The sequence below is a fragment of the Oxyura jamaicensis genome, chromosome 13, assembly GCF_011077185.1.
Source record: "Oxyura jamaicensis isolate SHBP4307 breed ruddy duck chromosome 13, BPBGC_Ojam_1.0, whole genome shotgun sequence".
In the NCBI taxonomy this organism is placed as follows: domain Eukaryota; kingdom Metazoa; phylum Chordata; class Aves; order Anseriformes; family Anatidae; genus Oxyura; species Oxyura jamaicensis.
Window position 1 is genome coordinate 10,746,259 of NC_048905.1, and position 70,967 is coordinate 10,817,225.

At 42.4% G+C, this 70,967-nt stretch overlaps 2 protein-coding genes across 3 annotated transcripts in view; one reads left to right on the top strand and one right to left on the bottom strand.

Annotated features, from left to right (window-relative positions):
* Positions 1–10,326, bottom strand: part of UBLCP1 (ubiquitin like domain containing CTD phosphatase 1) — a 12,948-nt gene extending 2,622 nt beyond the window's left edge. The window contains exons 1-9 of one of the 2 annotated variants that reach the window (XM_035338682.1): positions 10,241–10,326; positions 7,660–7,850; positions 7,157–7,248; positions 6,696–6,781; positions 6,489–6,604; positions 5,323–5,421; positions 4,312–4,349; positions 1,778–1,876; positions 1,261–1,377 (exon numbers count right to left, since the gene is read on the bottom strand). In XM_035338682.1, the coding sequence (XP_035194573.1) occupies positions 1,261–1,377; positions 1,778–1,876; positions 4,312–4,349; positions 5,323–5,421; positions 6,489–6,604; positions 6,696–6,781; positions 7,157–7,248; positions 7,660–7,813 (801 nt within the window). In that variant the 5' untranslated portion in view covers positions 7,814–7,850; positions 10,241–10,326. Of the gene's footprint in view, positions 1–1,260; positions 1,378–1,777; positions 1,877–4,311; positions 4,350–5,322; positions 5,422–6,488; positions 6,605–6,695; positions 6,782–7,156; positions 7,249–7,659; positions 7,854–10,240 lie in introns of both variants that reach the window. The other variant, XM_035338681.1, reaches the window with a different exon arrangement.
* Positions 10,327–15,727: 5,401 nt separating this feature from the next.
* RNF145 (ring finger protein 145) lies at positions 15,728–60,343 on the top strand. The gene is made up of 11 exons (XM_035338685.1): positions 15,728–15,980; positions 23,765–23,978; positions 33,786–33,894; positions 39,645–39,736; positions 45,132–45,367; positions 48,782–48,957; positions 52,774–52,914; positions 54,308–54,490; positions 56,352–56,499; positions 57,177–57,533; positions 58,693–60,343. Exons 2-11 carry the CDS (start codon positions 23,795–23,797, stop codon positions 59,134–59,136), a joined length of 2,070 nt encoding a protein of 689 aa, XP_035194576.1. The 5' UTR covers positions 15,728–15,980; positions 23,765–23,794; the 3' UTR covers positions 59,137–60,343.
* The last annotated feature ends 10,624 nt before the right edge of the window (positions 60,344–70,967 follow it).

The window sequence follows — 70,967 nt, forward strand, 5'->3', positions numbered from 1 at the left end:
TTCAATACTATGCTGCATCATGACTTCTTATAGGTAAGAGGAAGCAAAACTTTCCATTAGTGGCCATCTCCAATTTGACTTTTTATTGATGCAATCTGGACTTCAGGGTTTTTGTCTTGCATGCCCACCCAGAAGCAATTTGTTCTGTCAGTCTTGTGCTTCTTCAGGCCTTTCCCTCCCAGTCAGACAACAACAGATAGATCTGCAATGGACTGTCACATTTTCTAAAATGATTTCATAGATATTTTCGCAGGAGAAATGAGGGGTTTTCAGCTCTGCTTTGAGTTGTGTGGCATCACTGGAACCAGATGCTTTTTTTTCCAACAAAAAGCATTTGACTACAATCATAGCTTCTGTGACAAGCAATGTCAGAAATAAAGCTTATCTGACAACTCCTTTAAGCTTGGAATACATTATACCTGTGCCTTGTTTTAGTGATTCAACATTCTTGTCTGCAGTTCTCTTAATAACATTTTGACAAACATCTTTGAAATCTAAGCTAGAGGGAGCTCTCTGGTTAATCCTCTCCCAGCAATATCTTTGATATTACTGATTCTCATATATTTATCCAGTTCCAATTAATGGCATCATGATACATCTCATCAATTGCTGTCTTCAAATCACAGATATTTTCTAAGAAACATCTTGGATTTCTGTATTTGATTTTTTAAAAATAAATATGTGGTTTTTTTTAGTACCATACTGTTGCACCGTAGAAATTTAAGTTCCATTCTTATCCAGAACAAGCACTGATGATTAGAAGTTTTGGAACAGGAACTGGTCAACAATTTTATAAAATGAAATATTTGCTGTTCTACAGTCAAAATGGCTCCAGGTATTAATTATTACCCAGGAACAGAATGCTTGCTATTACATTGGCATGCTAACATGAAGTATGGCAGCTTGTTATTTGACTTATTTTCTGAATAGAATCACTCTTAAGATTGAACATCATGTTTTAATGGTGCCTGTCAGCAATGCCCAGCATGGTTATAGTTTGCAGGTGAAATTTAAGCAGAAGTAATTTCAGTGATTTTTGGTAGCCTCTTAAGAACTCAATAGTGAATTAAAGCTTATTTAAAACTACTGTTGGGGAAATGTTAGTCCAGACAAATGGCAATTCAAATAAAAAATTCAATAAAATATGCATCTTTGCTAGTTAAGAATAGCCTTTCTTTAAGATAAAACAAAAAGTATGAGAAAGTACAACTTGAAGTATAAGTAAAAGTAGTAATACATGAAAATTCCAGTTAAAATTACCTTGAGTCCGTTTTGTGGATTCATCAGGAAGTTTCGGCCAATATCATCAAACATAATAGTATTTTTTTTGCTGTAATATTCTGAAAATTTTCCCCAGATAACACCAAGAGGCTTCACCTGCAAGAATAATGCATAAAAGGTTACCTCGGGTAAATCAGATCACATGCAGGAGATGAAAATACCGGTCTATACGAATTAAAGTCCAAACTCAAATGGACTGAAAAATTACCAGGTAGCTAGTTGGGCTTTAGTATGGGAAGGGATTGTAAAATGGTAAACAAAAACTGTGTATTAATTTTTTTTACAAATTAATACTTGATTTGAAATCAGTGCCATCCATATATGAGCTACTTAAAACAGTAATCATTAATAGAGTATTTCTGCAGAAAATCTATGCTTCAGATATTCTTCCAATTTTCTTGCATGAAAACTCCAGCACAACTTTGTTGTTAAATAGGGGTATGGTAACGTGTCAGCTAAGTGTAGAAAAGGATCAGGGGAAAAAAATGGTACTTACATCTATCAGTCCTCTTCTAGGAGTGTGCACTGTTATCATAGCAGCGCTGTCCAACATGAAGGTTATCTTGTAGTTTGCATTAGTACTCACTCCAAGCTCCTGCATCACAAAGATTAATAATTAAAATTTCAGATTATAAATTTTAGTTCTGTACAACTGAAAACATGATTGTTAATACGTTGTTGAGGGGTAAGCTGATAAGGATGAGCAGAGATGTATTGAAAAGGGATATGTTGTTTTTATTTTTCCTATTCAATGGGAATCAAAGTACACCATTATACCATGGGGAAAAAAAGCTGATAGGAATTTATTTTTGTAGTGCTTACTGTCAGAAGTTCAGCATCTGATGTCAGAATTAAAATTAAAGCAACTCTGCAGAAGAGGCAAAATAGAACTTATGGCTTTACCTTCATGCATGATTTTTCACAAGTTCTACGTGCCTCAACTTAACTCAGTATCTGAAGCTAGAATAGCAACTGTGTACGTTCTGCTATTTGTTTGTTCCCGTAAGCTGCAACCAACCACAGTCAAAGATGAAATATACAACAGCAGTTCATTGTTACCCCTTCCTCTGTGTGTGTCCTAGATGGTCAGAGTTAGTCAGAAATCTCTCAGTTGTACTTTTAAGATTTGATTACTCCTGAAATAAAGACTCCAAAGAAAAATGATCTGATTTTATCTAAAACTTTGACTAGATGAGAGGGCATCATTTCCACTTCCAATCCTTTCCAAAGTTGAAAAGCAATAGTAAAATCTACTAACATCTACTACATGACATAGACATTGATGACTTAATTTTTGGTGCATGCAACAGCAATAATATGCAAACCTATAAAACAAGGATAAAATATCCACTGTAATAGCTGTCTTGCAAATATCCACCCACCCTTAACTGATATGCTTTTATACAAAAAAGTTAATCTCATAACTAAAAAGTGCTAACTATCTGAGTCAATGTCCTGACCATCTGAATTCTGGGCATAAATAGATGGAGAATTAGAAATTAAACTTAGTTATCTGATTCTCCTTTTTAATGCTGCTTTGCAGTTTACAACAAACACTTCAAGTATTTCTGGGATCATTGCTCCCAGACTAAAAGTGAAACTTGCAGAGATGTGATCAGTTTAAGGAAAAGCAACAGGTATCATCTAGTGCTAGGAATCTCAAATGATCACGGCCTAGGTTTAGGCATGGGAAGGCTGTCAATCAGTAACAGATGAAAGGGCTAGAAAGGTGACCCAGAATTGTGGCAAGGTGGCTGATGCAGGGTAAACAGCCCAGTTTTGAACAATGGTTTTCTGCTAGATTGAACTCCAGTGCTATGAAGATTCTGCAGCAAAACAAAGGTTTTACTTTAAATGGTAAATCCCCCATGCAAGATGTGATGCTTGCACATGTATTAGGGAGTCAAGCAATGCCAAAAGAAGGTTAATGATTAGCTTTGTATGCTTCTTTCATCACGGTTGCACTTACCTCTGCTACAAAAGTTTTGATATAGTGAGAAAATAAACCACATGGGTAACAGCCACAAGCAGTTCCAATAGTTCAGTCACAAACCCATTCTAACTTGAACTCATAGTTTTGTACTACAGAACTGTAGCTACAGTATTGTTCTAGATAAAGCAAAGAATTCAGACACAACATAAACAGAGATGGAATACTGGCACGGAACAGTGTTTGCAAGTTTCAACACTGATTTTACTTGAGCTAATTACATTTCATTGTTCTGATTAAAGGCTCTCATTTCTGAGCTCATTCTGAAGGATTTTTGTTTAGAAAAATTGCTGCAGATTATTTTTTGAGGGACAGAATATGTAAAATGTTCTTTGCTCTGATACAACCTGAAAAAAAGTCTATAAACAAAAAAAGAGGGCAGATGAGCTTAAATTTGGAACAGTTTTCCCTGAAAAGGAAAAAAAGTTTTGATTTATAAACAAAAAAAAACACCAACCAAACAGACAGCACATCTTATTAAGCTCATTATGTTTTGAGCTAAGCCTGGCTGTAAATATGTTTACAACTAAGTCAGCTGTGTAAATCTGGCTAGTTGCCCAATTTAAGTACAGACGAAACCAGGACTGAAAGAAGAGCTTTTACGGATGTTTTAGTAAGGCAGAGGAAGCAATGAAGCCACGCAGCTGTGAGAGGTACAAGACAAATATTCCAGCATGCCATGTTTGTCCACTCCCTTAAGAAAATGTTTTACACTTAAGATTAGAACTCTATAATTAGAAGTAAGATGAAAGCAACAGTGAAGGCTGTGTGACTAATCTAAGTGTCGGCAAGTACTGACTTGTGTTTAGTTCTGCTAAATTTAGTACCTACTGTTCTGATAGTCTGTGTTGAATTCTAAAATTAGATTTAATCTAGTTTTGTGGCAAAGATATTTTAAAGTGACTACAACAGTTTAGAGAACTTGGATTTTGATTCATACAACCCTCCTAGTTGCTACATCTCTCTACTCTGCTGAGCACAAGTCTATGAGAACTGCTAGTCAGACTGGAAACAAATTGTGCATTTTCAGAACAACTTACTTTCATTTTAGCTTCAATCCACTTCATGTTAGTAGCAGCTGAAAAAAAGGGAGAATTTTTTTTTATCATAATAAATTGTTGACAGGTTTAAAAAAAAAAAAGACAAACTGTTCACTTCCCAAATTTTGATATGAACTTTCATTTTGGAAAGACACACCATGGTTACAATTTTTAGGGTTCACTGTCTAAGACAGGTCATGAAAGATTATTTTTATTTGGAAAAACTTACTTTTCAAATGAAATTTAGATTAAGCACTGCATATGTTTAAAACGATTTCCAGATCAGCTCTTACTGAACTACAGAGTCTGCAGGGCCATAGAAATGGGCTACATCTGGTTTGAGAAACTATGTTGCCTATACAGGATTTTTTCCTGGAGGTAATGATAACAATGCATAAGGCATGGAAAGGACAAAGTGTCAACACTGCCCACTGATCTAAGAATATGTGGAAATAATGTTTCAGACTATGAAATCAAATTTTAATACAATTTGAATACGGTTTAAACCCTGTATTGGCTCCAGCTGTTGGACAGGAAACGAAACTGTGCTAAAGCAAATGATCAGCCATCCCTGTGCACACGAGAGGTTGGTTCATTTCTAGTTTTCTATTGCTATGGTAGTTCACTACTTATGGTCTGGGCTGAGGTTATTTGTAAAGATAGCTACCAAGCAGCATGTGAATGTCTATTTTACAATTGTGTTATTTCAAGCACTTGTTTGACTTATACGAAGTAACATTCAGTAAAGCAATGTTGAGCTTTATACTGTGATTAGATCCATTCACAAGAGCACTACGTGGTGGTTTTCTTCACCTAAGAATTACTGTTTTTGTAAAATAGCTCTCATAGATGTGTGAATGTTCTCGGTGAATATATTACAGATGAACATTCATGTATTGTTTTAGATCTTGACTCATACTAAAAAGCAATATAAAAACCTCCCAGCTGGAGATTCTGCTCTAAACGACAACTTATGATGAAGTCTTATGTACGGAGTTTTAAAAAACTTACACCAAATTACAATATCATAATCCTCATATGCAGATGTCAGGAATTCATGAAGGTATGGCCTCATAAGTTCTACTCCAGTTTCAGCACATGACCTGTGGTCTAAAAAGAATGAGAGAGAAGCAATTCATTATTCAATTTAGGATGTTAATTATGACTTCCCTACCTACCCAGAGACCTGAAACGTTTCTCAAGGGAAGCACTGGGGCACTTTGAAATCATGAATGAATTCATAGCAAACTACTATTCCCATGTTAAAGGTGATAAAAGTAGAAAGAATACTTATTTGTTGATCTTCACAGGTATTTGAGAGCCTACTTAATATATAAGAGAGCTGAGGGTCTGAATATCTTTGGAGAGTCAGGATAAATTGTTCATCTATGCACTTTAGCAAATTTCTAACTGCCCAGATACTGAACAGAAATTTTTGTAAACTCAGTCAAGTTAATCTTGTGAACATCTATCAAATCTTTTTGAAACATGCAAACATTGCCTATTCCAATTAGAAAATGCTGTCAAATTCTGCTAGCAGGAGATGTATAAATAAAAATGTTATGTTGAGTAATAAGTTGAATTTTTATTTCGGATCATAAACAAAACTCATGAAAAAGTAAGGAAAGGAAGAAGGCGAACTATTACTGATTATAGTCCAACTGCCATGACACACCCACATCCCAGAAAATGAAGTCAGAAGGAAAATGACGGCTTCTAAGAAAACTAGTTGAACAGAATTTTCAGGTAAAACATGGTTTTGTACGTGTTTAATAATGATCTGGAAATACAATTAGAAGCTATTCTCCCACCCTCAAAAAAATCAATCACGTACAGAAGGAGACAATTACTTTACAGCAGTAGCTTGTCCTGACACCATGATATCCAAGATATAAGCTGGTCAAGAGAGAGTTTAGAATTTTATCCAAATAACCTATTTTTGCATCATCTTGGAGAAAGTAAATAGTTGTTACACTAAAATCAACAATATACAACATTTACAAGGCCTGATTCTTTTTACAATATGACCAGAGGACCCCCAAAATATTATGAAGCTGAAGCTACACAGTACAATGCAAGCCAAAGTTACGGAAATGGCTTTGTAAAGCAAAAATCAAGAAATGTGAACTGGCAAATGAACAGCCCTCTTAAAACCCACGAGTTGCATAAAATCTCACCAAATAGTGTATAATCAACATCTAGCACCAGCAGCTTTTTTCCTTCCCTGGGAGGATTCAGAATTTCCACTTTGTATTCTTTAACTCTGCGAGAAATTTTTAGTAGATTTTCTTCCCTAATATAACAGTGCAAAAAGTTACAGTTAATTGAAATGCATACTGTTCATTTGGTAACAGGAGTGGTTTTTAATAGCTAAAACTCCTAACCTGTTTTCTACTTCCACAACTTCCTCTTCAATATCAAAGTCATTGACAACATCATCATTATCAGGAGGTGGCCCAAGAACATCTTCCTAGAGGAATAATAACAACAGATAACTAGGATCACTGTAAAACCAAGGGATATCAAGATTCTGTTACTGCACGTTGCAGACATAAAATAAATGACCAGAATGATTTCATTTTACTAGTGGAAAAGTTACTAAAATATACTAGGATTTCAGAAGTCAAGTGAGAAGATAGTAGTAGTAGTTTTGTACCTGAAACCCAGAAAAATACAGATTTTTCATCACTATGCTGCTATCCGTATTCTGCAGAAAAATAGCTGAAATCTATTGTACTACTATTTTTCCAATGATTACTAGAAAACTCAAAATTTAAAACCATAATGAGGAGACATAAACATTTTTCCTTTTTTTTTTTTTTAAGCTAATAAGTAAACTATTTACCAGACTCTCTTCACGAGTGCCCATCATCATGATTTTAGTATTTGGTTTCAACTTGAGAGCTCCAAGCTTAACATCATCATCTGCAGGTTTCCCTATAATGTAAACAGAGTTCATTTTTTTCTTCTAAATTGGGTAGAAAGATTTTAGCAAACTGTCAATACATGTCATGCTTAATTGAAACAAGCTACCCGTGAAACACCAGAATACTCCAAGCTGCATCATCATCCTCCATACACAGACAGATTGCTTGTCAGGCGAACAGCAATTTAACCTTTAAGGTATGTTTGCTGCACTTCCACATCAGCCGTTAAAAAATGACCATACAGATGTATCAATAATAAACACGGTAATTTTGTGTATCACTAGATGATGCTGTGTGTGCTCCTTCAAAAGCTAGGTCTGGGAGGAAGATGCTCTTTTTGTATACACATCCTGACTAAGTTCAGAGGGTGTACTTCCTTAAACATGCGCATCTAAAGCAAACAATAGATAAGAATAGTTACCCTTCATTTTAAGTCCAAGAAGTTTTTGCCGCTCTGGTAACACTCCAGTAAGGCCTTTAAGAGATTGCTTCAGATCCAACACTGTGTCCTCTTCTGATAATGAGGTTATCGTATACTCCTGTCCACCCCATTTTATTATAAGAGAGAGAGACATCCTTGAAGCATATGTTCAGTATTAGCTCCTGAAAAATCTGCTGGAGGAGGAAAATGCAATGATCATGTAAGAAAGAAATAGGAGCATTGCCTTTTTTTAGAAGACAAGCGATACAGTGGAAGTATTTTTACATTTTTGTTATGCTGTACACCAAAGAGCAGTTTGTTTTGCAGGCACAGATAAATATGTTGATAAAATGTTGAAAATAAGGAAGGAACATCCCTAAAACTGGGGCTCTGAGTTCTGCCTCAATGTACTTAGCAATGTCACATTCCCCGTTTGATCCAGCATATGCTCGCTTGCTGCGTGTTCTGCGCAGGTACAGCTTGTTCGCTGCACCCGAGCAGAGTACTGCAGCACCAGAGAAGTCATTTCAAATCTCAGAAATGTCCTCTGCAATAATTACGCAATCAAACCAGTCACGGATAACTTCACATATGTAGCTACTAAACAGCAAGTCTGAAAGACCTAAAATACATAAAAATAGGTCTGAACCAGCAGCTTATTTTAAGCATTGGCTTTCTCTGCTCGCTTTCACTGAGACCTGTGCAATAGTTGCAGTAATACACATCCCAGGTCACATCTTGCTGTAGCAATATCAAAGCAGGAGTTTGAAAGCAAAGCCAAAATACAACACCTACACAATGCAATTACACTGCAAGAATGGCACTTTCATTGCAGTGCTGAAAAAGTAACCGTAATTACACTATCCTTAATTTACACAATCATTTCTGTGAATTATATTCAACAGTTTAGTCCTAGATTAAGCACAGCAGAGAAACAAGATTTTTAGCTTTGGGTGGAAGAGAGAACATGTTTTATTTTTCTGTTAAAGTTTGGAAACAGAATCAAAGAGATATAAAGGTATTAGAAAGCTGTTTCAGATTGTCAGGAGACGCACAGAAGGCCTCTGCACCAGTAACAGCAAGAATGTCCTTAAAAGACTGATGCCCGAAAAGTAGAGGAAGCAGATCTATGAAAAAGAAAGGGAGACTGTCCACCTTCAAGAAGTACAGGTCTGGCAATTCTGAAAGATGTCAAACTCTAAAATCTGACTCGTCCTCAAACATCATATTCCATGCAGTTACCTGCTCTCAGCCAAAATACTTCCTGTTTATGCTGTATCCTTTGGTATATGCACCAAGCTTACAGCAGGTAAGAGAGGACTAGATGTGACCTGTTTGCTGAGGACACTGAAAGCCGTACCTCCTCGCTATTTCCTCTAAGATCCATGAAAACAAATTGAAGAGGGAAATTCCTATCACGTGACAATAAAAAAATCTGTTTTTTTCAAATATTCCCAAATCAAACGGGATAGTTCTATCCAGTGCAATAGCATTATTCTGTGAAACGTGGGTCTTGGAAGCACTAGGAGAGCCAGGTGAGGTTAAGGCTGCATAGCAGCAAACAATGTTGATACATAAGCTCATTGTCACAAATGATCTCTGTCCATAAATCGCAGGCTAAGTTTTCTAGTCTTAGAAAGAAGAGTTTATTGTCTGCTTTCTCATCGGCACCATGCACCTAAAATGATTCTGCAAGAAAATGCACAGGGCAAGAACTATGAGGAAACTTCTCAAGTCTCTGTCCAGTGCTAGACTGAACGGCTCACCCCGTGAGGCTGACCACTTGATCCTCTGTCAGTCCTCACAGAATTGCAGTCCTGTCAAGATGGGCGCTGTCAGAAGCAGCACGCAGAAACACCTTTATTCAGAGCCAGAACACTGATGGGACCGAGTATGAACCCCAGAATCAAGAGATATAAAAAAAATAACATTAGGAGCAATTAGAGTTGCAGGGATTTTCAAAGTTTCTACCATCAGGACTGGACGGGATGGGAAACTGGAACTTCCACAGGTGAAATTTGCTCCAGTTTTGCCGTTGTGTGGTGTTGTCAGAGCCTCTCCAAGCCCCTCGGCCCACTGAGAGCCTGCAGCCCGGCTGGGCACCGGGTAGAGGATGCGTTAACGTGTTGTAGTGACAGCGCCTCATGACACCACTCCTCTTGGCAGATCTGGAGCAGAGCCATCCCCATCTTTACGCTTCTGCTTACTTCGCGCCGCAGAGAACACGGCCATACACAAACAAAACCCGCGGGGAGCGCCCCCCTGCGCAGAGGTGACCGCGGCACCCCCACGGCGGCTGACAGGACGAGCGGAGCCGGCGGGGCAGGGCCGGCCTCAGGGCGCTGCCAGCCCCGGGCCGCCGCTCTGGTCCCGCGGGCCCGGCCGGGCCCGGCCGAGCCCCCCCACAGCGCCCGCCCGCGGCCCCCCAGCGACCGGCGCGGGTCGCTCCGGTCCCCGCCGCTCACGGGCGAGCTCGGGCCCGGCTCCCCGGGTGCCCCGGCGATCGCGATAGCGGCGATCGCGATGATCGCGATGGCGGCGCCGCCCCCCCCACCCGCGGCAGCGCGCTGCGGGCCCTCACCCTAGCAACGGGACCGGCGCCGGCCCGGGATCCGCCGCACCGGAAGCGGAAGCGGAGCCCGCCGGAAGCGGGGCCGCCCGGATGGGCTCCGCGTTCCCGCGCTGCGGGCGGGCGGCGGCGTCGCCAGGGCAACGGGGGCGGGAGGCGGTGCGGGGTGGGGAATCGCTGCTCGCGCGTTCCGAGGGAAAAGTGCCCTTTCTGTGATTATTATTGGCGTTTTTACTTGTAGGATTCTGTCCCCGGGACCGGGGGGTTCTCGGGAACAGGCTCCAGCTGCAGCCGTTCGGTGCTGTGAGGCTGCAGCAGGGGAAGCGATGCGTTTTGTACAGGGGCGGGCTCGTGCACCGAGGTGTTCCGCTCTGCGGAATTAGTTAGAAATAAATCAGAAATAAAACTAATCAGCGGACGGCCTGATTCTTACGTGTGTGTAACCAAGTGCAGATGATGCGAGCTGCAGTTCTGTTGGCTTCAGGGGAGAGTTAAATTGTGAGGGGGTTGTATATGAAATTTCCAGCCCTCTCACCTCAGGCCGTGCCCTGCAGAATTCTCAAAAACCTGCTCTCTTTTTTTTGTTTGGTGGCAGAAAGGGACGGACCAGAAGAGGAGAGACGCTGTGCAGCACGTCCAGGATGTTCAGGGGCTGCTGGAGCCAGAGGCGCTGGCTCTAGCCTGGCAAACCTCAGTGATACGCTGTAAAAACAAAAACTGCGTAGAAGCGCGATTTCCTGCAGTCCTTTTTATTTTTTTTCCTTAACTGGGTATGAATTTCATGTATTTCCTACCTGGATACATATTTTTAGTTGTGTTCTATATTCAGGTTTTAGCATAAAAGTACTTTGGTTTCCAAAAGAACACTACAAACGGGAGATTACTGTAGGGACTGCTCATGTCAGGTTTAGCATCTGACTGCACAGAAATCCACATAAAACCAATTAGTATGTATGTACCGCAGTCACGAAGGGCTTTCTTTTTCCTTTAATGACACACGGTTGTCCTCCGCACTGAGGCAGCACAGTACAGTAGTGCTGGAAAGCTTCCAAAGCTGCAAGTAGTAATTAAAGTCACGCCCTGTCATAAAAGTATGCACCCTCCAGGCCTGTTTTAAAAATTCAGGCTCCGAAAATGATAAGTAGTGTGATCACCTCTCCATTCCTAATCTTTTTCATATACTTTAATAATTTTCTGGTTGGCTTTGAGAAAGCTGTCTTGTGGAAAGGAGGCGGTAGGGTTTTTTGTGTTGTTTTGTTTTTTTCCCTGTTTGAGAAATATTAAAAAAAAGTATGGATGTTATTTTATTTCTGGTGTGATGCTGATATTTTAGTAACCTGAAGCCTGAGCCACGACTAGGACTTCTTTGTGCTAGGTGCTGCAGAGAAATACTTTGATTCTAACAATGTTCATGTGACACAGATGAATATGTCCTTTAACTCAGCTGTGAAAACGCATGGTGGTGCTCAATCCTAACATTAATAAGTGCAAAGTGTTAAAGTAATTTGATGAAGACCTTATAATTACAATTCAGAGCCCAAACAGCAGAATCTTTTCTTTGTACTGAGAAGCTTGTTTTGCGGTGGTACTCTGGGTTTACACCGTGGTATATTCTTACATGGTGGTATATTCTAGCAGAGCAAGGAGGAAGGAAAAGTCACACTAGGAAAAAATCTAGAAGGGACCCCATATTCTCCCCTTGGAATAGAGGAATTCTTGACACAGCTTGGTACCTGTGTGTTTTTCTCTTCATCTGTTTAGGCTTTTTGGTTTCCCCTCTCAGCATTTTTTACTGCTTCCTGCAACATCTGTTGATGTGTTACTTTTTCCCTGTCTCTCTGTTCTATTTTGTAATTTGTACTAAGCAGTGGTGAAAGCAATGATTTCTGAGGTCAACTCCTTGAAGTCTATACTGTCCAAGTGGTTCCAGCCCAATCTATTTTTGTGTGTTAGCCTTCTGTGCTGTTCCCGACCACCTGAACGTAACAGAAAGCGTGGTTTTCTGGACACTGCCATCACTGTGCCCTAGGAAGAGCAGTGTTTGAATGCGAGCTCTGATTCTGAGTCACTGTGTGACTCCGGGCAAAACACTGAGAGCTGAATTTCCAGTGTTCAATAATGTGATGTGCTTTAGTAGCTGGCAGCTCAGCTGGAGACACGGAAATGTCTCCAGTTTGAAATGAAACACATTTTCAAGTTATCACTAATACAGCGAGTCTCTGTCTCGGCTTTATCAGTAAAGTTGAGGTTAGAATAATATTTACATAGCTTCCTCAGAGGAGGTTTTACCAGATTATTTAATTAACGTTGGCACTGCGAGATGCTATAAATACCAGAGGTTTGTATGAGTATACCATATGATTCTCCATGTTCTGAATGTGACTGTTATTCTTCTGCCACTGTTCAGCCCAATTATTTTTATTTTATTTACTTCAATTCTTTGTGTTCTAGATTATGCCCCACTGGCAAGGGATCTTGGGAGAGAACTGTGATTCTTTTGTTCACTGAACAAAATGTGATTCATCACTTTCCTTACAACACCACTCGGCTCTCTAGCTTCTCAGTACAGAGGCTGGTATGGCTTTCCCTTAGGTAAGTTGTAAATCGCAGCAGCTGCTTATTTGTTGGGAGTCGGCGCTCTTCAGTATTAAGGAAGTGGTAAAAACATATGCAATTAAATGAGATACGTAATTATCAGAGATACTGCAGAAGTGGTTTCCTGAAGAGAGCGAAAGTAAATATGGAATTGAGAAGCTGGAACTAGCTGAATTGCTGGAAAGAGCTCTGAAAAGCTGTGAGAATGATAGGAAAAGTAAGAGACAATATGAAGCTAAGAGAGGGGAGAGACTTAGGAAATAGGGTCACAGACAGGGAAAAGCAGAAGGTCTGCGATGGGGCTGTGGGATAAGATCAGGTAAATCACAAAGATACGCGCTTGCTATGTGCCTGTTGTGGACCCAGTAACGTTCACATTTCTTAACTCTGGGCATGTGTTTGTGCATGAATTACATAGCTGATTTGTTCATTTTGGGAATGGGCTAAGATTTCAACAAGAGAACACAGACTTTGGGGGCTGGCTGCCATTGGTGTATTACGGTGTACACAAGGCACCAAGTCAGGTTCCACAAATAATATTTGCATTTAACATTTGTCTGACCTACTGCTTAAGACATTCTTTTGTTTGTACATGTGTATTTGTGAATATTTCTTGAAACGCTTGTAAAAGAAGCTTCAAATAAAACTGCCCATGTTAGCGACCACCTTAGGCATGCAGTGTCCTGCCATGTCAGCGTATTTTGCTGCTCTTGAGAATTATTATAAGGGTTTGAGGTGCTGGCAGTTGTCCATCCGCATGGACAAATCAAATTTCCACATTGTCTGAACTCTGAGAAGGTCTTTTGGAAGTTTTAATGACATGTCACCAAAGTATCTCCTTTCAGTCCTCAGCTACTGATCACTGAAAGTTTGGAGGTAAAATTCCTCTGCTAATAATGAGAGAGAAACAATCACTGAATTCAGAACTCTTAGCCACTCGGTGCCAGAAGCAGAAAAGGCTTTTAAAAGTGCAGAAAAAGGAAACAAAGTGGAGGTACTTTTTCTAAGACATACCTGACAAGACAGTGGTAAAGCCACATACCTGGTTTGCCCATTAGAAAACCTGTGCTTTTGTGAAGTAACATATTTTCAGAATTAAATGATGAGAGATGATGAAATGAGCGAAAATGGCACTTGATTCCTATTGTCTGCTTGCAAACTGAAGAACTTCAGTGATTTGCTACAATACTTCAGTGATACAAATAATTGCAAAATAATAGACTTTCACTCCTTCTCCTAGTAAAACCTACTACTGTATATAATTGTGAATTTGTTATTTTCTCTGTTACTTTCAGAAGCAGCACTGAAAACAGGCAGTAGGATTTAGAGATTCCACGTTTTACACCATTGCCCCCGACTTCAGTCAGCATTGAGCCAAGCCCACAAAGAACAGAAGTGATTTTTTTTTTTTTTTTCCCATGTATGGCATGAGAATATAAGCACTCCATAGAAATGGAGCTGAGATTCTTATGCCTTATATGACAGCTGCTGGTTCATACTCCTTGTGATAAGAAGTGGTGTAGTAGTACTGACAAGTATTAGTGAATAATAGTGACAAAGAAGTGAGTAGGCTGAGCCAGGCAGAACAATGGGCTGGATGGAGTCTGGTGAAGCTAGTGTTTTCCCATCTTCCCTGATTGCTTTAAACTGAAAGCTTTAAATATATTTAATAAAGCTTATTTTTAAAACAGCATTAAAATCTGAAGCTTTTAAAAAATTGTTATCAGTAAGCTGAGCTCCTCTGTGGTGCTTCTGTTTGGGAGAGCAGAACAGCAGTCTCCTTTCTGCTGATTACTGAGCTGACAGAAATGTGGGAGAAGGGTCCAGTGTTAACACCAAATACTACCATTGGTGTACGCAGTAGGGCCGAGCCCTACCACAGTGTTGACAGAAACTAGCACAGGCAAGTTCAAACTCATGTTTTCTTCTGGTGCTTGGAAAACCCCTGGGTGCTCAGGGAAGGGTCATTTTGCAAAGCAGCGTAGACAGACATCCAAAGCCTTTATTTTAGTAGCTGTTGTTCATAGTTAAAAACATTATGCTGAGGCTAAGCGTTTTTAATACATATGTCTGTGAATGCTACTGTTCTCATTAGAGATGCCAGGAAAAAAGCAATTACTAGGTTGGCTAGCCCAGCCCCTGTGAGCTACAGGATTTTCCAGTTCAGCATATTCCCTCATTCCTCACTGCAGCAGTTTCTCATGTCCCAGACAACGTGGCTTTGATTTTTATTTAAGTATTAAAGTCAAAACCATTACTTCTCTCGGGTTACACCTTTTCCTTACCACTTAAGAGCTCACGCTAGGGCTTGGCCGTGCAACCTGTATGCACTGAGCCGAGGTGGGATGTTTCAGGGGTCGTGAGCTCAGGCTGTGACGAGCTCCTGCATGGGGCCTGTGCTGTGAGGGGCTGCCCTTAGTGCAGGTCTCCTGCTGAAAAATGCCACTGCAGAAGCACAAAAGCCTGATATTTTCAGGCCGATCACACCGATGGTGACCACAGATTCTGCACCGCTGGAGAAGTCTGAGTCAACTTTAATATTTTAAATTGATAGAGCGCTGCGTGTTTCGCAACGCCAGCACCAACTATTATCAAAACCGCCGATCTGCGCTTCCAAACCTCCAGCCAGACACTCCGCTTATTTTACAGAGCGACTTTTTGTGACTCACTTTGGGGCTGGCAGCAGCTTGGACACCGGGGAGCTCCGAGCCGGAGCTGCAGCCTCGGCGACCCACCGGAATCCAACCCGCGGCCTTCCCGGGGACGAGAGGGGCCCAGCGGGCAGGGCACCGACCCCTTCCCTCCACAACCCCCCCCCGGTGCCTCCTCACAGCGCGGGGGCGACCGCCGCCATTCCGCGCTCCCCCCCCCCCGCCGATCCCCTCAGCGGAGGCGGGGCGCGCGCATGCGCGGCGCGGAGCGTCGGGCGCGCGCAGGCAGCGGGGCCATGGCCGCCCTGCTGCGGGGCCGTGCGCTGGCGGCGCCCTGAGGCGGCGCGGCGCGGCCATGGTGCCTCGGGGAGCCGCTCTGCCGCCACCACCGGGCACCGAGCCGCCGCTCTGAGGCGCCGAGCCCCCGCCGCGGGACCGACAGGAGGAGGAGGAGGAGGGAGAATAGGAACAAGAGGCGGCGGCCACGACCACCACCGCCACTTCAGGTGATCGCACACCCCTCCGTGCCCATCCCGTGTGCGCGCTCCCGTCGGGGGCACCCAGCTGCCTCCGTGCGCGGCCCCGAGTGCCCGGCGTGGAGCGGGGGGCGAGGGCGGCGCCGGGCGGGCGGGCGGGGAGCGGCCCGAGCCGTGTGGGTGGGCGGGCGGGTGGGGGGCTGTGGGTGCGGGGGGGGAGGGGGCGTGCTGGGCCCGCTTGTGGCGCTGGGCTCGGGCCCGGCGGCTGAGCGAGGCGCCGGCTTCGTGGCGCCCCCTCCCTCCGTCCGTCGGTCTGTCCGTCCCTCCGTCCCTCCGTCCGTCCCTCAGCTCGGGCGCTGCAGGCGCCGCCGTGCCCCGCTGGGGGCGGCCTGAGGTAAGCAGCGAGCCCCCCCTCCAGCGCCCCGGGGTGGCACCGGGGGTCGGGGGCCCGGCGGGTGCTGGGGGGGAGCCCGGCATCGCCTCCCTCTTGTTGGCCGGCAGAAGGGAGAGTTCTCTGATGGTTTGGCTCGTGTTAGCGACTTGTGATCTCAGTCAAATTATATACGAATATTTTTTTTTTTTTCTTGGGAGTCTGTAGGTGTTGGTGTATTTGTTCCTTCTGCGATTTTTAATGCAGGAGTTTCTGGGAACTTGTTTGGTGGACTTGGGACTCGTTTGTGGCAGTTATCTGGAGCGATCAGCTGGTTGTGCATGGGTATCTTTTTGTTTCCAGCTAGCTCTAATAACTGTGGCACTCAGCTGCGTTTTTTCCCCCAAGTTCTAATGTCTTTAAAGGGTTTAATTTTATTAATTCCTGAACTCATTAGGGAACAGTCATCTCTGTGACCACCGCTATATAGGAGGATCATCAAAAACCTTAGCAACGTCGAGCTGCTGCTTGTCCAAAACGGAGGATTCACCTTGTTTATGTCAGCCTTAGGAGGAACTGCTGACGTTAGAGCAGCCTAATTCTGATGAACCGAGCTGTGTGCGTCTGAAGAAATCCTGGGGAATTCCTTCCTTTGGAGGTGATGGAAGGAGATCAGCATCTGCTCTGCTTCAGCTGCTGGAATCCGTGGTGCAGATGCGGAGAGGCACATCGTGCCAGCAGGACCTGAATGAATGGGTGTGCCTTGGAAAACTCTCTAAGCCTGCTTAGTGCTTTCATGTTGCACTCTTCAAAACGTGCTCTATTTGCTACTTTCGAGTCGTTTTCTTCCTCTTCATCCGTACATGCAGAGGGCTTCTATTTCAGTTCCCTGGAAGCCTTTTTTATTGTTTGGTGGTTACTGGTTGCTCTCTTTCTGAATCCATTTTTATTTCCAGACACACCTGGGAATGTTTGATGTGATTATAAAGTGGATGGGTCATGGTAGTTTTGCCTTTTAAGTGCATATTCACATCTAGCACCTTCGATATGATTCAGACATCTGTGCGTTGGTTTCTCTGCACTTACTTTTAAAGCATTTCCTTTCCTTTTAGAGAAGCCCTATTGCTTTGTAATTAATTGCGTACTTGAAAGGAGCATTCAGAAGTGGATGGTTCACCTCATGGATTTTTTTCTGGATTTTTTTTTTTCAGTTGCCTGCCTGTCTTGAGTTTAAACGGGCTTTAAAAGGGACTTTTCTGAGTGTTTTTGCCATTTGTTTGCTCTTCCTGTCGCATGAATCTCTTAGTGCAGGAAGCTAAGCAGCCTATTTGACAGGCCTGGAAACTGATGCTCTTTATTTAAAGGACTCAGATAGATAAGGTGCAACAATGGAAACTTTTACAGTATCGACAGAGAGAAATCTTGAAAGTTTTATTTTCTATTTTAACTTCTAACCAGTTGGGTAGCTAGTTGTTGGCGTTGCAGGCGCTAAACATAGGCTGCGTCTGTATCTGAAATGGCTAAAAACTAAATGAGCAATTGTGGAGGATGGGATATATTTCATCCTGTCATGTAACTGCATCCTGGTAACACGTTCGGGTTGCAGGATTTTTGTGGGGGTACCTGAGCTTAACTTGCGTGGCTGGTCTTCTGTGATCCAGCTCTTTGAGGGAGGTTGTCGGAGCCTGCATCGTCACGGGCTGTCATTACTGCTCCGTGTGCAGGTCCCCCGGGTATTCTGTCCTCTGCAGAGGCGCTTTGGGATTGCTGCCCAGATTTTCTCAGAATATGCTGATACAAATGTGGTTAGGCAGGCTTGTAGGTGTAGACTTGCAAATATGGCCGTGATGGGGAAAAAAAAAAAAAAAAGCTGAATAACTAGCTAATAAACTGAACCTTGGAACAACAAGAAACTGTAGAGGTGAAAAGGACCCGAAAGCAGTTTGGTTTCTGTTGATTCAATCTAGATTTTTTTTTTTTCCCTGAAGAGCTTTCTTAAATATATTTATTTATATATTTAATAAATGAAATTGCTGTCTTTCAGGTGCTTAACTGGACAGATAAGCTGTGGTCAAAAAAACAGGCAGCCCCTCTTAGTGTGGCTGGGTTTGAACTGATAATACGCAGGCAGAGAGCCGATCCTGTAGGAAACCACAGAAAGATTTTCCTGCATACCTGCTGGATTTGTTAACCTTTGTTAACGTGCGTTAGTCCCTGAGTTCAGTTCCCTGGTCTTACCTGCTTGTTATGAAAACTGAAAGGGACAGGATGTTTTACAGGCTGCCTATAAATAATCCACTTGCAATATAACTGAGTGTGCTGGAACTGCTCGCAGTGTATGAAAGTACTCCAGAAATAAATCTTTAAAGCAACTTTAACTTCACAGTGCTGTGATGTGCATTCTCATTTCCTGAATTGATTTTCTTCTTCCTCATAAAGCTTGCTAATATTGAAAGTTGGAAATGTAGATTTTTCTACCGTAGCGTTAACTGTAGTTTGTTTTGCCATTTTAACGTCTTTAATATGAATGCATGCTCTCTTACATCCCTACGAACAGCTATGAGGTGGTGCCTACATATTTTGCAGTAAAAGTTGTTTTTCCTGAAGTATATTATGCACTTGTTGGAAATGATTAACTCAGGTATGTCTCAGTTGATAACTGAGTGGGTCTTGCCTGAGCAGGAATTTAGCAATTCATTTGTTTTCTAGATGGAAATAACAGTTCTCCAGTCCCACCGCCACTCCAGCTCTACAGCAATCCATATTGTCAAACCAGATGGGGAGGGGAATATTATTTATTCTTTGTAACTTCTTACCTGGCAAGATTGAATACTCTGTTTGCCACCTGACACTCTCTAAAGCTTTAAATCGAACGCTAAATACTAAAGGGTTATTACTTGAAATTACTGAAGCAGTGAGCTATGAGTAGTATCAGAGATGCTGACCGGATCTTAATGACAGCTTTAGAGCACACGGCTGCAATGTTTCACTGCTTTATTAGTGCGCTTGGTATGCTCGTTGTGTCTGGCCTTCTCAGCAGAAATTTTGAGTGCTGTCCTTGTTAGCCAAAACAGAACTTGGCCTCATTTAAATTGTACAGGAGCGAGGCATCTTTCTGCTTTCCTTGCTGCTGACTGCATGGGAAAGAACTGTTCTGATGGATCGGTGACTCACGTAACTCTCCGGAGCTCTAGTTTTTTTTTCCGACAGGCTCACACAGGGAAATTCTTTTCTAAGTGTATATCTGATAAACCTTTTTGTCCTGTTCCTTCCCTTCTCTGTTTTCTCTCTCCCAGACTGATGATTTAAGTCTCTGGAGGATGGGATTCTTCTGTACTTCAAGTTCCTTTTTTTTTTTTTTTTTCTCAAGAGCAGGACAGGCACTTGGGAAGAAGGGTTCTGAGAAATGCATGAATATAGCACTTTTGGGACTAATTTTAGTATTTTAATTTTTTGAACTGTGACATTGAATCTTTCTCTAGTTGCAAGTTGAGTTTTTTTTCTTCTCTTCAAGATCCGGCTGGCTGTGTTTACCCTTTGGAAAAATCAAAATCAAACTGTTCCTGGTTTAGGAATATCTTCAGTTTAAACACTTAAAGTCAAACCAGATTACAGATCAAAGTCTGCTTGTTAATGGATGTATGCCAAATCACTAGAGCTTCATAGATGTGAAAAATGGAAGTTGAAAAAATTTATATATATTTTGTAGGGGAGCGGTGGTGTCAGTCTTCCCAAATGTTTTAGGTCTTAATCTTGCAGGAGAATGAGCACCTTGTTTGTTCACAGATGTTAGACTAGACATTGCCGGATCCAGCCTAGTAGTGAAGTTCTGATCCCAGCTGGAGCTACTGTATCTTTCTATGACGATTTTTGCTGGCAGTCGTATCAGAACAGCTCTTAGGTTTGCAAATATTCCAGTGTATTTCGGTGAGCATTAAGTAACTTTTGTGTAATGCTTTTCTAAATATTAGAAACTCTGTTCATGTGACTTAGGGCTTGCTTGGATAAATGGGTGCAGGTTTTGTGTCCCCTTGTACTTTATTAGTATTTGCTTCCTGTGGTGTGATGGTTTTGTATTGAATCGGTGCATAAATCAGTTACGTTGGTTTGGGGCATAAGTCACAGCCTCAGATGAAGTGGCAAATTTTTATGTGAAGGCAGATCCTCAGAAAGAAATTCCTATTATAGGGAAAATAAATGTATGTTTTCTTTGAGTTTTTTTTAAGCTCGCTGCTAATCTGATTTGCTAATGGAATCAGCAGGGACCAATTTGTAATAGCTTTTTTTTTTTTTTTTTAAATCAGGTTTTGTGAATTCTACTGTCTTTTTTAAAGCTGGCCAGGAATATGTTTTTGACAGAATGTTTGTGCCAGCTGAGGAAGGGATTTTTGAACAGTGCTGTGGTGTTAGAAAATACAAATGTTTCCATGAGCGTGAATCTGTTACGATGGGAGACTTCTTAAAGCTGCTTGTGGTCAAATAGTGCAGCTGTGCTTGCACTCAGGGAAGAAGTGAAGTCAGAATTTCTTCCCAAGACTGTTCTTTTTCTTGTCCTGATCTGGAACAGGAAGACATTTGAAATCATCAGGAAAAAATTCTGGGGCACAAACTCGCAGCTTCCCAGTCCTGCTCTGAAGTCCGTTTTTTGGCTATGTTAAAGCATGGCCTATGTTCCTCTAATCTCCGAGCATCCAGCAACTCTTGTCATCATCATTTATCTAACGGTTTTAGAGGCTTAATGTTTTTGTTTTTACACCAATCAAAATAATGTATTGTGAGAGCTCTTTACAATATAATGAGCTTAGTGCAGCGGACTTTGTTGCTTGCCTGCATTACATTCTGTTAGAACTTGGCAGCAATTACAACTAAGGCTTTATTTAACACATCCACATTTCCACTGAAGTTAATTTTAAAGAGTTTCTTATTAGCACTGGGTACTTTGTCAGGCAGTGACAGAATATGCTGCAGTGTTTTCAGCGGCTGCTTCTCGTCATATATGGCCCATCGATTGTAGGAGAATGGTTTTCTAAGTTTGTTTTGCTTTTCTTGTAACAAGATTGCAATTGGAGTTTGCTGTTGTAGATGACAAACGCTGCACTTCGCAGTTCTCTTACATTCTCAAGCCTGCGTGTGTGAATGTGGAAGGTAAATTGTTTCAGTTTAATTTGGATGTGCAGAACCTCAGTTAACTTTCAAGCTTGGGGAAAAGTCAACGTAAGTCTGCATTTGGAGTACTTAGGGAAAGTGGAAACTTCCTTCTTGTCTCACGTGTCTGGTCATTGCTCTTGACTGGAAGAGGTTTGGCGGTTACAGGAGCATGACTTGAAATCAGGTGCTTGTTGGCACTTCATGTGGGGAATTTCATGACAGCGTGAAAACCTGTATGGCAGCTCCTGCCCACCCCTAAGCCCTGATCCACTTGGAAAAGTAACCTAGCGAAAAGCAGGAGGCAGCTTGGTTCAATTAATTCATTGTAATTAATTTCGCATGCTTGGCAAAACCAATGAGTTTTTTTGGGGAAAAAAAAATACAGGACACTTGGAATGTCTTCATATGAATCGTCTTTAAACAGCGTGCCTCTGAGCTGGTCTGAGCATAGGCTTGAACTTCAGTACGCAGCTGAAGCGCTTTGTGTAGGTCCCATCTGTGTAGGTCCCAGCCTGCACTTGTTCAGCACCATACATTTAAACTCCGTCTTTCATTCACACTAAATGTTGAGCACCAGTGTTCTTTAAGCTATTTGGGTTACGATTTTGGTTGTTCATTTTAAATGTTTTCCAGTGTTGTGGCTGGCCTTTGAATTCCCCTTGGGAAGCACTGTGAAGCACCTTGTGGAGTGGTGTGTGCCAGGGAGGGCTGTGCTGCCTTTGGGGTCTGTAGGGCTCTGGAAAAGGTGCCCATGTTTGCATAACCTGGCAGGTCAGGCTGAGGGCTAGATGAAGGCAAGCAGCAGCCCTGTAGCCTGTGGTTTACCGAGACAATTCTCGGTATTGATCTGTCCTGGCTTCTTGAGCTGAATTGGTTTTGTCATCATGCCTTGACAAGTGTCAGTGTGGCTTTAGGTGTGCACCTTTCTGGTAGCATCCTGTCTGGGGCAGCACAAATACAACTTCAGACAATCCTGTGTGTGTGCGTCCCCGTACAAGTAGGAAATGTTTCTTGGTTTTTGCGTGTGAGCATGACTTCCTTTCATGCTGTGCTTCCGTGTTGCCTTTTTAAAAATGTCCACAATGACCATTTGAGTGAAATCCTGTAAAACTTCCTTGGGAAGTGCAGTTCCAAGCGCAGATTTTTCTGTTTCGGTGGCTGGGATGCAGTTCTTTCGAAGCATCCTTCTCATCAGAGAAGGTTAAACCTGGACTCGGCTGCAGACTGGTGGTGCTGGGGGTGATTGTTTTCATCTGTTTGGATGGCTGCTTGTGGGTGAACACTCACTGGGATCATCCCCACCTTGGCTTTCAGCTGCACTGCTCAGATGCATGGTGTGTAGCTGGTGGCTTACAAACACAGCCTGGGGTGGATGCTTAGCCTTGAGTGGGTGGGTGGCCAAGTGCTTAAACAGCATGTTTCATGTAGGGTCTCAGCTGAAGGCAGTGCTCTGACAGGATGTGGAAACATCCTTTTGCTCTTTAAAATGGTTCTGGTGGTGACTGGACACCTTTTGAGATGCTGTTGCGGACCAGCTTTTTTTAATATATATTTAATTTTTTACAGTTTTGAAAGAGGAAAAAAAATTAAATAGCCTTTTGTTGTCTTGCATCATCCATCTACTCTGCTCTCGAGCTCCGCAATTGAATTACCTTCTGGTACTCCTGAGAGGGTATAGTCTTCTGTTTGTATGAGTCCTTGTAGTGAATTACATTAAAATGAGCAGAATATTTGCATCACTGATCTTAATCTTTGAAATTGCCAGCCCTCAATTCCATAAAAGTATAAAATCGTAGAGGTTAATGAACATAACAACTTTTTTTTATAAGTTTGTGTATTGGAAATTATTTCAGTTTGCATTGAGGAAATGAATCTAAAATGTCTGAACTTTTAGCTGGTGATTATTTTGTTTGAGAGTTGTAGGAATAGTGTAGAGAAGTGGAACAGCTCACTGGAGATTGTGAATTTTGTTGGTGTTTGGTTTTTAAAGCTTAACGTGTAGCTGAATTAGTGCAAATAAGAATAAAGGTTTGTTCGGTGCACACCTTATGACCATTTTTATTGTGTCATCAACCTACTCCCACAGCCCACCTTTTACAGTATCACCATGGAAAATTGCTAGCAAATCAATCTTCATGTAGCAACATCAGAAGCTGTCCTGTCTGGATGTGAATTTAACGCAGTTGATTCATTCAGTCATTTGTGGCCGCACAGGAAGCCCCATTCAGATGATCAGTAATAGCTGTTTGTACAGGGAGATTGATCTGATTACTCTTCTGTCTTGTGCTATTTACAGTCTGCTGCCAATTCACGGAAAGGGAAGAGAATGGCTGCGAAGGAGAAGTTGGAGGCAATATTAAATGTGGCCCTGAGGGTCCCGAGCATCATGCTGTTGGATGTCTTGTACAGATGGGACGTCAGCTCATTCTTCCAGCAGATCCAAAGAAGTAGCCTGCACAACAACCCTCTCTTCCAGTACAAGTACTTGGCCCTTAATATGCATTATGTGGGTAAGTGGACGTGCATTCAAGAGAAAACGCTGCTGTAGTAAATTCCATTCTGCTCGCTACGAGAATTTTAATAAATTGTTAATAGCATGGCAATATATTGATTTCAACAAATAGCATTATAATAAATATAATCAGCAGAACTGTAGTTAATATGGGGCTCTGTTTATGTAAGCCATAAATGAATCCTGCCTAGGGTCTGGAGCTTTGTTATTTAGCTTTGATATGTAAACAGAGTCTAAGATGGAGTCTGGAAACAATATCGATGCCCTGAAAGAATAGCACAGTGACATTGGAAACATTTGACTAGTAGAAAAGCTGCTTGGAAATGCTGTGCAGACAAAAGTATTGTAACTTATGTCGTTGGCATTAAAAAAAAAGACTAGGGAAAAGGTTGCCTACTCTGTACTGTGACCACAGCACCAGAAAGTTGGCTTTCACTGCTGCGTGGACGTGGCTCTTCAGTTTACAACCCTATGAACTACATATGTGCTCTGAGTTGATTAGAGCACATAACTACTGCTTATGTTGCAGATAAATGGACAAAATTACTAACACAGTTCAGGGGGCTGAGGTTTCAACCTTGGCCTGCAAGTCTAGCGCTGAAATGCTAGAAGTCTGGTTTTAGGAGATGAAAGGATTGCTGTTCTGGGACCTGCTCTCCAGGTGGGTATGTGATTCATTTAGTGAATGCACATGGGGTTAATTAGGGATTGGATGCGGACTGATGAAGTTGATAGCCAATGAGGACCTGCATGAGTACTGCCTAGCTTTGAGAGAAAATGGCTAGCATGTAATTATCCCATTCTGCAGCGTTTCTTCCTTGTAGATGGCTTGGAGGATAATGATGTACTGCAGTCAGCTCAAGGAAACACCCTTTAGTTAAGTTGTTAGAGGAGTGTGGTTTTTTGAAGTGGTATGTCCAGGGTTTTAATCTAGACTGCAGCAGTGCTGGCATGTGACTTTTTGGTTTTAATCTACTAAATGTCTGCTGTTTGGAAGTTATTTACTGTCATTAAAATCATGTGGCTTTCTTTGTTTTGGTTCCATTCTACTTTGCTAGGGGTAGCAATGTATCTACCTCCAGTGCAAAAAGCTAGTGTTACTGCCTTATGGGGTTTTTATATGTTTGTGGAAGAGAGTACTGTTTGTTGCTGGTGAAAGGGACACTGGACCATGGAAGCATGTAACTATACCTGCCCTTCTCTTGCTTTGCCTTTTCTGTGCATGCAACTTGTATACACATAAGTAGATTTTAGGAATTGGTTCATCAAATCATTTTCTAATACAAAACTAACAGTTGTGTAGCAGGTTATCAGAAGGTAAATTCCAGTTGTGACACGGCCCTTTTTTATAGCAATTTGATAACCTTGTCCTCCCGTAAGTGTGTTGAGATACACTAATAAAAAGCATTACAGAGGTAAGTATTATTACTTCAAAGTATTTCTCACCTGGAGGCTATTTTAGTACTAAACCAGTGGATTCTGATTCTGTGCTCTTCATGCAATCACTCAGCAGTACTTTTACTTCTTGCTTTTACAGCATTGTGTCTATACTTTCACTTTTCCAACTGCTAGTTGCTGAGATCAAGGGCTTCTAAATAATCAAGCAAGTAGCTTGTTCTAAAAGATATTAAGACTATTTTCAGTGACAAAACTTTGCTAGTACTCCTTAAATAAAGTTGTTTTGTGTTTATTCCTTTGTTGTTGCTTTTTTCTTAAAGCTACATCAGTGTGAGGCTTGGCTAAGTCAACTTGCATGAGTTTTTCTGTAGATTTAATTGCAACAGTTTACAGAATAACCTTAATTAAAATAGTGTATCAGAACATATACATTGGATTTGTAAGGGAAACGAAGTATTCTTCCACCAGTTTGGGAAATAAAGCTTCTTTGAAGATATTTTTGGGGGAAATTAACTGCTAGCATGTAATTTGGATGACAATTTACTGTGTATATTTTTTAGCATGATAATTTATTTTTTTAAAAAAAAGCCCTCTTCATATTTGCGGTAAGCAAAGACAGCAAATGCTGCAACAGCTTTGCAATATCAATCAGTCACTGAATTTCTTAAAAGATACAATATCACAGAAGTGCTCCTAACAGCTTAGGAGATCAGGTGCATCTATCTCAGGTAGATGCTTAAGGAATGATTTGATTAGAGAGCCATCAAAATCAATAACATCTACTAGTCTTGATATAGGGAACCTTTTCCCGGAACTGAGGATCAATCTGGAGGTTACTAAGAATATCTTTTCCGTTTAAAGGCACCTTTCTTCCATCCATTTGACTCAAAGTTTAAAAAGGCAATTAGAGTTGGTCAGGTGAGGTGATATATGTTAAGGTGTGATTCATGTTCCAGTTAGCAGTACTGAGAGTGTAATAAAAGCCTCTCGGATGCAATTTCTTCTTTGATACGGCTGTTCCCTTTCATATCTTTTCATGAAACAGCTCTTATCTGCTTTAGTGGAAGGAAAAACATTCTGTCCTGATAACCTCTCTGCCGCAAGTTCAACTGGATGAAATTTAACTATAATTGTGCAAAGCAATGCAAATAGCAGAGATAAATTTCTGGTTAGAATTGTTCAATGTAAACAGATTAATTCAGCATTGGAAAATTACAAAGTAGTTTTGTTTATCAAATGGCGCTGTGGTTACTGTTCCAGCAGGTGGAAAAAGCTGCTGAATGGCCTGCAGTAGGCTTCAACACGAAGAGCTTGTGATAAATGTGCAGGTAGGGTGCCGTAGTAGGTTGGTGTGCTGTTACTGTGTAGAAAGATACCAGAGGAAAAGCATTAGAAAACAAACCAACTTTTTTTGTCTATGAATATAAAAGGTGAAATGTGGTTTCATTAACATTTTGTTAAAATTGCTTTATATAAATTAAAGCATCCTCTTTAGGATGTGTGCTAGCTAAAAATGGCTTACTTCCTCTGCCTTTTATGTGGGGTAGGCTAGTGCATGCTGCTATAGCTGCACTTCAGTGCTCGCTTCTACGCTGTAGAAGAGCTCTGTGGGGACAGTCGCTTCTTTTTTTATTCTTTTGATGAAGAAGGTGGAAACAGTTGCAACCACATAATTTCCTCCTGTGAAGGCCAAAGTGATGCTATTTGTTCTAAGTCTTAAGTACTCTGAACTAAATGGGAAGAGAAGAGTCACGTGCTTAACCTGTAATCATGGTCAGACTTGGAACTTAATGTCACTTCGTGCTAAAGGCATGGAAGTGAACTAAACACGGGCTGTTTTCTTACCTAAGAATAAAAATGAGAGCAGTTTTCTATCTTAAACTGTATTCCAACAACAACAAAAAAATCAGGGAACGAAAGGAATGAAACTGTTTAAACACGTGGAATATTTGGAACGTGTATCATCTTTCACAACGCTGCTCGTAATTGCAGTTTCTTGAACTGTGTGGTTACCTTCATCTTTTGGTCACATCGCTGGCTAGGTATGAACTACGTGTTATGAACGATGCCTTGAGAAAATGGGCTTGAGGAAGGAGAAACCTGAACATGCAGCCATCCGATGGTAGCTGATTGCTTTGGTATGCCCACTTTGAGCTCTTGTGCGTTAATTCGATCTTTTATTTGTACAGCTTTTTGTGGTGCGTCTTCTCTTAAGAGGAAAGATTGGGCAGACTGATACAAACACAATAAAAAGTGTCATGGGAAGCTTTGGTGTGAGAAGAAGGAAGCAGCTGGTTCGTTCCAGAAACTAATTTCCCAAAATCATGAGATGAGGGTGCGTGACTTAATGTGCAAATGCATACGAAGACAAGGTGCTGCTCAGATTCAGCATCTGAGTTTGCTGTCCTGTATATTCTGTCACCCTCCTTCTAGCACCACTTAGATAAATGGGTAGTAGAACTGTTTTTTGAGTGTTACTATTTTTAAACTGTAGCTATTTCAAACTAAATGCAATTTCAAGGCACGGACTTGGTCTTCATTTCTTTTTAAAAACAACAACAACAACAAACACACACACACACACACAAACTTGCCATGTGTTCATCCTTTTCTTGGATTAAATGTGGTGTATGCTTGGTGGCCACAGAAGAGAGTAGAGGATATGCAATGGTCAAAATTCAGGATACTCTTTTTTTTCGTCTTTCAGCTCCGGAGATTGCTGATTCACATACTGCTGCTATAGTGTCCCAGGCTTTTACTAAGCAGCTTTCTCAGTATACAAATACTTTAAAGTAACTTTTCTGTACAAAGCTTTAGGCAACTTGTATAACATAATTAAAAAAAAAAAAGTCAGTAGTACCTTGCTTGAAAGGAGATTCTTAAAATTTGATGAGGCTTTGTTGGCTGTTGTATTTTTCTAAGCACCAGTCTAATGACAACTTGGCAATTTGTGTTCATAATTTGGAATATGTTGTGAGTGTCTGTATTCTTATGGCTCCGCTTCCAGATCTGTGTTCTTTTGAAGTACCCTTCAGGTTCTCCTTGGCTGTGGTTAGTGCCAGAGCTCTGATTGTTACGTGTGCTGTATTACAGGAACAGCCCCTGACTCATACAGGAGAACTAGAGCCTAAAGTCCATTGGTTTGTTCAAACAATACTGTAAATCTGTACAGAACCCTGTTCTTGGATTGTTTATACTCGGAATGCCGAATCTGTTATACATTTAATAATTCAAGAAACATCCGTTGAAACCGATGGCAGTGCCCCAGTAACGAGCAGATTGTTCTGTTGAGATTCTTTTCACTGAGAGATGCAGATGTTGGTGATGGTTTCAGATCTCATGGCTGTGCCATGACTGGGTAAATACTAATTTTCTTGTGCACAAGTAGGTTTAGATTTGTGTTTTCTCAGTGTAGAACTATTTTTTTCAACATATTTTCAGAAAGGCAAAAATATTTACAGTGTTAGCTCAAAGTACGAAACTTCTTGGAGCGTGTAACGTTTGTTTGGGCAGCTCTGGCTGAGTGGGAGGGTGAGGGAGAGGAGTGCCGTGGCTTGCCACACGAAGACATCACTTCTCAAAAAAGCAATACCTCCTAAAGCCCACCATGCTTCTGCTGCCTCGGACAGCTGCTCAGCTAGCACCCATGAGGCGGGATGAAAGATGCACTTGGTGGTGCTAGCACTGGTGCCCCAGTGGCTGCTTGAGACTGATACAGATGTAGGCATTAAGTGCTCTCTGAATGGCTTGGCTTGTAGGCTGATTTCAGCTGAGTACGTTTTGCATAATTTTTTTGTGTTGGAGCCACTTCTGATGCAGGAGAGGTTCTTGTGGTGCTTCTCTATGACTGTTTTTTAACAACAGATGAAGAACTAGTCTCACTCACAGGACAGCTGTCCCAGACCATTCAGAAGACCCCATTTGGCTGGGTTATTCTTCAAAGATTCTTAATACAAGCTGAGGATGTACAAGAACTTTTCTTCTCTCTTGTGATGTGACTTAAAAATGAGTGGCTGTTGTGGTTCCTTCTGGTCTTGAGCCAACCTGCGCCGAAGAGGCTGTGGAATCTCCCTTGGTAACTTCTGCATCTTGCCTTTGCCTACTGGGAGCTCTAAAACCGTTTTTTGAAAGCCATCCTTTTTTTGAAATAGACGTTTTAGGCACAGACGTTATATTAAATCTCTACGGAAATTGTTCTGGTGACTGGTTACCCCAAGAATTAGACGCACTGAAAATAAAGGTGCAAGCTGTTGTTATACTGTTTCTGTCATATCAAATGCAGACTTTCAGAAGTCTGTCCTGCGTTATGGGTACTTGTATGTTGTGGCCAGATAATCTTCTGAGTAAACTGAAATGTGGACAGTCAAGGGTTAGGCTAAAATGCAGTAACTGACTCCGTGGTACGGGGTTCCTACTTGGAGTCAGGACAGACGTGAGTCTTGATGGCATTCTGCCGTCACAACTTGCCGCTTCACATGGCACTGTAAGAGGTGCCCTTTATCCTCAGAGGGTGTGGCTGAGGGGGCAGGTAGGCCCTCACAAATTAAATTTCTGGTACAGTCCCAGCAATTGTGCTATTTACTTTCTGGTGCTCGCAGATTTGAATTCCTCACTCAGTAGCATCCAGCATAAGGAGCTGCTTTTCTTCTGAGCACAGTGTTTCCTTGGCAAGCCTCTGCAGAAGCAGCATCCAAGAGATGGTTTGGTTTATTAAGAAATGTTATGAACTCTTGAATTGGCTCTCATGTGCTGAGTTCTCATTTTTTGACTAAACCTGTAGGAAACTTTGATTAATAATGTGAAGTGGACACGAGGGATCTGTAATCATGCAAATGAGTGCTAAAATGGCTCATAAAGAGGATGAGTTGCAACTTTGATCGTGCTCTAGAAGCCTCGGCTGCCTGCAGCATGCCAATAAAACTCAGGCACCTGAGTGGTCAAGGAGGTAACACGGGGTGAGAGCAGCTGGGAAACACCTTGGTGGGACGCAGATACGGAGTGCTGAAAGGCAATCTGAGCGTGAGCTGCTGCTTGCTCCGACAACGAGCACTGCACGGTGAGAGGTTTTCATCTAGCTGAATCAACAAGTTAGAAATGAGGTCATGAGTCAGTTAATACATGTGTTTGCATCCAGCAATGTTTAACTTAGCTTCTCTCCTGATTTTTGTTTCTTCCCCCCACAGTTTCTCTTTATTTTTCCCCAGTGGGGCCTAAATCAGTCCCAGAAAAGGCAGTGGAAGCTCTCTGCTTCCTTGTGCTCCTGAATGGGTGCTGAGCAGCGTGCGTTTGTAAGGCTGGCACAGTTAGTTTCTGTTAACCTAAGGCTAAAGATTGCCCGCTAAGATGTTTTTCAAACTGTAAATCCCTGTGCATGGAGAATCTCCCCCAGAGGGATGGGTGTGTATTTTCAGTACCGAGCTTGCTTCTGACAGAGGAGGTGCGAATGGAAACAGAATGTGCTGATTTAGATGAGAAAGCTGCCATGAGAAATTTCATTTCCTGGGCCTTTGTTTTGAAGTAAGATCTCATTTATGCCGTGTACTAATTACATCATTTGCTGAAGTGAAAAGAAAGGAAATAGAATGTCGCTGCTAGTATGTCTGAGTTTGAGCTTGTCTTCCTTTTCTTCTACTATGAGCCAGTTTGGTAATGAGTTATTTGCTTTCTTTTTTTTGGCAGAAGCCTTGTAGATAAAAATGAGGCTGGTACCACTGTGGGAATAGGGCCTCTGCAGCAAAAATACAAATATTGCAGTATCGAGGGTGTCAAACTCTCACTTACCAAGTCATAAGAGGGAACTGTAAATAAGAGTGAAAGGGAACTACTTAAACGTCTCTCGCTTTCCCCTTCTTCAAAACCTAACAGTACGAGCAAACAAGGCCTGTTCCCAAGTAAACATTTAAATTCTGGCCCACATCCATGAGCAGTGGTGTTCGTAAAGCTGCTGCAGTAACCTTGGCTGTCTTGGTGCTTCCCCGTGCTGTTGGGAGGCTGGCTGTTCGAAAGGCGCAGATGTGGCAATAGTCTTCGTATCTTCTGATGTGCATTTAGACCTTTTTTCGTTCCTTCAGTGTCCATCCTATACTTCAGTTAGTGATCACACAGAGAATGAACTTCAGTCACTTCTAAAATACTCTTGTGTAACATGGCCATGTGGCAGTGCAGTAACTGCCCTCTAAAATGCCTTCTTTTTACATAAATTATCCTAGCACCGCTCAAGTACATCGTCATGTGCCCTAGGAGCAGACTGTCATGTGATGGAATATAATAAAGAAGATGGCAGAGCTTGAATGCAGATACAGTGAGCTGTTTGTAGGGTAAAAGGGGAATAAAAGACAGCATAATAAATTCCAGTTAGTTCTTCTCCACCCCAAGGTGAGTCATGGGCTGCAGTGAGAAGGAAAGGTTTAGAGAGGTTTGACTCAAAGGCTGGAATGGTGCATGGCTGTGCACCAAAGAGGTTCCCTACCTAAGCAATCAAGGGGAAATGATAATTACAGAGGAGACTAGATACTGAAAATGTCTGCAGGTGTTTAGAGAGCTGGTGAAGCTGCGGTGTGGTGCAAAGTAGTTAAATGTCTTCGACGTTCTGTTGGGAAATTCCTGCTCTTGTCATTTGTGTGTTTGGTAGAAGGAAAGTGGTGAACGGAGAAGATGAATTCTCCAGCATAGAGGTCTTTGCTAAGAAATCTTAATATAGGAGCATTGGCTCTATTGAATTAACTAGAATCACGTTATTCTGTGTAAAACAAGTGTTAGAAACTTGTGCTAGGTTTCAGGTCCCTTGAAAAAGATCAAAATAAAAATAGTTTTTGCACAGTATCTAAACCAGTAGTGGTAACTTCAATGATACTTCATTTTAATTGAAGAAACTATCAGTTATTTTAGCTTTTGGAAAAAGGGAGAGCAAATGGTTGTCGGCTATCATCAGTCATATCTGTCATCATCTATCATATCTGAATTGCTCTTTGCTTGGCATCCCGTGGGTCTGATGCCTTCTCTAGGAGCGTGTTGCAAGTTACCTTCTTGTAGACCTAACTATTCACAGGATTTTAGAGATTGTTTACTGAAGGTGGGAAATATTAAGTAGCCTCAAAATACTTCTACATAAACACTGACTTTGAAATCGTATCTTTATCAAATATGGGAACATATTGTGTTCCTAAGTTGTTTTATAGTAGCTGTTTGTCCCACATTTATGAGTGCTTACTCTAGAGTTGTGTTATTTCTTAAGTGTTTTTAAAAAGTTCGAAGTATAACTTAACTCGGTTAAGAAGGCTGTGTCCAGAGTTGCTGAATGGACGGATGATACTTGTAATGTGTATAGCACAGCTTTCAGTGACAGTCCAAGTCCTTTGGTGTTTTGTTCTTAGCTGCAGGGAAGTTGCTAGCCATTGCTGTTTTTTTTTTCCTAACTGGATTTCAGTGCCGGGCACTTAGTTGACCTTCAGAAAAGAGCATGAGCGCACTGCGTTGTGGTGGTGAGCTCGGCAATAAAGATTAGTAAGGGCACCATGCGATGGGTCTCTGACCTGCTGAGTCTGGAGAGGATGGGCTTCACCGCCCAGTTGTGAAGTGGACTTCAAAGCACCGCGTTAATAAAGTATCCTAATGAGAGCACATAGGAAAGAAAGGATCATTGTTCTGTTTGTTGTACAAGCTGCTGAACCGCCAGGCTGTGTTTTTGAAGACTAGCCCTGTATCTGCATTGGGTCTTTTTCCACAGTCTTGCTAAACGCTCTCAGGCAGAGAAGGAGCTGCTGGTGTCAGTGCCCACAAGCCCTAGTTTGTGCCAAGGTGCCTTGATTTGCAGCATCCTGATGGCTTCAGTGTGCTTTAAAATGGGCTCAAACGATACTGCTGTGGAGAAGAGCCTGTGTCTACCTCAAATCACGGGCATTGAAGGGTCTTAATGCCATGAAGCTGCAGTGGAGGAATTAAAAACATGTGGTGATAATCAGCATGGATAAGTGCTCTGAGTGTCCTTTGCTTAAAAAATAATAAAAAGATGTTTTACATCACATAACTGAGTCTGTTAGGTGGGATAGGTTTTTTTTTTTTTTCTTCCTGTTACACTGAAGCTCATTTTCACTAGCAAGGGAGACACCTAGGCCTTTTCCCCTAGTTACATAGGTTATGATAACTGTCGTCTTAAAATATTGGAGACAAGCCCAGTGCCTGATACCTGGATGTAATTTTACAGAGGCTGGTAGAGCTATTTCTGTTTGTGACAAGAAAAAAAAAAAAAAAAGGCATTTTGTGGTGTGCTGTTTTGGAAAGAGGAAAATACAGGTACCTGCATTTTAAAACCAAATGAAAACAAAGGCAATTAAAGAGATCTGAATGCTACTTCATATTTCAAGAGATTTTTTTTTTTTGAAATGTCAACCTCTGCTTTCTGTTACAGGTTACATCTTAAGTGTTGTGCTCCTCACTTTACCAAGGCAACACCTTGTTCAGCTTTACCTGTACTTTCTGACAGCGTTGCTGCTGTATGCTGGGCACCAGATTTCCAGGTAGGAATAAATGGGTTAGATTTGGTAGTTTCATTTGGGATTTTAAAATCTAACTGATGCTTTGTTGATATCTTCTGCAAGTGGGTTAGGTCTGGTTTTATGGAGGCACTCTTTTTTCTATGCCAGACACCTAAATATATCACGCTGTTTATTGTGAAAAAGTTCATGGAATTAAATATGCTGTCAAGTAGTTCTGGTGTATTTTTATTGACTTAAAGGAGTTTTGAGCAGCTTTTGTGTGGAGTGTAATGCCCATTAATCTGAGAGGAGAAAGCACTACAGGAGGAAATGTTGCCTCTGATGTAGTAATCTGACTTACTCAATGGCTCGGTTTACATGCTTTCAACACTGGAACATTTTACAAAGCAGACAGGACGTTACCTTCAATTTCCTGGCACCTAGGAGGAAGGAGAAAACAGCTGTGGAAGATGGTAAAAGTAAAGTAATGGTGGAATTTATTCCTAAATTCATCTTTGTGTAACATATTTTACAGTTAAAAAGAAAGGTGTTTGGATTTAAAACACAAAGCAAGAGGCTGGAAAACTGTGAGAAAGGCAGGACAAAGTAGATCATCTTCTTTTGTTTGGCTCCAGCTGAATCCGTTGAAAGCCAATGTAAACTTTCACACTGACAAGCTGTTTAATTGGAACCAAAGAGAGTGCCCTCACATTAATGTCTTTACATGGGAAGTTTTGCAAATGTGGACTTGAGCCTGATTTATTTCGGTGCCTGCTGATGGGAAACATTTAAAAATGTGCTTTTGGTTGATTTAAGTGAAGTAATAGGTTTGCTATTTCTGCATCAAAATTGTTGTTCTAAAGCATTTGCTGGAATATCTCTTATGCAGTACGTTGTAGCTCAGGGGAGTGTTAAGGAAGGCTTTGTGGTGACTTGACATGTCACTGTTGTGGCTGTCAGAGTTTCAGTTGATGATTTCTTGAATGGATGAAGATGCAAGAGTGGAATTATAGCCTCTTATTTACTGGGTAGGAAGGAAAGGTATTTTTTTTTTTTTATCATCCTCAGGGGAGTCCTGAGTTTTTATAGATACAGTTTGTGGGTGTTTCTCTCAGAGTTAAAGGCTTACTTATTAGAAAAAGCAGCCTAAACATTATTGAAGAGCTTGTGTTGAAATAAAAATAAAGCTGGTAACAGATGCCCATCAGATAACAGGGTTTGGTCCAGAATATTTATAGCTAGAGATCCTTAAGCCATTTTGGATCTTTAAGTCTTTCAAAAGAAAGGGAAATGGTATGAATTTTGGTCGATACATTAAAGAATAACACTGCATTTGATTTTAATAGTTCTTTGTTTGTTTTTCTCCATAATGTGAATTATAACTGGTATCACTTTGTGAGATTTGAGAACTACAGGCTTCATTGAAACATGATGGATAACTATTGCTTGGACTGTTTGGTGTGCTCCTACTAAGCTTTCTATACTTGATACTTCTGAAACACGTTAATAAAGACTTTAATTAAATCTTCCATCAACCGGCACAAAAATATTTAATTAAAAGATGCCTGAGATTCAAATAGTCCAGCAGTATTCCCTAGTTATTTTGCATAGCAAATGCAGCTTCTAGCACTTTAGAGCGAGCTTACCCATTCCCTAGATATAAGGCTGACGCTGACTTGGTTTGGAAGGAAGCACTGTTCAAGGGGATCTCAGCACCAGCCTTTGTATAACACAGGGAGCGACACTTGAATTAGCTTTTCAAAAGAATTTTTGAATCCAATTAGTTTTCCTACTGAAAATAGTGAAGTATAACTAACACAGATGGACTCTGTTACTGGAGCTGTACCTCTTACTGATGAGGCTATCCAATTCCAACTGACGTCTCTATTTAGCAGACAGATCATGGTAAGACATACAGAAATCACGTGTGCAAACTATTCCTGTTTTTTTTTTTTTTTTTTTTTTTTTTTTGTTACTAATAAATCTGCTTAGAACTGAAAACTCGCAGTGCACTGCTCGCACACGACCAGTTGGGATGCTATTTAAGACGGATGAAGAGATCCCATATTGAGGCCAGTTTGGTTATAGCAAATTATAGAACAAGACCAAAATCAGCTGGCACTTGTGACTCTGCAGTGTCCTGGAAATTCTGAGCTGTTGAAAGACTGCAGCTCTCAGTGCTGTTTTTCCACCCAGAAATAGCTTGTGGTTCAGCTGCAAGTCTAGGAATAAGAAGATCTGAATTTTATAGTTAGGCTCTGACTTCAGACTTCTAGGTCTGTGTGACCTTGACAATCACTTAACTTAGCGTTGGTTCCTCATCTGCAAAACCGGGACTTACCTTAATGTGTGCGGATTGATTAGCTAATGCTCATGAGCTCTTGGGAGAGTCCAGGGCGGCGCTGCGTTTATATGTGACATGTTAGCCTGGCAATTTGGGTAGAGAGAATTCACCATCTGTTTATGGAAAAAGGAGAAGTCAGCTTTAGAAAATAAAATCCTGCCACTCTTGACAAGGAAAATGTATGTTTTTTTTCATTTTTTATGTAGCGACGTAAATGTCTTGCTTAAAAGGATCACATATCTTCTCCCCAGTTGCAACAATAAAACTGGGGAAAAGAAACGCAGGTAATGTGCAGAAAAGAAATGATGCAATTAAACATGCTGTTTGTACTAAAAAAAAAAAAAAAAGCATCCTTAGTTTATTTCATGTTTTGCAGTTTTGTTACGATTACATTCCAGATGCTGAACCTGATGGAGGTTAGGGTGAGAAGATTTGAGGAGAGGGAGTGGGAGGGGGAGAAGGATGAAAAGACGGAGCAAGGGACTGAATCGTTACTTATGGATAATCTTTAAAGATGTTTTTAATTGTAAAGATATCTGTAGACATTCAATACCTACAACTGTGTGTGTTTGATGTTAACAGCTTAGATTAATCAGCCACAGTAAATGTCGGCAATATGACTCAGGTCAGATAACCACCGTTCCTTATGCCTGTCAATTACAAAGCATATCTTTAATAACAGAAGACCTTTCTGTGCTTCCAATAACAAAAAAGGGGTCATGTGTGAAGCACTGTATCTCTTTACTTTTTCAGAGCAATGCTAGCCGTGGCTGGCCGTGATTATATGTTAACAGTCCGGCAGTTTGATTAAATGAGGCTGGGAGTGCATCCACAGAATAAACAGCAGGCGATCTGATCTCAGCTTTATTCTTACGCCCTAATTTTCTAAAGTAATAACGTAGTTTCAGTCATTTCATTAACTAGTAAATAATGATTTTAGCATTCTTGTTTTCTTACATTGCTGCAGTAAAGTGAACAATTCCCTGATGTAAAAGCTGCAGCTTAATACAGTTTTAATTGATCAAAATTGAGTGCGTGCACTTGCTCTTCTCAGCATCTTGTATGGCACTGCAGCTGTTCCAGGCATTTTCTGATTGGTGTCTGTGCCAAAAGATCCTTGTGTTTGTACTCGTAATAAGAGAATCATTGCTTTTACTTTTCTTATTTAGACATCATCTACAAATACTGTTTAAAAAATTTAGGAGACCTTAAAGCATTGCTTCTCTAATTGAGAGTTTAAGGCCTGCCAGCTTAAAGGAAGGTACTTGAAGAATAAAGCCAAGTAGAGTCCTCTGTGCAGGTGACTGAATCAGACAAGGGCAAGAGATGTAGCTTGGGAGGATTTGGGTCATCTCCAGACACATTCCTGCTGTAAATGAACCAACTATATGTGCAGCTTTGGTGGTACATCTTGGCTAAGTTGTGCAAGGTTTTCTCGTTACAGTTGGTATTCTGGATGATTTTGTAACCTGTTTCCTGACAGTTGTAGAAAAAGCTTGATGTCTTCATGGTTTTCCTTCTAGCAGTTTAGAAATAGCCAGCATTTTCACCTTCAATTTGAGGATGGAGCATGATATTGCTAATATAAAAGCCATCTTCAGCATGTTGCAAATTCAGAGGAAATCTGCGGTGTTTTTTTTTTTTTTTTTTCTCTCCAACTCTGATGGATTATCCTGTCTGCTTTGCAAATGCTGTCAAAGTGTTTTCTGCAGGTTCGCATAAACAAAAATACACAACTTCGTCCCAAAGATTACATCCTTGTGCACGTTTGAAGGTTGAAAAAAAACCCTTGTGCTTATCTGTGGCTTGATAACAAGGGGAAATGTTCTGTGCGGAATCAGTCATCTTAGCTGCCTTTTCCATCTTCATGTGTTTTTAATTGTAGGTTACAGTCTAAAGAGCCCATGTCGACATACCTCGCATACACTGACACTTGAAAAGCTGCTGTGAGTAGGCAGCGTTGTCAGCTATGAAGAACAGGCTTTGAAGTGTTTGTTTTAGTACTTTGAGATGTGTGTCTTGAATTCCAGAGAGTTTTTGCAAATGAAAACGTGAATACTTTCACTTGGAGTAGTGAGATGATGCTAGAACCAGAGTATTTTTCCACATTTCTGGGGAAAAGAGAATGCTTCCAGTAGCACTGCCTTGCGTTTTTTTTCTTCACTTGAAATACAAAGAGCAGTTCTTACATTGGTTGCGATTTCCAGTCTTGCTTTGCTTTGCCTGCATCTGTTTGCAGCAGGTGTGGCTTGCCTGACTGATGTAAATAACTACGTAATACTGTCGTGCCATGCCCCTCGAGCAGACTCTGCTAGCTCCGCGCGGGGTCAGCTGAGTGTGCGTCTGGCGTTCCTGGGACGTGCTACGCAGCTGGACACGAACGGCCGGACAGTCTCGGCCAGCTGGGAGCTGGGGCTGTGGGGCTGCTGCTGGTGGAGCTGTCAGCGTCATAACAAGGGCGCAGCAGTAGTTGTGCGAGGGGTGGGCACCGGAGGGTCTCAAGATGAGGCAGAAAAAGGGGCTGAAGATGAGGATCCGCAGGGTCACGAGGATCGCCTGCTGTCTCATGGCAGGGGATTAACGAGCCACTGGAGAATTACTGCCCTGCTGTTCCAGGATTATCTTCTGAAAGTGCAAAATGTTTGCTCTTTGTGTGAAGTTCGTGTTTAACTTGCGTTGCTGTTATACAGGTTAGCCTTCTCGAAGGTGGAGATGATAGGTGATCACCAACAGCATGCAAAATGCACTCTCTCCCGGGGTTCTTACTTTTTTCTTTGATTGCCTGAGCCCCCCCCCCTAGCCCACCTTTTCTGAGAAAGTTATGAATGTCCCGTCAGATTTTCAGGCTTTGTCTGCCACTTGTGGTTCCTCAGCTTGAGAGCATCCAGTTGGTCCCTCTGGCTTCCCCAGGATACGGCTACATTTTTGAAATCTTGTTGGATAAAAGGATTATGAAGCAGCCCTGTCCCTGGTCTTCCATGACTGTCGCTTTGCCTTCATAGCTATTTCTTAATACAGTGCAAAGGGGTTGGTGCAAAACACCATGACCATGAAATTGGAGGACCTTTTCACATGAAGCTGGTGGGAAAAGAAATTGAGATTAGGAAGAAGAACCACTTAATAGGGGAACTTAAAAATGGAATGGTGCTTAAGAGGCTTTGTCAATAAGCAGTTTCAGGCCACCTTCTGAAGAGCAGCTTGGGTGTCCCAAAGGACTTTTTACAGCTGTGACAGTGAGTCTAATTACAGATAATACATCTCTCGCTAAAATCATGCTTTGGTTAGATCCTTTGATCACTGAGGCTGCCATAACAATAGTGTTAACATTGCTTTTCATAATTTACTTAATTGACTGTAACATACACTGAGGTTACATGTGTGTGGCATGAGTGAATTGCTTCTTGTCTGGTCGGAAGGATCTTAATATTTTGTGGTTCTGTTTTTTTAGGGATTACGTGAGAAGTGAATTGGAATCAGGGTATGAAGGGCCAATGTACTTGGAGCCTCTCTCAATGAATCGTTTCATGACTGCTTTAGTAGGTAAGTGATTTAGATATTTGTGATGCAGGGGAGAGCTCTGCCTAATTCTCTTCATTGAAACCTATGCATGTTTCACCTCTTGGTTTCAAATTTCTCTGTCGCTTTTAGTAGCTGTGATCCTCATTAATATGCAAGATGTCTGGAAGGCTAGATGTGTCCTGCTTGGCCCTGTATGTGCCCCTGATTTACCAGCACTCCCTTACTTAGAGTTTTGGAAGTATTCTCTAGATTTGGTATTTTTAAAATTTAGTGTTAGACTTAAACGTTTCAGGTTCACATGGGTTTCCTAATCAACCCATTACACTGCTGTAAAGGTGCAGTTTGTTGAAATTCATGCTTGTCTGTGCTGTGGTCTTCCTAACTGTGGACCTGAAGTTAGAAATGTGTCGTAAATGGATAGAGTAGGGAAAGTAGCTGGTGTATGTTTTCTTATAGAAGCACTTTAAATTCATGCACAGGAGTTTGGGTGAAATCAGAAGTTCTTAAAGGAGTTAGTTTACCCCAGTAGGCACATCAGGTATTTTTAAAAGAAAGCTTTTTTTTTTATTTGCTGTATCCCAGTCTACACCTTAACGATAGTATCAAGGCATAAGGAATGAAAGGAGAAAGATACAAGGTTCTCATGTAAGCAATCACTTCAGTTTGTAGTGGCAGGACACCTTTGATAGCGTATAATTTCTTTCAAAAAAATAGTATTGAGATTGTTCAGTACTTCAGTGTTTACTATTTCTAGAATTATGCTTCCTAAATACAGCATTCTGCCTCCGTGTTCTTCTCGGGCTCGCAGTCTGGTTCAGAATGATTGGATTGTCTGTCTGGAAAACTCCTTGGATGGAAAGTCCTGTAAAAAAAAACAATAGTACTTTTATCTTTGGAAGTGTTGTACAGGCATTTATTCTTTATTGTCTTTACAGATAAGTGTTTTCATGCTCTTAAAAAAACACAGGTGCAATAGATTTGTGGATATGCGAATAGGCCTACAGGCTACTTCTATTTATTTTTAAATTGACTTCTGGGGACATTTCTAATGAAAGCATTAAGGAGTAACAGCTCAAAACTACATTTAAATTGTGTTTCATGAAAGGCAGAAATGAATTCTTCTCTGAAATGTTTAGGTAAAGTCCTGAAGAATTGGGCTTTCTACGCTCTTCCCTTACCCTCCCCTCCCAAATGAATTTTGGAGAAGAATAAATTCAGCGTTAAGGTTGCTACGCCATACCATATGCTCTGCTGAGAGGATATTGGAATGCACGCACACCGTGTGTATTTTAAAAATAAGCCAAAGACAAAGTCAGAAGAAAAACCTTCCCTAATTCCTTTCACTAAGGTCTATGGTTTTCATCAGATTATTGACAGATTTAGTCAGCCGTGGACTGATGACAAAACTCAGCTGCTTCCTGTTTGCTTGCAACTGCTACTGAGAGATTTAAGTGAGCTTACTTCTTTCCAGTATGTTAGGTCTAGCAGAATATATACATTCCCTGCCTGCCAGCATCCCCACTTTTAAATTTGGGATTTGTTGTTGCTTTTAATATTTTTATATAGAAATGACGGTGGTGTTTTCCAAGAAAATGAAATATTTAGAGATCACTTCGCCTCTCTTCTGAATTTCTAGCTACGCTAAATTTTGCTGTCTTGTGGAATGACACCAAAGTACTGCAAAAGCCTTTAGTATGTTTCAGTGAGAAAATGTTTGTAATTAGTTCTTTGAATCTCTCTCAGGTGTGATGCAGGGTCCTGTGCTAAAGCAGAATTCCTCAGCTTCACAAAGCAGCAGGCAGGACCGGGCAGGAAGAGGTCAGGAGGCGTAATGCCATTCAGTAACGATTATGCAGAAACTAAACCAGGAGTCGTAGCCCATCAGTATCCCGGGATGCATCATTCAGGTTTTACATGGATTATCTGTGAGCTAGAAAAAGACGATACAACTGTATTTGTCCAATTCAGTTTTGGCTTGTACTGGGGGCAGAATGAAGTGTCTGCTTATTATAGTTGTTTTTCAGAAATAGGTGCTTGACTATATTAGTAGCTAATAAATATGTGGATGTTAACATACTTAATATCCTCATTATTAATTTTCCCTGTTCTTTTGAAGTCAACTTGAAAGCCTAATTTTAGTCTTGATGGCAAATGGTCTTCTTTGGGTAAGTCTTATGTCAATGGGCTTTGAGGCTTGACATTGTTTTGTGTAAATATGAAATACCTCAGTGTGTAACAAATTTGAGAAAGTATTTTCCAGTGCAGTCTGCAATGTCTCAGGAGCGTACTGCACCGAACTGTCATTTTCACAGCAAAATTAATACATATGGGTGCTTTGCTCCGTCTTCTTACATGTTCTGCCAGAGCATTGTTGTGTAGCATTGTTGACAAAGGCAGTGAGGCAGGTGCATGGGCAAATAATCATGCTACTGATAGAGATCTGTTACCTAAAAGCTGTGGTCAGAGTTAAAAGGGTGAAGTACAGTATGCCACTTGGGTCTTTACATTTAATCTTTAATAATGATTATATTCATTAGTGCTTTTGTGCTTTTTGGATGGGTGCTCTCGTTCAGTCCTTCCCCCAGATCTAATTCAGTCCAATAACTATTAATTAGGGTTACTAATATACACTGAGGTTGTTCATCATGCTGGATGGAAGAAATAAACAGCTGAGAAGACTGCCTCTTGGATGAGTGTTCCACCTTGTGAGAACATCAGCTGTTATGTTACAAAGCTGCGTGGTTTCGAAGTGATGCTACCCTGAAGATTTTTTTTCTTAGTTCTTACTGCACAGTAGTGGGAGCATATATTAACTGGGAGACATCCTGCTTTTTGTCAGGCAGTTCATGTGGTAACCAGGGAATTTGGTTACATCAGCTTCTTAAAACGGGGAGTGAAGTAAAGAGCTCCCCACTAAAAGTGGGAGCGACTCTACCACATCGGCTGGCTTACCGCACATTTTCCATTAGATTACTAGCTGAGAGGCTTTGGCTGCCTGTCAGCACGGTTTAATGTATTTGTGGAGGTTTTGAGAAGGGAAAAGAACAGGCAGGAACTTAAGGCAATAGATTTCTTCCTTATTGCTTCATTCCCTAGCAGAGGAGCCTGGTGTCCTGCAGGAGGGTTCCAGATGTTGGACTCATTAGCTCTGTCTGGCAGTCTTCAGTCCACAGCATCGAAGCAACTGTTCAGCTGGATTTGCTAGTCTCAGCAGGTAGCTTGAGGATTTAAGTTTTTTGGTGATGTGGTATGAGTTATGAGGTAATTTCTTCTGACTGGAACTGCAGCCATGTATGCTATCTCTCACCGTGTACAGCCCTACTTGGAGCTATGATGTATGGCACAGAGGGGTTGTCCTGAAGGAACGTGCTGCTGCCCTGTTAGATTGGGTAGTACCTGTCACTGAAAGCTCTGCTTTTTGGGCCCTTCCTGAAGGGGCTGAGAAATCAGCAAGGTGCGGACTTCAGGAGGGAGCTCAAGGCCTCAAGAGCAAGTGCTCTGTGCGTTTCACTTGATGATGCACAGGTCTCTTGTCCCTGAGAAGTGACTTCCAAACAGTGTTTAGGCTGAAGAGGTGGGAAAGAGAGAGAGCTTAGCAGGCATGACCAGCACCCTCAGCACATCACACCTGGAGGAAAGCAGGGGTTGCTGTTTCATGAGGTGAGACTGGAACCAGAGGTCCTATTTCGTGACTGGAGAACCCCCAGGGAACACCGGGTTGTTAAATGTGGTGGGTTGCAGCATTTCATTTCAGATGACGACACTTACTAAATGCTGAAGAACACATCAGAAGCTGGTGTTGGTATCCCTTTGTGTGTGAAGCTGGGTTGCCTTAGTTACCATGAGATGCAGAAATCCTCGCAGGCCGACTGTGCCAGGCCCCAAACGTTACGGCACAGCAGTGTGCTGGTGGTGTCTAAACTGGGGTTGTAGTGACCTGTGTGTGGGCAGCGAACAACGGAGCAGAGAGAGTGCTTCAGAGCTGGAGTCTGTTGAATGATGAGTAGAGTAACTTTCTCAGAGGCTCGTGACCCAAAATACCGGTAACATACCTTGCTGAAAGCAAGCGTGCTCGTTCTGAAAAGACTCACGGTAATTCAAAACTACACCTAGCAAATTGAGGGTAGGATTTAAACTTGCAAGAGGACAGTGTGAAGGATGAAGACCTTTGTATGTTTAAGTGATAGAGTTTAGATGTTTGCTTTGTTTGGCTTCAGTTATTTTGAAAGCAGAAGGTCTTTCCTGGGTGGGGAAGTTGGGCAGGATGAGAGAAACGCTGGTTCTACTATTTCTCCTCTCCCAGCTGCCCTCCCCAAGGCATCCAGAAGGGTTCACAAGGTCCGTAAGGTTATGTAAGCACATGGCATTAGCTGAGGCCTGGAGATGTTCTGGCCTTGACTTTGTTATGCTGTTCTTTGCTAAGGCTAGCTCCTGGTTCCACCAAGAGCTGTGAAATACACAGATTAGTTGGGGGGGCTCCAAAGCAGGTCTGGTACCATGTAGTGTGGCTTCCAGATGTTCACCACCTATGTCAGTTCACAAGGTTCTGCTTTTAAACAGTGAAACAAGCTTTTCTCTTACTGCAAAATGATGAGTGAGAGTTGTTCTTATCCAGACAATGTAAATTTGGCTCCAGTCTGCTTCCTCTGAGATAAAGGGTACAGATTACACTGACTGTAACGGGAGCAGTTATACAGGAGGGGGTCTGCTCTAGAAATACCATCCTCCAAATCTCTCTGTGTGTGAGAAAGACATTCTTGTGCCCCCACCAACTGTTAAAGAGAATTTAGTTGTTAATTATCTGTCACTTGCAAGCTTCACTGATAATTTTGAGCAACTGCCCCAGGGCATTATGAAATTTTTGAAGTCTCAGCTGCTGACCTGGCTGTCTCCTGTTAGTGTTCTTGGCCTGTAATTCCTCTTGACAGTATAAATATTGTTCCAAAAGCCATTTGGGACCTCTGATTACTTTTTTTGCATAGATCAGGATGAAATAATCATATACCTGGGCTTCAGGAAAGCCGCTGCTGTGCACAAAGATACTGGTGGGATTTGGGTTGAGCTGGGGATGTTATGGGTAAAAAAAAAAAAAAAAAAAGTGATTTGTCAGGTCATCCCCTGCACGATTTATTCCTGGGACTTTGTATTAATCTGAATATGATTCTGTGTGTTTTGGGCTAACATCTCACTAATCTGTATAGTGAAGGTGTACACTTCGCATAGTTTGAAAATTGTAGGTTTTATGACCCAGCAGAAGACACAGAGGAGCCCGGTTTCATAACAGATATGTCCTAGTTAAAGCTGTCATAATATGCTGGATGTTGATAACTGTGTTAGGGAAAGATAACGAATTAAAATACGTTTTTCCTGAAGGGGATAATCAGCTTGATTATAAAAGACTCTGTCGCGTTTTCAGGTCAGCTGGTGGTATGTACGCTCTGCTCCTGCGTCATGAAAACAAAACAGATCTGGCTCTTCTCCGCTCATATGCTCCCTCTGCTGGCACGGCTTTGCCTCGTCCCGTTGGAAACCATCGTCATCATCAACAAATTTGCCATGATTTTCACTGGTTTGGAAGTTCTGTACTTTCTGGCATCAAATCTGCTGGTGCCCTATAACTTGGCAAAGTCTGCATACAGAGAGCTTGTCCAGGTAAGACTGAATGGAACAATTTTATTGTCCTTGGCCTGAGCTTTTTTTTTTTTTTTCAGGAATAAAGTAATAAGTAGTTTGACTGTTTCCTGTGCATCTATTTTTGTGTGTTAACTCATGTTTTCTTAGAGAAACAAATGTGTTCCTATCCATAGTGTTCGCTTTCTTTAATTTATGTTAGCGTACAATTTATATGGGTGACTAGTTCAGGCATTTAGCATAATTCATTAGCCTGAGTTATGCTCCTAGCTAGCTGAGCATGTCCACTTTGCTTGGATTTCACTTAGTCCTTCTTGAAATCCAGGCTAAAAGACAGGATTGTGGTAGAATGGAATTTATCTAGTGCCTCATTAAATGAGCAAGGTACTACCCGTGCGTTAATTATGTTAGTCGTTCATTTTAAGGAATACGTTTTCTAGAAGAAGCATTTGTAATTGTAGTGTTAAATTGGGAGTAACAGTGAAGCTGATCTTGTCTGTGGCTGAGGCTGTGATGTGAAAAGTTGAAAGGTCTGTAGTCTTGCGTTTAGAACAGCAGCATTGCTAGGATCTGAGTTACCAGAAACAGAGAAGACTGATCTGACACACATCCATTTTGTTAACACTTTGACATCTAATGTATATTTGTTTGAAAAGACGCTTTGTTAATGTTAGAGAAACGTCATGCCTCCTGTTCATGCATCTTATTTTTATATAGATAATGTCTCCTTCCATATATCTCAGTATAAAAGACTGATGCTTACTGGATTTTGACTGACCCGCTAGTTTTCCTCTCACCAGTTGCTGACTTTTTTTTCAGACCAAGCCTTTGGTTTTCTGACTTGCTTCTTCATTCCAGAAGCAGCCTGAAAACTAACTTGCTAAGCTCTTTCAAAGCCCTCTTTAAAGCTCTTAGTTGCTGTCATATCTGTCATACACAAACAAAAACTTGGCAGCAGCATGTGTCTGGAGTGCCAAGGCCTCAGCCTGTCATGTTGATCATTATTGTCTAGTTATTTATTTTGTGTCTAATTGGTCTTTGGAGCAAGATTATCCTTCTGTGCTTGTACAGCACCTAACATGGTCTGATCTTGCCCATAACCAGCTTGTAGATTTGCTGATAAGAACAAATTCAGGAGCTGACTGGCAAGGCTTCAATATCCATGTTTTCCAGGGAGAATATAAAAATAATGCTTACCGCTTCCTTTAAAAGAGAGCAGTCGCTAACATGCAGTGTAAAATCAATGCTCCTCCTCTTCTATAGAGCTTGAAGGCTCAGAACAGGGTAAAATCAACATTTCAGTTTTCCATGTGCATGGATACACACACTTTGGCTTTTTGACGTCAAAATATGACGTGGATTTGAGTCGTGTATGTGTTTTTTATTAGACACTTAGGTTAAGAATACTTCTTCATATGGAGGTTTTAGTTGCAAGTGCATTTTGGGAGAGAAGAGTTTCTTTTTCTGGGGGGTCAGAATTGTATTCTAAGTACAGTTGCTATACAAGCCTTCTCATCTCTAGGATCAATTGTCTCTGATTTTATTTTCCTTTCTTTTCTCTCCTGGCATTTCAAATCTTGCTGGGCTCTGTTACATGATTGTAATCGCGAGGGGAAAAGTATTCCTTGTGCGTGGCCTTTGGGCGCTGATAATACTTTTTCTCCCAATTGCTTATGCAGAGGACATAAGTTTTTTTTTTTCCTTCCCTGTAAATACATAGAAAATGACAGAGGATTTATAAAGTGCCACTGGATTTACAATAGACTGTTGTATGATACTTTTTTGAGTGCATATTGTAGAGTGTATTGGAATGAAAAATGGTGTACAAGTGTTTTTCGTTTTGCATTGGTGAGATGGGATAACGAAAGTTTTGTTTTTACAGAGCTTGTTGCTCTTTGCTTATGGTCTTGAAATAGCAGAAAAAGAAATGTTGGCTCAGTGTGTGTTTGTATAACTGACTGCAGGGGATTGCAAATGAAGCTAAGTGTGTTTATTCCAAAGAAGGATATTGTCTTGTTTTGTGTTAAATGTTCTCCTCTATGCGATTCCATTGCTGTAACTTTGTGTGGTGGTTAGTCTTCAGTGATGTGTTGGTGAGTTCGCTACTGCTGCAGGATGGAATTGATTGCTGATCAGTGGCAAAGCTTGCTGAATATTAGGATGTTAACACCAGGAGTGTTTCTTGAATGGAGCACCACGGGGGAGATGGCCCTAACAGGTGGGCCAAAGCAGCTTTTTGCATGCGTGTGCATTTCAAACCGTAGCTGACGATATAACTTAAAAGCAGGTCTAGAAGCTTGGCTGCCTACTTGCAGAAGATGCCAGAAATACCTCATGGTTATGAACCTACATTATGAGCATAGCTGACCCGTCTCTGATGTGATGGAGTGCTGTGCCAGGAGCTGTGTGGGATTGCTTGGATTGGTCCCAGGCCAAGGGAGAGGCCAAGGGAGTCTCCTGAGGGCAAACACAGTTCCTTGACAAGTCTGCGCAAAGCTAAAAGCAGGAGCTTGGCACCATATCCCTGCCAGCAGCATGTTGCTTGTCCATCAGCCACAGCAGATGCTGCAGCAGGTCCCGTGAACGTTAATATCCGTCAGGCTGGTCATGAAGTAATAAGTAGGCAACTCTTTAATGTTTTGTTGAAATACAGATTTTTTTCATGCATTTGCTAGCTATTGCAAATGTTACATTGTTGTGGGAAGGAGATGATAAAGAAAGAGTAGTTGAGTGATTTCCTTTCGACATTTTATATTAAGTCCAGCTATATCAAGCTCCAGCTTCTTGAAAATCACTGTGTTGTAACTTGGTCTTTGCAATGCAAAAAATGTAATTGAGCTTCAAAGTCTTTTGAAATAGCTTTTAACTGTGAACTTCAAAACCCTTGGTTGATTAGGAGCAGCCAGGAGTTTGGTACATGTTCGTTCTGAGGTATTTAACACTAAGTACCTCAGCTGTTTTATATTTTCCTTTAAAACAGATCAGCAAAGCAGATTTACTATGCTGAAGTGGTGTGGCTCATTTCATTATTCTAGCATGTGTGGTGAGTTGGCAGTAGCTATAGAGAAGACACCATTGCTGTGACCTGAGCTGGGCAAAAGGTCTGAGCGGGTTGTACGTGGACTGGAGGCACACATCCTCATTCCTCTCGCTGTGGGAGGGCTGCAGTCAGCAGCACCGAGCCAGTTATCACAGGAAGGGACATTCAGCTGTTCTGGTGGTTTGGTGCACAGTCAGGTACTTCTTACTCCAAGTAAAACAGCTGATCAGATGGTAGCGAGTCACTGCTGAGCCTGGGCTTTCCCTCTTCTCCTTTGAGATGGCTAATGCTGTGTGAATTACCCCACCTTTGTTGTGGTTTATTGGTGAACATCCTTTTGTTATCAAACCACAGATGATGTGAACTAAAACTGCGTTTTTGTTTGTCTTTTCCAGGTGGTGGAAGTATATGGTCTCCTGGCTCTGGGGATGTCTTTGTGGAACCAGCTGGTGGTCCCAGTTCTTTTCATGGTGTTTTGGCTCGTCTTGTTTGCTCTTCAGATCTATTCCTATTTCAGTACACGGGACCAGCCGGCCTCGAGAGAGAGGCTCCTCTTCCTCTTCTTGACAAGGTAACTTACTAGTCTGCAAAAAATTGTTTTTACGTTTGACTATGTTCTGAAATGTGTGCTCTTTTAGAGACTGAATAGGTAGGTTGGCTTTTATTGAATTTGGGTGCCAAGCAAATACATGTATGCAAACCCTGTTCGTTAGGCTTCAGAGGCATGGATTCCGTTCAGGCAGCATTAATTCAGCTGTGGGGAGTTCCCAAACAAAGCAAAACATTTCTTTGATGAGGGAATAGCTGTAGTTAGAGCTTTGGTCCAGAAGTTTGTTTTCAGTATACAATTTGTTTTTAAGTCTGAGATACCTCAGCTGAAGTTATTTAGTTCAGTACCTTATTTGTGATTATTTTCTGAGCCCTGTATGTCTTGCTTCGTCATTCTGTTGTGGGGCATGTACTTGAGTTCATCCAGTCAGCCAAAGTAACCAACTCCTAAAGTAATTTATGAGCCCAGTGGTTAATTTGGCAGAGGTGTAAATCTCTTAAAAATGCAAATTTCCTAAAAGCCTTGTAAAAACTGGCTATAGGGAGAGAGGCGTGTGTCAGTGCTGTCACTGAGAGAAAGACGGCATTTGAGGGATTCTGGCCGGGCTGTACGTGCCTGTGCTGACTCTCGTCTAACTAGAGATTACCGCAGACAAAAGGGAGGGGACATGTAGGGCAGAGAGGAACTGGGTATATTGCCAGAGAAGGTGGGTGAGGCAAATTACATTGTGTAATATTGGGATGGGGAGAAAAGGGATGGTGTCTGAACACACAGGTAACAGGACTTATCCTTTTGAGGCCGTACATCATTAGTTCTGCTGTTTGGGTAGCAACTTGCTTGAGTAACTTACTCATCGCTACAGATTTCCAATCAGGCTTTCCAGCTGCTTAATTTTTGCCTGCCTTTGTACGTGCATGTATGGTGTCATGGTGTTAAGCTCTCAAAATTCATTGTCATTAAGGAGAAAAGCCAGAGCTCTTACTGCATGTACTATTAAAATTGCTTACATTGTCATACTGCATTATGTAAAAGCACCAACTGTGTTATCTGATTGTCAGCTGAACTAATGGTGTCTGAAGTTTGTTCCTCTTGTTCATCTCTGTTGCAATTTAAATTTTGCTGCAACAGAGCACTGCATTTAGCAGTTAGCAGAGGTGAGGCTAGCTATCCTTTTCCTAGTAACTAAGTTCATTCCTGTGCCAAAATCATTAGACTTTTCTTATTTATGGCAAAACAGGAAGCTTGCCTTGTAGACTTGTATTAGCTTGTTCCATGAGTGAATAAGTACAGGTTGATCTCTGAAGTTCTTCCTGCAAATGCAAAAACACAGAAAAACTGAAAATGGTCTTTGAGTTTGTTCTGTCACAGAAAAAAAAAATCGAAGTGTAGTCACCTTAAAAACACGAACTCGAGTAGTACCACTGACAGCCTCTCACTCCTCAGGAGGGAGCTGAAGTACCAGGTCACGATAGTTCATGAAAATTCCCAGTTCAGCCACAACAGCCACTAGTGCTGGCTGCTCGCCAAAATGGAAAGACATGCTCTTCCATGAAAGTGAGCGACTTTGGCACCTGTGCCCTTTAAGTGTCCTGATGACTTAAAATACTGTAGCTGGAATTCAGGTGAGAGCAATTGGAGTGTGCTTTATAGCAGTGTCAGACTTTGACAAGAACACCGGAGTGGCTGCACTGGGTCAGCCCAAATACTGATCTAGCCCGGGATCCAGTTTCCAGCAGTGGTCACAAATGAGTGCCTGGAAAGACACCCACCCATAACGTGACAAATGAGACACTTTTTAGTACTCTTCCAATCCCACATGTGACTTCAGAGGTAAAGCTACATTAGCTGAGTATGGTTAAGAACTGCTCAGTAATCCTCAAGACTTCTCTTCCATCAGTTGTTGCTGTCTGCCCGTTAACCCATGTGTGTTTGTGCTGTTTGAAAGATCCCATACAAGTAGTTTCAGAGCTCAGCTTGGTCTGTATAATGAAAACTACATTTTGGTTGTTTGAATCCATATAGTCTCACTCAGTGCACCCCAATTCTTATACTGGGGAAAGAAAAGAGCAATGAGTTCTTACTTCTGTAAAACTGGGAGAGGCAACCGGTCTGTTCTTCATGGACTGGAGGGCTCTTGCTTGCCGACTTGCTGTTTAAAAACTGTTCTGTACATTTATTGTCCTTATTGTTCCTCTCAAAACCTCTTCTTTGAGTATGTAACTGCTGTGATTTTTGAGATGTGCTGAAGTGTTCAGCTCTTCAGGACAATTTGTAAACTAGTGTTCGAGGCATAAACGTAACACTCAGAGCTCTTCAGGAGTTTCTTGGAGCTCTTAGGCTCCTCTGGGACCCTTGCATGGCAGATCATCGGGGAAAAAAGCTTAAGAAGAATACTAAAATAACTGACAAGGACAGAAAGGTTGGACATCAGTTGGAAGGCCAAGATAACTTATTTTGAATTAGAGTTCCTCAAAGTTTCTACAGAAATAGTTTATTTAAATTTCTTGCTACCTTGACTGGCAGGAACATTCGAAAGCTTTATCAGCCCTCCTCAGGTTAGTAAATAGGCTGAATTTGAAGGTTTACTGGAAAAACTGCCAATAGTATACATAAACACTTCAGAATTTAGTTGTGAATTGCTTTCAAAGGAGTTTTTCAGTTCAGTAGAAGAGACAAAGTAAATGTCTCTTGGTTGTGCTTTGTTTACTTTTGAAGGATATGCTTCCTCAAAACACTTGTCTTTTCAGACTGCTGAGCTGGTGCACTCTTAGTTGGTTAATTAGCATGACACATTTTTGACCACTATCATTTCTCTCATAAAAGACTACTGTCCTGTTAGACAAGCTAAGATTTTTTTTTTTTTTTTAATGAATGGAGGTGTCAATGTGCTATGTTGGATTACGTATCTGAGGATTTCCAGGTGCGTAATCCCTGGCTGACAGCTAATTCTTTACCGAGTGTTGGAGCACGTGTTACGTTGTGCTGCGCTCCCCTTGTGCTGGCAGCCTTGCTCCCCAGGTGCTCGAGGCATCTGAGGCTTAGGCTGCTCCAAATACTGCAGTGCCAGGATCAGCATAAGAGCAGTCATAAGATACGGGAGCTAGGGAGCTGTAGTAACTCAGCTATTCTCAGTGTCATCAAATGTATTTTGAAGTCTCAATCTTTTTTGATACTCTACAGCTGTAGGAAAATAAAGGAAAAACCCAGCTGAGGGAGAACATTCTTCATTGTCTTGCTGCTTCTGACTCAGCTTTTTGAAAGACAGGTGTTGCCTACCTCAACTTGATGGGAACGCTACCAAAAAAAAATCCACTCTTCTAACAGTGTTTATCAGTTTGCCATTTGTTTCCACTATTGCAGGTCTGTGTGGAAAGTGCCTCAGTGAATCCATCTGCTTTAACTCTGTGGTTCTGGTAGCTGGCTGAAAATTCAGCAAATAACCTAAGCATGTTCCGGCTGTCAATTGACTTTGGGCTGTGAAAACCGTATGCAGGCAGGACAGTGCCACCGTGTGGCACAGCAGCGGAGAAGGACAGGAGGGAACAGGGAAGACCACGCTGCGTGGCCATAGCTCCAGCCTGAAGGCATTGCTAGCTGTGGAGATGAACTGTAGTTTTGGCTTAAAAAGAAATGTTAATACACAAAGAAAACAAACAAACAAAAACTAAGAGGAGGGTTCCATGGTGGTGTAGAGCATTTAACAAAAAAAACATTAAGCCAGTCTAATTGTGCTTTAAAACCAGCTTGCATCATTAGCAGGACAAGGGGAGAGCTCCTCACATTCCTCTTGATTAATGGTTCTTTTCTTTTTGTCTCTTTCTCTCTTTCTCCTCCCAGTATTGCAGAATGCTGTAGCACTCCATACTCATTGCTGGGCTTGGTCTTCACAGTCTCCTTCGTTGCTCTGGGAGTTCTGACTCTCTGCAAGTTTTACTTGCAGGGTTACCGAGCATTCATGAATGACCCTGCTATGAACAGGTAAGTGACTCGTTGTGTCTAGGGTCTAAAAAGAAACAGAAAATATTTAAACAGAAATGATATAGCTTGTATTTATTTATTTTTTTAAACTTAGGAACTCTTGGGTATCCTTAACAGGCTTTTTGTATGCCAGTCTGCGTGTACATTGGAAGGATATGAAGTGAAAAGCAGCTTGTCACAGACTTCTTGGGAGACGGTTAATTTTTTTAAGAAGTTCAGGGCTGTTATTTTGGATTTAAAATTACACAGTTTAATGAAGGTACTAAGGACAATCAATATGAGTCACTGGAAAATTGTCATTTGCTTGGATAACAAACACTTCACATTCATATTTCCTCATTTACCCTGTAGTCATGTGTGAAACATGACTAATCTTGGAGTCTTAGAACACAACATTGTATGGATCACCTATAAGTAACTATGAGAAATAACCGGAATATAGGAGCTGATTCTTCCCTAATGCTTGTCTCAACTTTTCTAATTTGAGGTTGGATACTGTCTATGTTTTTTAGTTATTCCAGCCATTACCTCAGGGCCAAAGTTCAGACTGTATGGAAAAAGAATGTTTTACATTTTGGATTCCAAAATGTAGAAGTGAGAATGGGTATAAACTGGGCTTGCTTAAGAGTAGCCTACATAAAAGCTTCCTCTGGGGAAGTGCATGGTTCCAGGTGCTCTGTACTGTGGTTGCTTTGAGCGGCAGTGCTGAAATGCACTGTCTGGAGGCATGAAATGCAGTCTGGTTTTTCCTAACCAAAAAGAAGTGAAACAGACAGCTGTGTTTAGAGAAATTCAGTGTTTCCTCCTGTATTCAACATAGGTACAGAGAGAATAAACTGGAAAATGAACAATCTGCTGCTTGTCCTAAAGCCTGGGGGTTGGTGGGGACATGAGTTGAGAATGTTTCCCCAGGACCAAAGGGCAGACAGGAGTGTGGTGATGGGGAAACATAGCAGGTGGAGAGGGGCTTCATGGTAATGTAGGAATGATGCTGGCTGTACCCAGCTATAGGCATAGCAGTGCTGCTTCAGGCTTGTGTAGGCAGCACTGAGGCTGCAGGTTCCTCCTCTCAGACCACCTCTGGGCCAATGCAGTGCTGGGGGAACTCTGTCAAGGAGTGGTGTCTGCTCGGCTGGGTATAACCTACATGCTGCTGGTTCAGGAGCAAGCTTCTGAAATTTGGTAGTTCCTAATCCCCAGCACTTCAGTGTTTCTGAAAACATTCCTGTCTGGTTAAAGCTTGAATGGTTACATCAATAAAAGTCAAAAACAGTGGCAATGCAGGGTTATGGAAGAAATAGCTTATTTCCTGGCATTTCTAGATATGTTTTTGAACCAACAATGACACACAGAAAAATGCATTTCTTTTTGTCTTGTCTTTGTTGATCTGCAGGGGAATGACTGAAGGAGTCACACTCCTGATCCTGGCTGTGCAAACGGGTTTGATTGAGCTCCAAGTTGTGCATCGGGCATTCCTGCTCAGTATTATTCTTTTCATTGTGGTGGCATCCATCCTTCAGTCGATGCTGGAAATTGCTGATCCCATTGTCTTGGCACTGGGAGCCTCAAGAGACAAGTAAGAGACTGTTCTCCTAAACTGAAAGTTACTCAATGCCATTTTAGGAAGCGGTAAACTGGTAGTTAATGGCCTGATTTGGATTTTAGTAGCTTGTAAAGCTACCACATCTTATCTTTGCAGATCTCTAGTCAATTCTCTAGCTTTTCCTCTTGCCATCCTGCTCCGTCTAGTGCACACAGCAATGTTTTTCAGCATGTTGTATGCTGCCAAACGAGGGTGACTTGGGTCACCTGCTCTTGCTCAGGAGTGTGTCCAGCCAGCCTGTGCAAGACCATGCTGATCTGCGGCTGCTGGCTGCCTACTCTTGAGTACTGCACTGTATGGTGGTTACTTCCCCTGTGGGTCTCGGTTAAGCAAATCCAGGACTCCAGTGCCTGTGCTTGCCCCCGCCACACTCTGTTGTGTGGATTTGCAGAATCTGCAGGTTTTGCTTAACCTCTTCTGCAGTTGGGTAGGATTTCTCCCTCATGGTCTTGAACAGCTATTGAAGATGGGATGTATCTAGGGGGTGACCTTAGATATTGGGAAACCCATTTTTTGTGACACTGATCCCAAAATGATAGTTTTCTGGCAAGAAATAAGAGGTGGAAGGCTTTGCATTAGTGTACCAGATGTTTTTATCATGTGGGGTTGTTGTTAAGTTTAATTTGTGTTTCAAAGAGCTTTATTGGTATCTGTTTTTCTTGTATTAATCTGTTTGTTTGCATCTTTGTTAATTGCTTATGTTTTTTTTCCCCTTTCTGTAGCCTGTAAGTGAGGAAATAAAAAGAGGTTTATTTATGTGCAGAGAGTTTGTTTGGCTTAGAGGCTGCTTGTACCCAGTGTCCTGCAGCAATGTTAACTTTAAATATACTAACAGAGGGAAGAGGAGAAGAGCCAGGATATGACCATCTGCCCGGCTTAAACAAGCAGCCTGTGGTGACAGCAATTTTTAACTCTCTTCTGCCAATTTTTTCAGGCAGTTCAAATTAACTAGGATCAGGATAAATTCCACTTCAGCTCTCCCATTCTCCCTCGCCCACAGAGAACTGCAAACCTTACAGTAGCATTCTGATGTTTCTTCAGATTGTATTAAATTACTCAGTTTCTGCTACTGTCCCCCCAGTTCTTTCACTTTCTCTGTACCTCATTGCCAGAGCTAAATGAAGTTAAAATACAGCCTGAAGAACATACAAGAGTAGTATAGTAATTGTTGGAGATGCTCTGAAAGCTTTTGCAAAGGGGTGAGTGTAAGAGATTGATGGCATGTTTAGGTTGGGAGGGAGATTAGGAAGAAGTAAGTGATAGAGGAGCAGAAGAAGAAGTGGCAGAGATAAATGTTCAAGTCCCACCAGATTCTTTTCTTGTGATCTCCAAATTGGGGAGTATATTTCTAAAGGCAGGAGGGCTAAGTCTGGCGATGAAAGGAAATATGCCTCATGTATGTTAGCGAAAATCATTGAATCAATGTAATAAATTTATAATCTGGAGGAACCCTGTTTATATAGGAATTTGTATAAACAAATAAAAGCATTATTTAATCGTTTTCTTTAGTTTAATGGACCTTCATATGAGAAATCCAGTATCTTAGTTACTTAACTTGTCTAATTATAACAATTACTGTAGCTGATTTTTGCCCATAACCTTTGTATTTGTGTTGAAAACAGCAAAGGTCAGATGTGAGGGAACTTTTTCAGAGTATGTATATTCCAGACATGCGTGCTGGGGATGAGTTTGTGCCCAAGTAAAACAGAAAATCCTTTCAAGAAGTTAAAGCCTCGAGCAAAGATCTAACGTGCCTACGTCCAGCAGTGAACTGCTTCTTGTTCTGACACTCACATCTGACTTAAAAAATAAAAACCTGTTGTGTTGTTTGCAGGAGCCTGTGGAAGCACTTCCGAGCAGTCAGCCTCTGTTTGTTCTTACTTGTGTTCCCTGCATACATGGCCTACATGATTTGTCAATTTTTCCACATGGATTTCTGGCTGTTGATCATTATCTCCAGCAGTATTCTAACCTCTCTTCAGGTAAGAACATTAGCCCTGCAGTGACTGTGAATCCCTGCTTAAACTGTATTCTGTTTCTCGAGGGGGGGGGGGGGAATACATGATCAGAATAGGACAAGGATGACAAAAGGGCAGAAGTACAAGATATGATGTAAAATTTCTTTCTTTATCTTGTATCTGTGGCTAAGGAGCTCCTAAGGGTGGGCTGAGAGCATAGGTGAATGGAAATTTATTTCAAATTGTAAAGCTAGGAGGCTTTTGAGGGCTTAAGTATCACAGTAAAAAAAAAAAAAAGTCTAGCTATGGTTATTTGGAAGTAACTTGATGCTCAAAACATTGCAGTGTAAATACAGGAAATGTTTTTGCACTATGAGTATTCGCTATAACTTTTTTTTTAACTAATTTCTAACCCCCTTCCCTCATGGCGCTTAGCACTTTCATTTAATCAACTCAACTATGTTTTCAGCTCAGGAAAGTACTTGGAAGAGGAAGCACTTTTGAAAAAGCACAAATGCTTTGTGATAAGAAGTGACTTTTATTTGTCTTGAGGTTCAGCAACAGTTTTGCTGCTTTAGGGCTTGCCTGCATCTGGCTGATTTAGAAGCATAATATATACAGAGCTTGATGGACAGTGCTGAGCAACTTAAGCTCCAATTCAGAGCTGCGTGTTAAGCTAATGGTTTTGTGTTTTGTTACAGGTGCTTGGGACGCTCTTCATTTATGTTTTGTTTATGGTGGAAGAGTTCAGAAAAGAACCAGTAGAAAATATGGATGATGTGATTTATTACGTAAATGGCACGTACCGGCTGCTGGAATTCCTTGTTGCACTCTGTGTGGTGGCATATGGTGTCTCAGAAACTGTCTTTGGAGAATGGACTGTGATGGGTTCTGTGATCATCTTCATTCACTCCTATTACAACGTATGGTTGCGGGCCCAACTGGGGTGGAAAAGTTTCCTTCTTCGCAGAGATGCAGTGAATAAGATCAAATCGCTGCCCATTGCCACAAAAGAGCAGCTGGAGCAACACAATGATATCTGTGCCATCTGCTACCAGGTAGGAATAGAAATGTCAAAAGATTGACTTGAATTTAAATAGCTCCGGACTGTCTGTCAAGCTCAATCTGCATCTAGTAAAATAAGTTACTTGAATTATGTTTAATGAGTAACATTTGTGCTTAATAAGTTACTTGCATTAGCCATTTTTCTGCTTTATGTAAATTGATTCAGAGTGTTGGCATTGATTTTTTTTTTTTTTTTTTAATGTTTAAAAACAATTTGGGTATGTTCAATCTTTCATTTTTCTCTCCAGTTATATACAACAAACTGCCCTTGACCTTCTTTGAAACTTTTTGTGTTCGGGTTGAGCTGGTATAGCTAACAATAGCAAGTGTGCCCTTTCTTCATTAGTGGATGATTCTGGAAGACAATGCGTACTCAGTAACTGATTTGTTATTCATCCTTAGAAGCAGCTCGGTCTTCACAGGCACTGCTACTTCCACTTCATGTACAATGTCAGTTTTATAACAAACCTAATTATCAAAAGGTTAAGGGTCTATCTAACATAAGACAGCAGAAGGAAGGACCTTAGAAATTAATGCTGAAAGTAATATCTTTATCACACCTCCAGCTTCAAAGTCTCTTTCTCTTGGATAGAAATTGTAGTTATGTATGACAAAGAAAGAACCACCCTAGGATTAATAGGGTGCAATTGGATCGACTCCAAACTTGATGCAAATTCTTTGAGGAGTACAACTGCTATTGCCAGAATGAATGGCAGTGTTTAAAACACCAGACAGGTAATACGTGTCTCATCTGAGAGAAGGTGTTGTTTAATTTCGTACTTGCTTGGTACATGTTATACCTGCAAGTGTGCTGTTTTTGACTTGGACAATTTTTCTTAAGCCAACTAATCCTGCAACACTCATCCTACAAAACCCTTTCATTTAAGTGTAGTAATATCTTGTTTACAAGACCTTAGCCTAATTTCTAATCCCTGTAGTATAAACAGTCAGCCCTGGCCTGTACTTGGTGTGTGTGTACTTGAATGTGGAGGCTTATAAGTACAAAGGAAGAAACGTTCCTCCTACTTGCCTGCGGACTGCTTCTGTCAGCTTTGTGGCTACTGCTCCCATTAGGTGAGGCAAGGCAGATACAGGGTGAGAGGAGAGAAATGGGACTGCAAATAATATCTGTCTTCTTTGTGTGTCTTTCAGGACATGAAAACTGCTGTAATCACACCATGTAGCCATTTTTTTCATGCGGGCTGTCTTAAGAAATGGCTGTATGTGCAAGAAACCTGCCCTCTGTGCCACTGCCAACTTAAGAGCCCTTCGCAGCTACCAGGACTGGGACCGGAGCCAGTTCAACAGCCAAATCCTGGTGCAGAGCAAAATACCAGACCTGGAGATGCAGTCGACCCCCCCAGTGTTGAACATGACAATGGGCCAAACACAGATGACAACCCTAGCCAGAGCAGCGGACAGGTTGCTGACGGACAGGACAGCCTGGAGGCCTCTGCTGAGACTGAGGGGTCCTGGGGCATGGACAGGGGCACAAGCCCGTGCGAGGCCAGCCAGGGAGCAGCCTGTGCTGCAGAACTAATGGCAGCCCCGGAGAGGTGCCCCGCTCGAGACCCGAGCGTTAGCATCCAGCTCTAAGGTGACAGAGGACGACGCAGGAACAAACACATTTCAGAGATTCAAGTTTGACTCAGAAGAAAACCTGTCCTTCCGCATCTGTGAAAGAAGTTTAGCTATTAATGCTGGTCAAAATGTAATATCCCATGCTGATTTTTGTGGGCCGCTTGGTAGCGGTAATTCCAGTGAGATGTAGTAAAAATGACTCCAGAAGCTCTCTGAACTGTGGGCATAGGAAGGATGTCTGGAAATAGATTGAAGTGGAAGAGTGTTTTCAAGATGTGGGTGAGGGATGAGAAGAACGGGAGGTCTGTGAGAGGTTGTAGACAGATGGACAAAACGCTAACTTTTGTTTTGGCCAGGAGGAGGGCATCGAATACAGCCATGTCCCAGGGTACCAGAGAGGTGTTAAATGCAGTGACTTGCTAGTCTCTGACCGAGGTGCAGCTTTGGTTTCTGACAATTTTTTTATGGCGCGTAAGCAAAAAATCAAAGATACAACATCAGTGATTGTACTAGAAGAGGGAAGCACTCTTAATACGTCATGTGTATGCTTTGGGTGTTCTTGGTGGGGCAATTGCATTTGAATTCATGTAATCTATAGTGACTCTTGACTTTTATGACAGAGTCTTCAATATTTTGATGTATATGAAAGTTTTGCTAATAATGGCACAGTCTGGGCTGCATGAAGTAAACTAAAGCTCTAATGAACACTTTGGCCTCTGCCACCACGTGCAGGAGGAAAGTGGGATGAGTTTTAGGGCACAGAGAGAAGCCTCACAGTACTGTGCTGTGTAATGTTTAATTCTTGCAGCTGAATTAAAACAGTATTAAACTCTGGCGATATTTGCACTTTGGGAATGAGTACATTATTGTGTATGATCAGACTCCGCAAATGCCACTTTTAAAGCTGTTAATAGGTTTGCACCTTTTTTCTTTGACAAGGACATGTCCATACCTAAATTTTTACATTCATCATGGCTTCAAGTAGAACTAGGGACTAGGGTGGGGAAATAGGTGGGAGTAGGGGGGCAGGCAATTTTTTTATGTGAATTTTGATATGAAGAGAAATTAGTCACTTATTTATACGATAGGCTTGACTCAAGTGTTTTTCAAAGTCGGTATTCCTAATGTGAAATGTGATACTATTTTATTTTTAGTAGTAACTTTGGATGTAGACTGACAGACATAGCTGAATGTCTTAATAAATTACATTTGAAGATTTTTACACCTGGTTATGTGATTCTTGTACTGAAATTCCAAGAATTAAGGATGTGTTGAGAGGCTCTTATGCAGTAGTAGCACTCTGTTCCCCTTGGAGATCAGTGGACCTTCTGATGCTCTCTCTCTCTCTCCCCTATTTCCATTCCATTGCTGTGTGTTATGGTGGCACCTCCTGGTCAAAGAGGGGTATGGTCTTTCATGCCTGTCCTTGCCACCAGATATTGGCCAGCAGAGAACAGGAGAAGACTGCTAAGGCCCATTTGCTCCTGGAAGCCAGGCAGGCTGCCTGCTGTGACTGACCCCCCTGCAAAACCCGACAGGATGGAGTATCAGTTGCTTTATACTGTGATTCTGTATCTCAGTCTTGATTCCCTGCATCTTTAGAAATTCAGGTTTGCCACGTGCTTCAGTGACCCTTGCACAGCTGCTGTTAAAAGCTGGGAGTGTTGGCAAGGAAAAATAGTGAGAAAACTAACTTTGAACTCTTTTTCACTGCCGCAGTGGTCTGGGTCTTGCTCCTCCACACTTACTTTGCCCTGGAATCAAATCTCTCTCAAAAAGATGTTCTGTATGACTCCAAGCTTTTAACTTACATATTAATTCAGACCGTTTCACTTCTAGCCACGTTCTTAATTAAAAGCCTGTGGAGGCAGGAACTAGGTTATTTTGGGGCAGCACTGTTAAGGGGTGCTGTTTAGTGCTGTGAAACAAAGACTTTCCCTTGGTTCACAGTTTGTTCTTGAAGGACGTTCTGGTAACCCTGCTTGCCATCCCCTGGGTGCTGAAAGATGACAGTGATGTGAATTTTTTCCTTTGTGTAGGGTCACCTCCCTTCCATGGTAGGAAGCGAGTGGTACCACAAGTGATGGGGAAGAGGAGGTGAGAAGAGCTGGACTTGGTCAGCCTTGTGAAATGAAGGCTGGGGAGGTTGTGGCTGCTATACAAATACCTCCAGGTATATGCAAGGAAAGGAGGAGGGAAACTTGTTCTTGCTTACAATATTCTCACAAGAGCAGCAGGGCAGAAGGGAATCACAGGCATCATCAGCTCCAGTTCACTGCTGTCCCTGAGAGTATGTCATGTCATCACTTTCATGAGTATAGATGGTTAAAAATAACAAGAAAAAAAAGTTTGCCTTCACTGCTCTACGCTGCGAAGCTGTTTCTCAGCCTGGCATCTCCCAGCAATGAACCTTTTAATTTCTCCAATAAATTATTCATTGCTAATTGGTAATGCAAAAGCTAGAGGAAAGAACGATGGATTCACACCAACATCGGTAAGAGGTAAGTGTGCCTGGAGACTGCTCATTAAGAAGCAACAGGCCTGCAGTAGGTTCAACAAATGCACTGTGCCAGGAACACAGGTCGGAGCCACGGATGTGGCGCTGGAAAGGAGCCTGAAGAGCTAGGAAGGTGTGTGCTGTCTTTTAGGAGAAATGATGCTGCACGATTCCCACTGGAGCAGACCAAAACCAATTATTCTCTGGAGAAGGTGCTCAAAGATGTGGAAGTTCAGGCAATCTCAGAGTTTCTGCATCATGGTAAGAGGGGCATGATGAGATGAAAGCATCTCAGATGCATTTTTTTTTTTTCTTTTTACTGTAACAACTCTTATTTGCGAGAGGGAGAGGAGGGGAAGGAGAGGATGCTGCTAGCTTGAAGAGTACATTGGAAAAGAAAGGACTCTTGAACGATGAATTAAGGTGGAGTATCTGGGATGTAATCTTTAGTGACTGAACCTGGCACAGCTAGCCGAAGGAGTTTTAAACTGAGGAACATGTGGATACCTGGGCTTTTAACAGTCCAGGGAGACTGACTGACTGAGGAAGTGTTGGTGAATGACTCGAGTAGAAATGGGAGAGCACTGACAAGTAGAAGATCATTCAGGGGTGCAAGGACAGTGCTTGATTTGGTAGAGCTGTGGGCAGTGAAACAACCAAGAACACTCATGAAAGATGAATGGTTTAAGAAAGATGAATGGTTTAACTTCCAGGCATCATGTGATGGAGAGATGGCACGGGTCAAAGAAAAAATTCAGAGAGAACCACAGATGAGACCTCACTTCTTCAGGTAGTCATTGAACCCATGGTACCGCTTCAAACTTACCTCTGTTAGATATCAACGCTGTTACGAGGAGTGGGCTGCAGAGAGCAAGCTGAGGGGGAGCGTGTGCAGTACTGCAGGGTGGAGGTAACATCAGCTTGGTAACATCAGCTGAACTACAAAGTTCAAGGAGGGCTCACTTTTAACTTTTCTCTCCCTTCCCCCCCCCAAGTCCCCACACTCAGACATGCTGCTCTGGACCAAACCAGGTACGCAGCTAGCTCTAGAAATAACTTGGAAATCAGCAAGGAATGAGGGTAGGTAGGAAAGATGAGCCAAGCAAGCTGCGTCCTGTGGGCTGGGAAGTACAGGGATGAAAAAAGAACGGCCAAAACTCAAGCAGAGTTGGATCTTGCAGAAGAAATAAACCATGCAACTTGAAAGAGAACAGGAGAAAAAGGGGGAATGCTATGGTGGGGGAGCAGGGAGATACGGAATGAAACGTTCCCTCTGCCTTGATGCTCTGTAGAGGACCTGGGCAAACACTCCTGGCTTCTGGGGTTCATGTGGGGCAGAGCTCCCTCCTGGACACCGCTTGCTTTGACTTGATCTTCTTTTGTCTGTAGCTGTGCATGAGTAAATGCAAATTTGAGGGTATAACCGTAGGCTGAGGCTTGAAATTGTCTTCGTGTGGACTTCCTCCTGATGGTGGTGTGATTGACGATCATTTAGACTCCAGAAGATGCTTCCAGCTAGGTGATATAATGGGAACAGGTGGGAATTTCATGGCTGGGTGGTTTTTGTTGGAGATGGGAGCACTGATCGCGTGGTGCAATAGTGTGTGTCTAGTCAACTTCATGGAGCATCCTAGCGCCACTGATTTATGGAGTCTATTGCTCTGGGCTCAGGGAAATGTATTTACACGAGGTGAGGTGACTCCATGAGAGGAGCAAACGAGTCTGTGGCTAGGAATTTTCACTGAGAGCCTTGGTTTGGACGGCAGGGCTCCCAGCTCCCTTGGCTATTGGTTATTTTGCAGCCGAAGAATCTGTTTCCTTCCTTGTTCTTGATGAAGCACTTTGTTTTATGCCCAGGCAAACAGTTATTGAAATGCAGAAGTTTTTCTAGCGTGGGAGAACCTCTTTATTCCAAGTAACCTTTACTGATTCATTTTATATTCAGTTTCTAAGTTACCTTAACCCTTTTCCTAAAACGGACCAGAGTTCAGGCTTAAACTATCTGAAGGTTTGAAAACAAACTTGAAACATTTTACAAGCTTGGGAGAAAACCTGTGAAGTTAAGGGAAAGTGAAGGAGTTTGAAGTCATTTGGTTCAAAATTCAAATGATCTCTAGCAAATAAGGTAGAAAAGCCAAGAAAGTTGTTGTGTGTCTCAGATGAAAATGCTTGGGCAGTAGAACTGGCTGTTCAAAGCACCTTATATCTGGGGGAAGGCTGTTGAGAATGAAAGTGACCAAATTAGAGGGAAACTGATGGTGCTGGATCTGGTGTGGGTCAGGAGAGCAACCTGCGGGAAGCATGCCTGGCTCGAAGCAGGCGGTCCATGGGCGCACAGCGCGGTGTGCCACCCAGCGCCCTGGCAGTCCTCCAAAGAGGATGGTCTCTGGGCCACTGCTGGTCCTTGCTGCTTCGAGAGGGGCTCTGGAGGCAACGAGGGATTGGTGCTGGTTATTTTCCCCCCTCCAGTATGCTAAATGTGTATGCAGAGACCTTTACGTCATTTTCCAGCGCTACTTCTAGTGTCTGGAGGTGTTGCAAAGTCAAGTTGCAAAGTTGCTGTAAGGATTGCTTGGAAGAGACGTTTGAGGTCTTACCTGTGGCCTCACCCCCAAAACATCTGTGGGAAAGGCTGACAGAAACCCTTCCCTCCTAATCTTTGGCCTCACTTGCACTTGTAAAAGTGGCAGTTAACTCGATTTTGAACTCCACTTTTCTTAGCGTTACAGAGTGAGTTCAGATACGACCTGCTCCCTGTCTCTGTGATACGCATCTTCAATCACGTTAAACACCGTGGCTCCCTTACCACTCCCCCTTCCCAAGGTATCACTTTTCTTTCTGGCGGTGCCTGGTTTTTCACCTGACTATGGCCATTTTACCGATTAGCATCCTCCTAGAGCCCAGGGGGAAAGGTGTGGGGACTTCTCTCCTTCGTGCAGCTTGGTGCTGGTGCTGATGCAGGGACTCTGGCCGGGCAAGCTGAGTGTGTTTTCATAAAGGAAATTGTCATTTAGTTGATAAACAAATCGCTCAATGTATTTTGTGGCTCTGAGGTATTCTCTTGAAAAATGCACCAGCTGGCTTTTAGAGAGACAGCCTGCAAAACTTGGAGGTCTCTACAACTTGGAGTAAGATACTTACTCCAATGCTCAAGTGTGTGTCTGCACACACACAAACCTAAGGATGACTGTCTTGACTAAATAGGCAAGCTGTAAAAGGAAACAATTTGCATGCATAAGCAACCTACCCAAATTAAAAATAATAAAAAATTCTTAGCGTTGCAAGCAATTAGGCACCGTATTTTCCCAGTGGCTGCCATTTCCTGGAGGCTTATAATCCATGTCCTTAAGTAAATCTGTATTAGCTGAGAGAGTTTCAGCTACCAACAGCCAAAGACCAGAAGATCTGCAAAATTTTGCAGCAACAGATGTGAAAAGCCCAGGACTGGGAAGCAGATAAATGACTTAAGTCGGAGGAATTTAAAATGTAAAACTGGCTTAATTGGATAAAAATAATCAACGGAATAGGTATCTGCTATTTATAAATGAAATGATATACAGTTCCTTAATTGACCATAGTCTGAGTTTTCTTTAAATTGATTGTTTGCTGCTAGCTTGGGGAAAAAATGCCAGCTGGAATGCAGAGGGATTAAGTTTTATTTATTTTCCTTGCTAAGAGCCATATTGTGCAATTTAAAAGGAAATGTCCTTGAAAGATGGGTTCCTCTGTAAACCGCTTCAGCCCTTGTTTGTTTTCAGATGGAAATTAATTTCTCAGAGGCCCTCCGTGTTAGAAAGTGTGTGTTGATAGGTAAAGAGAAATGAGGAATTGTAGCCTGCTAAGATACAACTTGTCCTCGAGATAAAATCTGTGTGTGCGTGTGTCCGTGTGTCGGGCACAGCCGATCGGATCATTGTGCTGAAAAAGAGGCTGGAAATGAACTTTATTTGCACAGCTGGCAAGAAGCAACCAGTGGGGGAAACCCAGACCAAACTGTTGAACACTGCTGGAGTTGTTCGCTAGGCTTCGGGCTTTGATTCCTTGAGTACTGCAGAAGATGTGGCCGTGTGTGTGAACTCTGTGGCGCAGGTGGCTCGCGGGGTGTTCTGCTCCGTGCATGTTCCCGATTTTCTTCCAAAGGTTTGGAGCTGGAGAGAACAATTAAAGGCAGCTGCCGGGTCACTTTCCCCTTGGTATGGATGAGGAAAATAAGCTGGGCTCTGAGAACTGCCTGGCCGTGACGGCAGGTGTTGGGTCTGGGGCGTTATCGTGCTGCAGCCGTCACCCCGGGATTGTTCTTGGCAAGAAATACAGGTGCTACTCTTTTGGGGTTTTATTAATTGTGCATTGATGGGCCCTGAATTGTTCCCCCTGGTTTCAGGCACAAGTGGGCTCTGCATCTGAAGGAGAAGGTGGCCCTGGCTGCTCGGTGTCTGCAGCAGGCTCGTGCTCCGCTGCCAGTGCTGCTCTCGGTCAGGCTGGGACCAAGCTTTTCCCTGGGCAGAAACCAGCACCAAACCTGTGCTTTGCTCCTCCTGAGGATCCAGCCCTTTAACACATGTCCCAAAGATGTTTGGACCCTTGCATAAGCATCTGGATGAAATTATGCCCCATGCTTAGACTTCACCCCTCAGAGTCCCGTGCAACAGCGCTGACTCTGAACTTCCCAAAAGCACGGGGAGGGCTGCAAAACCTCGTCCCAAAGGGCTGAGCTTCCCCTTGTCCAGTTACAGATATGGCCAGGCTGGGCAGGACGGAGGCGGGAGGATGGGAAAAAGGGCTACAAACCAGTGGGAGAAGTGGGGAGGCGCGGAGGCAGGCGGTGGGCACAGCAGGGCTGTGGCTACAGGCAGGGAGCACCATGGAGGGGAGGAGAAATAGCAGTAACAAAATCCTCTGTGTTTGAATTCACCAGCTCAACAGCAAGTGAAACTCTGCTCCAGCATGTTCCCCATGATGCTGATGCTCCGTTAACAGTTCACGTCCATGAAGTTTGCTGGGAACAACAGGATTTACATTTACCAGGGATGGGAGATCTGCTCTGACGCTGGTATTTTTCTTTCAGCTTGAAAGATTTTTTTTTTTTTTTTTTTTTTTTTTCGTTAAAAGCCAGACAGCAAAGGGAAGTCTGTTCTCAGTGACAAAGCAATTAGAGGCCACGAAGCAATTTCTCTCTTTGGACCTTCCCCCAGATAAAGACTTATGTGATAGAAATAATTTGATTGGGGTTGGGATTTTTCCTGAATATAACCCAGGGGTATTTTGAGAATTGCCGGGGTTCTGGTGAAATCCCACTGGGTGCCAATCAACACTGTCCAGCTTCAATTATAGCTTCAGATAGTTCTTCCTCTTCCCTTTGCTCAGGGTTTAAAGCTGAGATATGCAAACACAGGCATTGTCAAATACTCCAATGGGAGCCTGCTCTGCAGCCCCTTGCATACAGTATCTTTTGCCGCCTTGCATAAATATTTTAATTGCTAATTTGCTGGTGTCATTTAACACAGATTTGGCATTTATCATTTGAATTTAAACTTGCTAAAATTGTCAATTTTCTTGGCTACCTGTGTTAATAATTTAAAGGGAAAGCTCATTATTAAATTATCATGGGTAATTATTTTGTAACTAGTGTGGAAATTGTCATTTCTGCAGTCTTCAAAGATCCTAGACGAAGCACGTGTGGATCAATATGGATCAAATCCCGGAAAGTGAAAAGGTGCACAGAAACTGAGACTTTTTCTGGGGGGGGGAGGGGAGGGGACTAAGTTACGTAACTGGGAAAAAAATATTGAAGTTTAAATTATAATTAAAATGTTGTTATACTTGCAACCCCAAGGCCTGGCGGACTGCTGAAGCAACACGGTGTAGTTGGAGGGTCAGGGCAGCATTTTTTTCTTTTACTCTGGGTTTTGATTCATTCTGAGGCTGTGGCTGGGAAAGTGGTGGGCTGTGATTTGGGTGATTGCACTTTGCAGAGCTGGACAAAATATTCTCTGTTGTGCAGAAGTACTGTATGCAATAAGGTATTTTCTGCGTGAGTGCTGCCTGCTGCTGGTATAGGGATGCTGTGGGGCTGACCCTCGGCACGGCAGAAATAGCGCCCTTTGTCCAGCACTTCCCTGGTGTATATGAGCCTCCTGGAATAAAGAAAACTTGTTTGCCTTTTTAACTTTCCACTTGGAAAGTATTGAGGTAAAAAAAAAAAAAAGAAAAGTGAGCCCGCTGCTTACAACTACTTACAAACACCAGGGTCTGAACCCTTGCGCTGGCGCAGAGCAAAGCACCGGGTTCCCAGCTTGCAGGCAGTGCCCCCGGATGGCTGCACGGTGCCCGAGGTGAGCGGTAGCACTCACGGGGCAGGATCAGGGCTGTTGGCAGCAGGCCACGCTATTCCTGGATGACGCCGAAACTTTTGGATCTGCCTTTGCAGGCAGGATGCCAGGCGGTGGTCAGTGCTCCAGCCTCTGGCTGAGTCCCAGTCCCTCAGGATTTCCAGTGGCCATGCTGCTGACTTCAGAGAGTGAGTGCTGAGCTCTGCTGGGCAGAAAAAGCCCTGCTCTTGTCCTGCGGAAGGTGTGGAGATTTTTCACCAGTTTTTTCATTCCTTTAGCTGCTGCTGATCACACTGCAGCCATCGCTCGGGTGCTGGCACAGGCACGGTCGCCCCTGTGCCCCAGCCCAGCAGCTGCCTCTATCTCTTATGCAGAAGAGTGTTGTGCTTTGGTACTGATATGGTTATCATAGACCTAATTCCCCCAAGAAGGATGCTTTTAGTTGCAAGGTGTGATGCCGAGGTAAGGGATACCAGCAAGCCCTCTCCCTCCCCCCCCCCAATTTCTCAGCACCCTGCCTGCTGTCTCTGCAGCTTGTGGCAAAAGCACAGTGAGCAACGAGATGAAGTCAAACCCCCTCGGTGCTCCCACCAGATGGCTCTCATGCTTTTAAAATTTTTCTCTAAGCGGCTGGAAAGCGCTCTGCAAGCGCTTGGTTAGTTTGCAAGGGATGCGGGACTTCCCTGCCTTTTTATTTCAGAAAGCGCAGCCCCCCCCCCAGCGCAGCCCCCCCAGGCTGTGCCATCACCTCGCGGGTGCTCCCCCTGCCTCTGGTGGTGGGGCCCCTGTTTGCTGGGTCAAGCCTTGAAAGCAGGGTGCTGGTGGATGTCAGGAGGGTGCAGAGTTCACCTGGAGGTGTTGTGGGGCAGCTCCTCACACACGTGTGCTGCAGACCCCATCCACTGCATGCACCTGGCCCCGTGCTGGTTTGGAAGCAGGCTGGGCTCAGCAGGGTGGGCAGCTGGCTCTCGGTCACACGCCAGCCCCCCGTCTTCGCCTGCCAGCAGCTGCCCAATTCTGCCAATGCTTTAGGCTTTCTCAGAGCATGGGATGGCTTGGAAGGTACTAAGTTAGGCAATAGCTTTTATTATTATTATTTTTTATTTTTATTTTTTCTGTTGGATCAGTTTGTCTCAAAAAAAAAAAAAAAAGACATTTAGTAACTTACCCATTACTTTGACATTTGTGTTTCAACTGTGGTAGTGTTATAATGTTGAGGAATCCAGACAGCTTTTCGGCTTGCAAAACTGTGAATTTCTCAGTTTTGGCACTAGTTAAAACCAGTTCTTGATCCTGGATTTCCTAATGTTTGCATCTTCCTCTATACGCCAGGATCATTTTCCCTTGGAGAACAATACCGGATTTGGCTCTCTCGCACCGTACCGTTACTGGGGGAGTTCAGTGCATTAACTAGTAGGTTTGTTTTTGCACAGAAAGGTTCGACCCAGACACCAGTGCTGTAAGCTTTTCCATCTGCATGCCCTGACCCTGACCTTGATCTACTGTAGGGCTGCAGAGGGCTCAGTCGTGCTCCACCGTTGCAGGCTTTGCTATTGAGATTAGCCTTAACTTGTTGAAGGGTTTTTCTACTGATAAATTGAATGAGACCCATATTTTAATCTCACTTCATCAAACATTCATCAGATACTCTTGGTCATTACTGACAGAGCCAGATTTGAACCAGTGACCTCGCAGTAAAAGGTCCCATTAGCCATTTCCTTAAACTGTCAAGTCATTGCATAACACAAATGAAACGCAATGGGAAATTTTTGTCCACAGGTAAAAGCAGCAGCTTCTGTCTGATTTTTATTTACTAATACTAATGGCTGTGTTACCAAGACTGTTTTCAACTGTTTGTGCTCTCACATAATCCAGCATTGTGGAGCAATACAGAAGCAGAGCGTGTCACCCACAGGGCAGCTCGCCCTCCAGCAGCACCACGTGAAATCAGCCTGGTTGTTCACCGGGCACTGTCCCCGCTCAGGACATCCAGTGGCATACTGCATCCTCCTGCCCCATGCAGCATGCACACAATATGCCAAAACGTAGCAGCAGAGGAGACCGACAGGCGTTAGAAAAGCTTCTCTGGCTCACGTCGTGCTGCACTGTCCTTTTACCAGCAATTTTTATAACCAAGTTCCTTCTCTCTTTACAGAATCATTTGAAGAAATAATGTGTGGGAAAAAAAATTACCTCCGGCAGTCATGTTATAATGGTTCTTGTGCTGACAGCCCTTTGGGAACAGTGGCAGCGGCGGGGTAAGTATATATGACATCTTTGTAGTGATAAAGAAACAAATAAATGTTCCCATTAACACTCCATCAGGTCAACAGCTATTCCAGACCAACATGATGTTAGAAGAACTGGTTTGATTCATATCATCTAAGACACACTTCTCTTGCAACATATCTTCTGGAAGGCACATAAAACAGAGGTCCTGCTCGAACCAGGTGGAGTCATTAAAGAATCAGGGAACTTTTTACAAGTTGCTTGAAATGCCCTGGCTAGAATCCAGCTCCGGTTTTGTTGCTGTGTCTGTTTAACAGTTCCTTCATCACACCATGACAATGACTGTGTTTCAGGGCTGGAGGAAGTAATTTCTCCATACATCGTTTGTAACACATTTTGGGAGGCTTCTGAATGCTTCCTAAGCCCTGCAGTGAGATCAGTGGGATGTGAGCCTTACCATAACAATCTGCTCGGGAAGCATGAGCAGCATTTGTATATCATCCATAATGAATGGGTGTGCATATGGAACGAATACACAGATGCCTGCTCACACAGGCTACTCTTTTCCTATGGAAGTCACGGGGAGTTGTGCTTGAATGACTACAATGTCTTGTTCCCTCTGCACACGGTAGGTAGTGAAGAACGCCTTCCGAAAGATCTCTGGTCAGTGTTTAAGCCCGCTTTAGCTCTGATGAAATGCAGACTTTGAAATAGCTACAGACATTCTAACAAACATGGGATAACCCAGCATTCCTAAAGGAAGTGGTGCATCCTCCCCATGCCATAGGCAC

Bases quoted from the DNA above. Each gene is read 5' to 3' on its own strand.
- RNF145 (XM_035338685.1), top strand. From the start codon at position 23,795: ATGGCTGCGAAGGAGAAGTTGGAGGCAATATTAAATGTGGCCCTGAGG. The intron at 23,979-33,785 runs GTAAGTGGACGT...TTTCTGTTACAG, and splicing joins CCTTAATATGCATTATGTGG to GTTACATCTTAAGTGTTGTG. The intron at 54,491-56,351 runs GTAAGAGACTGT...TGTTGTTTGCAG, and splicing joins CTGGGAGCCTCAAGAGACAA to GAGCCTGTGGAAGCACTTCC.